We start from the raw sequence: 63,193 nt of genomic DNA, 5'->3' as shown, positions 1-63,193 counted from the left end.
TGTGCTTCTTCCAGCCCAGCGTTTCTCATGATGTACTCTGCATATAAGTTAAATAAGCAGGGTGACAATATACAGCCTTGACGTACTCCTTTTCCTATTTGGAACCAGTCTGTTGTTCCACGTCCAGTTCTAACTGTTGCTTCCTGACCTGCATATAGGTTTCTCAAGAGGCAGGTCAGGTGGTTTGTTATGCCCATCTCTATCAGAATTTTCCACAGTTTATTGTGATTCACACAGTCAAAGACTTTGGCATAGTCAATAAAGCAGAAATAGATGTTTTTTTCTGGAACTCTCTTGCTTTTTTTAATGATCCAGCAGATGTTGGCAATTTGATCTCCGGTTCCTCTGCCTTTTCTAAAATGAACTTGAACATCTGGAAGTTCACGGTTCACGTATTGCTTAAGCCTGGCTTGGAGAATTTTGAGCATTACTTTACTAGCGTGGGAGATGAGTGCAGTTGTGCGGTAGTTTCAGCATTCTTTGGCATTGCCTTTCTTTGGGATTGGAATGAAAACTGACCTTTTCCTGTCCTGTGGCCACTGCTGAGTTTTCCAAATTTGCTGTCATATTGAGTGCAGCACTTTCACAGCATCATCTTCCAGGATTTGAAATAGCTCCACTGGAATTCCATCATCTCCACTAGCTTTGTTCATAGTGATGCTTTCTAAGGCCCACTTGACTTCACATTTCAGGATTATATCTATATCTACTACTGTGGGCAGGAATCCCTTAGAAGAAATGGAGTAGCCATCATGGTCAACAAAAGAGTCCAAAATGCAGTACTTGGATGCAGTCTCAAAAACGACAGAATGATCTCTGTTCATTTCCAAAGCAAACGATTCAATATCATGGTAATTCAAGCCTATGTCCCAACCAGTAATGCTGAAGAAGCTGAAGTTGAATGGTTCTATGAAGACCTACAAGACCTTTTAGAACTAACACCCAAAAAGGATGTCCTTTTCATTATAGGGGACTGGAAGGCAAAAGTAGGAAGTCAAGAAACACCCGGAGTAACAGGCAAATTTGGCCTTGGAGTACGGAATGAAGCAGGACAAAGGCTACTAGAGTTTTGCCAAGAGAAGGCACTGGTCATAGCAAACACCCTCTTCCAAAAACACAAGAGAAGACTCTACACATGGACATCACCAGATGGTCAACACCAAAATCAGATTGATTATATGCTTTGCAGCCAAAGACGGAGAAGCTCTATACAGTCAGCACAAATAAGACCAGGAGCTGACTGTGGCTCAGATCATGAATTCCTTATTGCCAAATTCAGACTTAAATTGAAGAAAATAGGGAAAACCACTAGACCGTTCAGGTATGACTTAAATCAAATCCCTTATGACTATACAGTGAAGTGAAAAATAGATTCACTGGACTAGATCTGATAGAGTGCCTGATGAACTATGGATGGAGGTTCGTGACATTGTACAGGAGACAGGGATCAAGACCATCCCCATGGAAAAGAAATACAGAAAAGCAACATGTCTGTCTAAGGAGGCCTTCCAAATACCTGTGAAAAGAAGAGAAGCGCAAAGCAAAGGAGAAAAGGAAAGATATTCCCATTTGAATGCAGAGTTCCAAAGAATAGCAAGGAGAGATAAGAAAGCCTTCCTCAGTGATCAATGCAAAGAAATAGAGGAAAACAACAGAATGGGAAAGACTGGAGGTCTCTTCAAGAAAATTAGAGATACCAAGGGAACATTTCATGCAAAGGTGGGCACAGTAAAAGACAGAAATGGTATGGACCTAACAGAAGCAGACGATATTAAGAAAAGGTGGCAAGAATACACAGAAGAACTGTACAAAAAAGATCTTCATGACCCAGATAATCACGATGGTTTGATCACTCACCTAGCGCCAGACATCCTGGAATGTGAAGTCAAGTGGGCCTTAGAAAGTATCACTACAAACAAAATACAGTATAATCATAGCTAAATATGAGTGTGTACTGGTTTTGTATATTGCCATGAGTTGGGACTTTAAAATTTTTTGCTCCCTGTTTATCATACCTCTTTTCCAATTTTCTTGTTTTTTTGTGGGTTACTTGAACATCCTTTAGAATTATATTCTTAATTATTGAAAGTATTTTTGAGTGTCTCTTTACAGCTTTTTTTAAAAAGTGCTTTCATTAGATATTACACACCCTATTTAACATAGTCTACTGTTTTTTTACATTTTCCCATTTGAGTGAAGTGCAAAAACCATACTTCCCTCTCCACTCACTAATATAACTACCTTAAGGGTTTCCTCAACATACATTGGACTTCCACATCAGATAGTGGTGTAACTTTTTGTTTCAACCATCAAATGTGATTTTAAAAACTCATGAGAATAGTCCATTACGTTTACCCTTACTTCTAGCCATTTCACTGTTGTTTTTTCTTTTGAGGCTTTAACCCTCTTCTTGTTACCAGTTCCTTTATAATCATAGAACTTCTTCTAGCTGGTATTTATAGTTAGGCCTTCTGGTGACAAATTCTTCATTTTCCTTCCTCTGAAGGTCTTCATTATCTAGAGGTCTTTATTTCCCCTTCATTTCTAAAGAGAGTTTTTGCTAGATGCAGAATTAGGAGCTTACAGTTTGGGTTTTGTGTTATTTATTTATTTATTTTTTTCCCAGCACTTGAAATTACTGTGCCATCTCCTTCTGGTCTCTGTGGTTTCAGAGGAGAAATCCATGTTTCAGATGAGAAATCCATGTTATTTAATTGTTCCCCTACAAGGAATACACTTTTTTCTCTCTTCAAATTGAATAGTCACAACTGAGTTCCTAGTGAATTTGTATAGAGAATTAAGCCAGATTATTCTAAAGTTTATCCAGAGACACAAACTCATAAGACTAACCTAGAAAAATCAGGAATTCACTCATTATCAGAGAAATGCAAATCAAAACCACAATGAGGTACCATTACACACCAGTCAGAATGGCTGCTATCCAAAAGTCTACAAGCAATACATGCTGGAGAGGGTGTGGAGAAAAAGGAACCCTCTTACACTGTTGGTGGGAATGCAAACTAGTACAGCCGCTATGGAGAACAGTGTGGAGATTTCTTAAAAAACTGGAAATAGAACTGCCATATGATCCAGCAATCCCACTTCTGGGCATACACACTGAGGAAACCATATCTGAAAGAGACACGTGCACCCCAATGTTCATCGCAGCACTGTTTATAATAGCCAGGACATGGAAGCAACCAAGATGCCCATCAGCAGACGAATGGATAAGGAAGCTGTGGTACATATACACCATGGTATATTACTCAGCCATTAAAAAGAATTCATTTGAATCAGTTCTAATGAGATGGATGAAACTGGAGCCCATTATACAGAGTGAAGTAAGCCAGAAAGATAAAGACCAATACAGTATACTAATGCATATATATGTAATTTAGAAAGATGGTAACAATAACCCTATATGCAAAACAGAAAAAGAGACACAGATGTACAGAACAGAATTTTGGACTCTGTGGGAGAAGGCGAGGGTGGGATGTTTCGAGAGAACAGCATCAAAACATGTATATTATCTAGGGTGAAACAGATCACAAGCCCAGGCTGGATGCATGAGACAAGTGCTCGGGCCTGGTGCACTGGGAAGACCCAGAGGAATCGGGTAGAGAGGGAGGTGGGAGTGGGGATCAGGACGGGGAATACATGTAAATCCACGGCTGATTCATGCCAATGTATGACAGAAACCAATACAATATTGTAAAGTAATTAGTCTCCAACTAATAAAAATAAATAGAAAAAAAAAAGAAAAAGAAAAATCAGGAAAGAGAGTAAGAGGCGACATGCTCTCCCAAAAAGCTATAGTAATTAAAACAGTATGATATGTATAAGAACAGATGAATAGGTCAGTAGGACAAAACAGAGGAAAGAGACACAGATATAAGGGGATTTAGTATTAGAAGAATGTGGGGTATATTTTAAAATTTGGTATGCGGAAACACTTTCTAAACGAGAGGAATTCAAAGGGAATTCAGAAGAGACAAGACTGATAAATCTGAATGCATAAAGATTTCAAAGTACAGCATGCATGTGTGTACACACACACACACACAAAACCCCAAAGGGAAAATACAAGTAGTGATTTGTGTGAATATGCTGTATCTGAAACATACATATGAAAGTTATAAAATCCAACCACCTAAGAACTCCTATGTGTGTGCTCAGTCATGTCTGACTCTTTTTGGATCCATGGACTGTAGCCCACCTGGCTCCTCTGCTATGGAATAGCAGAATATTGGAGTGGGTTGCCACTTCCTGTTCCAAGAGATCTGCAAGAATCTTGGAACAAGAATATTGGAGTGGGTTGCCACTTCCTGTTCCAAGAGATCTGCTGGACCCAGGGATTGAACCTGCATCTTTGTGTCTCCTGCATTGGCAAGTGGATCCTTTACCACTAGCACTGACTGGGGAACCCCAAGAACCACTGCAAATCAATAATAAAAACAGAGGGATACTAATGGAAAAATAGGCAAAGTACATGAACAGGTATTGCAAAGAAGATAAATAAGAACTAGTCAATAAACAGTTGTTTATTCCCACAAAAAAGTAAATTAAAGCAAGATTTTTTAACTCATCATATGAGTATTAAGTTTTGATGATATCCTTTTGCCACTCACTGAGCCCTTACTCTGTGCCAAGCAATATGCTATTAATAGTTATGGGTATAACTCACAGTGCTTATAGTCTAGTGAGGAAGATAATTACTAACAAAATAATCACAAATACACACAAGTAATTACAAATATAATTGCAAATTATTGTAAATGATAAAGAGAATACATATAGGATCCAAGGAGAGTTTACAATCAAAGGAACCTTATTCAGAGGTCACATTGGGATCAGGGAACACTTCTCTGAGGAAGAGTTTCTTGGGCTGCAATATGAAGCATAAACTTATGAAAGGATAGATAACCTTTTCAGGGATAGAGAAAATTAACATGCTCAAATGTCCTGCAATGCATGTCACATAGGAAAAGAGGGTTAGCACATTCAGAGAGGAGGGGACTAAGAAGAGCTTGAAAAGACAGGGGTAAGATCATGCAGACAACTGGACTATGCTAAGGACTATTGTCTTTAGAGCAAGCAAAAGCCATCACATTAGGTTAAATGGAGGAATATATTTTTTTAAATTTGTATTTATTTGGCTGCGTTGGGTCTTAGTTGTAGCATGTGGGAACCTTCGTTGTGGCACAGGGACTCTCTGGGTGTGGTGCATGGTCTCAGTAGTTGTGATGCATGGGCTTAGTTGTCCCACAGCGTGTGGGATCTTAGTTCCTTGACAAGAGATCAAACCGGCATCCCTCACATTGCAAGGTGGATTTTTAACTACTGAACCAGCAAGAAAGTCCCCAGAGGAGTATATTTGGAATTGCTTTTATAAACATCAGGTTGACTTCTATATGAAGAAAACATTTGGAGGAAATGGATGTGAAGATATAGCAAGGTTGTGGGTGAGAAATAATAGTTTGAACAAGATTAGTAGTTGAGATTAAACATAGACATGTCAATCTCAACATGTCCCCAAACAAATCCATTTCTTCTCTCCTAAATTTGTCTTTTCATGTGTTTATCACCTTTGTAAAACATGATGATTTGTTAAAAGATCTGAGCAAGTTGTATAAGTGGAAATTGAAGTCATAAGAGTGGATAACAGTGGTAGCAGAGGTTTTAAAGAATGAGCTTCTGGAAACATTTCACCCAAGTAAGAAAACTACTTCCTCCATCTCCCCAGACTGCCATGTCCAATTTTTTATCAGGTCCTTTAAGTTCTTCCTTTAAATATTTTCTTGACCCTGTTTACCGTAGTCCCCAGCTCCTGGTCTCCAGGATACAGAATCATTGCCTTCATTGGTGTTCCTGGATCAAGACATTTTTCTGTGGATACTCAGCACCACACTGTACATGGGATGTAACAGCCTCTTCAGAACTCTTCATTGTCTTCTCATTCACAGCACGCATGTTCCTTCACATGTCCTTGTGAAGGATTAACTTTTTCAGTCTCTTCTTTTTTCATACCATCTCTCCTTTGCCCTCTTTTAAATAGGCCAGTGAATTTCTTTGTTCCTTTTCTCTCTTCCAGTTTTTATACTGGACTGTAACCAAATAGACCTTATGGGACCTCCCTGGATAGTCCCACTACCATGTTCTTCACCTGCCTCTTGTTTACAGAAAAAATTTAGTCTCAGGCCTTCCCAAAGTTCCAAAGAACAAATTTAATAAGAAAAGTAAGAAAATGCAGAAATGAAAACAAACAAGAAAAAATAATGGTTTTATCCACTAGACAAAGTAAAGGACTTTTAGGTCCTTCTCAGTGCAAAAGTAGGAAGTCAAGAGATACCTGGAGTTACAAGCAAATTTGGCCTTGGAGTACAAAATGAAGCAGGGCAAAGGTTAACAGAGTTTTGCCAAGAGAATGCATTCATCATAGCAAACACCCTCTTCCAACAACACAAGAGAAGACTCTACACATGGACATCACCAGATGGTCAACACCAAAATCAGATTGATTATATGCTTTGCAGCCAAAGATGGAGAAGCTCTATACAGTCAGCACAAACAAGACCAGGAGCTGACTGTGGCTCAGATCCTGAACTCCTTATTGCCAAATTCAGACTTAAATTGAAGAAAGTAGGGAAAACCACTAGACCATTCAGGGATGACCTAAGTAAAATCCCTTACTATTATGCAGTGGAAGTGACAAATAGATTCAAGAGATTAGACCTGATAGAGTACCTGAAGAACTATGGGTGGAGGTTCGTGACATTGTACAGGAGGCAGTGCTTAAGACCATCCTCATGGAAAACAAATACAAAAAGACAAAATGGGTGTCTGAGGAGGCCTTACAAATAGCTGAGAAAAGAAGAGATGTGAAAGGCAATGGAGAAAAGGAAAGATGTACCCATTTGAATGCAGAGTCCCAAAAACTAGCAAGGAGACATAAGAAAGCCTACCTAAGTGATCAGTGTAAAGAAATAGAGGAAAACAACAGAATGGGAAAGGCTAGCGATCTCTTCAGGAAAATTAGAGATACCAAGGGAACGTTTCATGCAAAGATGGGCACAATAAAAGACAGAAAGAGTATGGACCTAACAAAAGCAGAAGATATTAAGAAGCAGTGGTAAGAATACACAGAAGAACTATACAAAAAATATCTTGATGACCCAGATAACCATGATGGTGTGATCACTCACATAGAGCCAGTACATCCTGGAATGCAAAGTCAAGAGGGCCTTAGGCAGCATCGCTACAAACAAAGCTAGTGGAGGTGATGGAATTCCAGTGGAGCTATTTCAAATCCTAAAAGATGATGCTGTGAAAGTGTGGCACTCAATATGCCAGCAAGTTTGGAAAACTCAGCGGTGACCACAGGACTGGAAAAGGCCAGTTTTCATCCCAATCCCAAAGAAAGGCAATGCCAAAGAATGTTCAAACTACCACACAATTGCACTCATCTCACATACTAGTAAAGTAATGCTCAAAATTCTCCAAGCCAGGCTTCAGCAATATGTGAACCGTGAACTTCCAGATGTTCAAGCTGAATTTAGAAAAGGCAGAGGAACCAGAGATCAAATTGCCAACATCTGCTGGGTCATTGAAAAAGCAAGAGAGTTCCAGAAAAACATCTATTTCTGCTTTATTGACTATGCCAAAGCCTTTGACTGTGCAGATCACAGCAAACTGTGAAAAATTCTTCAAGAGATGGAAATACCAGACCACCTGACCTGCCTCCTGAGAAATCTGTGTGCAGGTAAAGAAGCAACAGTTAGAACTGGACATGGAACAACAGACTGATTCCAAATCGAGAAAGGAGTAAGTCAAGGCTGTATACTGTCACCCTGCTTATTTAACTTATATGCAGAGTACATCATGCCAAATGCTGGGCTGCATGAAGCACAAGCTGGAATCAAGATTGCTGGGAGAAATATCAATAACCTCAGATATGCAGATACACCACCCTTATGGCAAAAAGCAAAGAACTAAAGAACCTCTTGATGAAACTGAACTAGGAGAGTGAAAAAGTAAGCTTAAAACTCGACAGGAAACTAAGATCATGGCATCTGGTCTCATCACTTCACAGCAAATAGATGGGGAAATAATGGAAAGAGTGACAGACTTTATTTTGGGGGGCTCCAAAATCACTGCAGATGGTGACTGCAGCCTTGAAGTTAAAAGACGCTTGCTCCTTGGAAGAAAAGTTATGACCAACCTAGACAGAATATTAAAAAGCAGAGACATTACTTTGCCAACAAAGGTCCGTCTAGTCAAAGCTATGTTTTTTCCAGTAGTCATGTATGGATGTGAGAGTTGGACTATAAAGAAAACTGAGCACCGAAGAATTGATGCTCTTGAACTGTGATGTTGGAGAAGACTTCCTTGGGCTGCAAGGAGATCAAACCAGTCAATCCTAAAGGCAATCAATCCTGAATATTCACTGGAAGGACTGATGCTGAAGCTGAAACTGCAATACTTTGGCCACCTGATATGAAGAACTGACTCACTGGAAAAGACCCTGATTCTGGGAAAGACTGAAGGCAAGAGGAGAAGGGGACGACAGAGGATGAGATGGCTGGATGGCATCACTGATTCGATGGACATGAGTTTGAGTAAGCTCTGGGAGTTGGTGATGCACAGGGAAGCCTGGTGTGCTACTCTCCATGGGGTTTCAAAGAGTCAGACACAACTGAGTGACTGAACTGAACTGAACAAGGGTTATAGATACTGTTCTGAACCAAGTCCTATGAGCTATTTTGTAGATAGTGAAAACCTCACCAGGTAGAAGAATTTAACCCTATGTTGCCCACCAGCATGTTAACCCCAGAAGTTTGATGATGTTGACTCCAAATTACCTCACCATCAAACAATCAGAAGAATGTTCATGAGCTGATCACGTGCCCCATTAACCTCTCCCTCACGCTGTCTTTAAAAAATCTTTCCCTAAAAGTCTTCAAGAAGTTCAGGCCTTTTAAACACTAGTTGCACTGTACTTGTTGCTTGTCACCTGAAATTAATGTTGTACTTTCCTTCACCACACCCAGTGTCAATATATTGGCTTTACTGGTCAGGGGCCAGCAGAACCAGGTTTGCTTCACATTTACTTTCACTATGAACCTATGACTAACGAAAAAGATGACTTAACACTCTCTTCAGACTCCAGAGAAAATTGGTTAAGATGAAACTATTTTGAAATACCCAAATTGGTTTTTTGTTTATACATATGAAGTTAGAGAAAGCTGACTTGATAAGATACTTTTTTTCAGAATTCTGGCTCTAAAAGAACAAACACATTCCTGGGAGAAAGTTTGCAGTTAAGTCATATCATATACTAGAAATATAAAAACAGCCCACTTTGCTTGAGACTTCAGCCTTGGGTTAATTAATAGAACTTCAAACCAAAGGCCTGGGGAGGGGTGCAGGATGGAAAAGAAGCTTTTTAAAACTCAAATAAGCAAATTTATTTTTGGTTTTACATTTGCCAGGTGAATTACCATTACATACGAGGTCATGATTCCTTGTCTTTCTGCTTGCCTGTTGTGTTGTTAAAAAGAGGGATCTTCGTGTGGAAAAATTTAGGATAAAACTGTTGGACTTCACCCTTTGGTTTTTGTCCTACAGGAATGCGATTTTGTTCTTTGTGTGTATGTTTGCATTTGTCTTGTGTGTAAGTGTGCTGGCTGTGGGAAACTCAAATTCGTTTCCTGAATGCAGCCCCTTGAGGTGCATTCTCCAGAACTGAACTACTTTTAGTTACAAGCCAATGAAATATAAAAAGATGATTTTCCTTTGTAATACAGCTTTGTCATAATACTCCCAAGATTCAAAGTGATCCATTAATGGATCCCTAAATTATGTATTCATGGTGCAATTCGAGTTGTTTCACAATAGAGAGGGGATAAAAGATAAAAATTATAAACTAATTGGGAACTTCCCTGGTGGTCCAGTGCTTAAGAATCTGCCTTACAATACAAGGGACTCAATTTCAATCCCTGGTCAGGGAATTAAGATCCCACATGCCTCAGTTCAGTTCAGTCTCTCAGTCATGTCTAACTCTGCGACCCCATGAACTGCAGCACACCAGGCCTCCCTGTCCATCACCAACGCCCGGAGTTTACTCAAACTCACGTCCATCGAGTCGGTGATGCCGTCAGCCATCTCATTCTCTATTGTCCCTTTCTCTTCCTGCCCCCAATCCCTCCCAGCATCAGGGTCTTTTCCAATGAGTCGATACTTTGCATCAGGTGGCCCAAATATTGGAGTTTCAGCTTCAGCATCAGTACTTCCGATGAACACCCAGGACTGATCTCCTTTAGGATGCACTGGTTGCATCTCCTTGCAGTCCAAGGGACTCTCAAGAGTCTTCTCCAACACCACAGTTCAAAATCATCAATTTTTCGATGCTCAGCTTTCTTCACAGTCCAACTCTCACATCCATACATGATCTCTGGAAAAACAATAGCCTTGACTAGATGGACCTTTGTTGGCAAAGTAATGTCTCTGCTTTTTAATATGCTATCTAGGTTGGTCATAACTTTCCTTCCAAGGAGTAAGCATCTTTTAATTTAGGAACCAGATATCAAATTGCGAACATCTGCTGGATCATCGGAAAAGCAAGGGAGTTCCAGAAAAAAACATCTATTTCTGCTCTATTGACTATGCCAAAGTCTTTGACTGTGTGAATCACAATAAACTGTGGAAAATTCTGAAAGAGATGGGCATAACAGACCACCTAACCTGCCTCTTGAGAAACCTGTATGCAGGTCAGGAAGCAACAGTTAGAACTGGACATGGAACAACAGACTGGTTCCAAAAAGGAAAAGGAGTACGTCAAGGCTGTATATTGTCACCCTGCTTATTTAACTTATATGCAGAGTACCTCATGAGAAACGCTGGGCTGGAAGAAGCACAAGCTGGAATCAAGATTGCCAGGAGAAATATCAATAACCTCAGATATGCAGATGACACCAGCCTTATGGCAGAAAGTGAAGAGGAACTAAAAAGCCTCTTGATGAAAGTGAAAGAGGAGAGTGAAAAAGTTGGCTTAAAGCTCAACATTCAGAAAACTAAGATCATGGCATCTGGTCCCATCACTTCATGGCAAATAGATGGGGAAACAGTGGAAACAGTGTCAGACTTTATTTTTTTGGGCTCCAAAATCACTGCAGATGGGGACTGCAGCCATGAAATTAAAAGATGCTTACTCCTTGGAAGGAAAGTTATGACCAACCTAGATAGCATATTAAAAAGCAGAGACATTACTTTGCCAACAAACGTCCGTCTAGTCAAGGCTATTGTTTTTCCAGTGGTCATGTATGGATGTGAGAGTTGGGTTGTGAAGAAAGCTGAGCGCCGAAAAATTGATGCTTTTGAGCTGTGGTGTTGGAGAAGACTCTTGAGAGTCCCTTGGACTGCAAGGAGATGCAACCAGTGCATCCTAAAGGAGATCAGTCCTGGGTGTTCATCGGAAGTACTGATGCTGAAGCTGAAACTCCAATACTTTGGCCACCTGATGCCAAGTATTGACTCATGGGAAAAGACTCTGATACTGGGAGGGATTGGGGGCAGGAGGAGAAAGGTACGACAGAGAATGAGATGGTTGGATGGCATCACCGACTCGATGGACATGAGTTTGAGTAAACTCCGGGAGTTGGTGATGGACAGGGAGGCCTGGCGTGCTGCGATTCATGGGGTCGAAAAGAGTCGGACACGACTGAGCTACTGAACTGACTGACTGAATCTCTCCTAACCTTCCCATCTCAATACAAAGCTTCTCGCCCTACGTCCCATCCCCTCAGATCGGAGCTCTGTCAGAGCTTAATCCTCAACCCTCTGTATGTGCTCGGGACCGAGCTGTCAGCACGGGGAGGAACCGAGCTCTCGGGGTTCCCTCGGGAGCTTCAGGGTGGAAGCCCGGCTGCCGCCTCTGCTCACGCGGACAGCTCGCCAATCCAGGCTCGGCTCGGGGACGGTCGCCGATGGCCGCCCAGGCCGCGGTGGTTGAGCTGCCACACGGGACTCCAAGATTTGGGAGTCAGAGTCCCTCCGGGAGGAGGGTCCTGCCACAGTCGCTCTCTGGGCTGCAAGTCTTGGAAGGAAAGGCAAAGGCTCCAGTCGGTTCTGGGAATAGTAGTTCAAGCGAGGATGGCTTGGACTCAGGCTGAAGCCGCAGTGGACCCTGGGAAGTGTAGTTGTTTGAGGCCCCTTTCACCTTGTGGGCGCGGGGCGTACTGGGAGTTGTCGTGTGGGGGGCTCTCTGCCCGCGAGGCACGGAGGCCGCGGTGGGTGCTGGGAAGCAGAGCTGTCTGAGGCCCGCGGCCTGGTCGAGGTCGGTGGCTGAGGCTTCGGAAGGCGCAGTTTGCATGACTCTGGCGCGGGGTCCCCGTTGCAGAGGCAAGAACTGGCCTGTACTGACCGAGGTAGGAGAAGGGCCCTGCCCGAGCCGGCCCCCGCCGGGGCCGAGGTGACCGAGCGCGGTTGGCCTCATCCCGAGCTCGGGAAGTCGTGGCTGCCCAGCCGGCAGCGCGGAGGAGATGCCCCAGCTGCGGCCCGGTTAAAGGCTGCGGAGCTGCGGCCGCGCGTCCGGCCCAGGCTGGGTGCCCCTGCCGCGGCGGGGAGGGAGCTGTCGTGGACGCCCCTGATCCTGCGTGACGAGGGCGGTGGTTGCAGAGCGACTGGCCCCTAGCCCGGCCCGGTTCGCCCGCACGGCCCCGCCGGCAGTGCCTCAGCTTCTTTCTCTCCCTGCCAGCTCCGCCCTCCACGCTGCGTTCTCAGCCGGCCCTGCCCTGAGCCATGTCGCAGGTAAATTGTGTTTCCTTTCTTCTAAGTGCAGCTGTGTTTACACAGGCTTTCCTTCTCCTGTAACCCCCACCCCTGTACTTGCCCTGCCTCCCTCTCTGTACTTGAGAGGACCGGAGAGGGTTCGCTGGGGGCGCGGCGCTGGGGGCGCTGTCCCGATGTGGGCGGGGCCTGAACGTAGACCTGGCTGTCCTGTTCTCCTTTTGACAAACAAATTGGGTAGAACGAGGAGTGCTTTAGGCCTCGCTCCCGCTGCCGTTCTTTAACTTATTCGTCCTGTTTTTATTGATTATTTATTATTATTATTTTATTGATTGTTTTCGTTGAGACTAAATACTTGGCAGGCAGTTGTGCCTCAGAGGTGAGGGACAAGAAGGCCAGCGATTCCAAATTATTCCGTCTGGATGCAGTTTCATTTCTCTGCCCTACTTTTTTTCATGCTTGTCTCCAAATCCAGAGGCTCTCCAACTTTTGCTGGGAGTCCAGTTTCCTTCTGTACTGCAGATCCCACTGCAGTATATTATATTAGGACACAGCTTCCTTTATTAGCCAAAAATCTATAACAAGTTATAGGGACTTGAATTTTTTTTTTTTTAACTGTAAAATATAACTCTGTCATACCTCTGGGACTGTTACTAGTTTGGGACTTTTAAAAATCCCGTTCATGCCTAATGGCTATGTGGATCACTCAAGTGCTGCAAAGCAGGAGCTTATTATTCGCCCAACCTGGAGGGGAAAAGCTTTAGGTTCCACTCTGGAAGTTCCTTATACTTTAGTCTTTATTCTCTTGTTCCCTGACTTTGCTGAAATTGTCTCCAAGTTTCACAGCTATTTCTTCAGAAATGGGGATGCCTGGGATAAACCTGGGTGTGTGTCCCTTAAACAGGTGCTGCTGCTATATGCTACAGCCAGTAGTGACTATGAAGAAATTCTTGTCAAATCATTTTAAAATGTTGTTGTTGGCTTAGTCACTAATGCATGTCCAACTCTATGCAACCCCATGGACTGTAGCCTGCCAGGCTTCTCTGTCCATGGGATTTCCCCAGGCAAGATTAGTGGACTGGGTTGCCATTTCCTCTCCAGGGAATCCTCCCAACCTAGGGACCGAAGCCATGTGTCCTGTGTCTCCCACATTGGCAGGCGGATTCTTTGCTGCTGAGCAATGGGGGAAGCCCCCTCTAAAGTAGGCTGGTATTAAGGAAAATATACATTCCCTCTTAAATATAAAGGGATTGTCTTCATTATTCATAAAGTGTTGTGAGATCCTAAGAATGTTTACAGCCAAAGCCAGAAATACATGTTGTTCACATGTAGAGTCACAAAATTATAAATTATCTCAGGACAAAGCATATTTTTTTTCTTCAACTACACAATAAAACAAAACAGCTAAGCTCTTACTTATATTCTTAATAATAACTCAGAATACTGAAAACTGTCATTGCACTACTTATGTACACTGTCCACCCTCCACAGTGGACTCATTTCACTCCTTGATCAGGGCCTTTGGGAACATAGATGCTGGTTGTGCAGATGTATGTATGTCATTTCAGGGGTCAGTGACATTCAGAGATGTGTCCATAGACTTCTCCCGGGAGGAGTGGGAATGGCTCCAGCCTGCTCAGAGAGATTTGTACAGAAATGTAATGTTGGAGAACTATGGCCACCTGGTCTCACTGGGTAGGTATTTCCTCTCATCTCCTCTCAGGCAGAATTTGACCTTTAGGATGGCTGTTGTGAATCTTGATTATCTGACTGAATATTCCCAAGGAAGGAAAGTTTTTTTGTTTTTTTATTTTTGTTTTTTTGCTTTCAAAAAGAGGATTATAACTTCAACTAGTCCTTAGACATCTTTCATACTTATAGCTGGCATTTCTAATAATGGCCTCTTTTTTGGTAAGGGTTCAAGGAGTAATTTTGAATGTATTTCATTTTCCACAAGCAGGTCTTAACATTTCTAAGCCAGATGTGGTTTCCTTATTGGAGCAAGGGAAAGAGCCCTGGCTGGGGAATGGAGATGTAAGCAGAGAGCTGTTTCCAGGTGAGTGAGTGAGAAGCTGGTAGTGAACTTTTTTAAAATAACAACCCAACCAGTCAGTGAGAAAGCGGTAACTTTTTTTATATGTTGGATAGAAAGTTTTCCTTTAAAGGGACCAGAGATACGGGAGGGGACTGTGAAGTCTTGCCCATGCAAGGGGATCACTTCACACCTACTTACTTGTCTGCCTTCAGTTCTCTTCTCATCCTTTTCCTCACTTTATTTCTCTTCTTTCTTTTTAAAAATTGACATATGTGCTTCTATTGTCTTAAGTTAAAAGGTGTATATTTTTTTCTTTGTATTGCTGTTCTAACCCTCTTGAGTGATTCATTATGCTTTGGTTAATTAATGGGTTTATTCCTTCACTAATATATTAACAATATTTATTTTTTAATCTCATTAAGACTTTCTCTTAGGTATATGCCTCAGAGAGTAGAAGGCATGGCATAGTGAGATAGTGGGTCTGTAAATAACTTGGTTAGAGGTCCTCAAGTTGGCAGTTCAACAATGAGAAGAAAGGAATTTCCAGTTGGTGTTAGGGTAATTCAAATAGGAATAGTAGTAACAGAAATAGAAAAGACAGAAAAAGGGTCAGTTTTTGAGAAAATGTGGTGAATTAGTTTGAGATATGCATGGTATGAGTAAAGGATGGTATTTCCAAGTAGAGAGATACAACAAACTATTGGAATATGTCTTAGAAAAGAATTCAAGTTAGGAATGTAGAAGTGGTAATCTTGTATTAAGAAGGAAAAAATAGAAGCCATGAGATTGATTGAGAAGGGCTTTGAAAGCCTTCTTCATGTTAGGTTGAAATAAAATTGCTGGTGAAGCTCTTCAAAAATCAATATGGCCATGCTCCGCCATTTAAGATTCTTGACACAGAAAACCTTTGGAGCCTAAATTGTATGTATTTATGATAATTTCCATAAGTTCTATAGTTGATTCTGAAGCAGACCTCTATTGAAAATATACTGGCCTTTAGAGAGTGGTCCTCTTGGGATAACAGGGGAACACTTATGTTTAAAGAGAAGAAGCTAATGGAAGGACTAGTGACAGGACAGAAGATGCCTTGAAAACTGAGTTCTGACTTTGAGAGCAAGACTTTCAGGAGTAAGGACGTGGAAAGAGAGTCCTGTATGGCTGAAAGTCACAAGGTGGGACAAGTGCCCAGAGACTTCCTCATCAAAGAATGAGTTGAAGAAAAAGCCTCTATACCACCACTTTAATACAGCTCTTGGAATTTTTGTGTGTTCCTTCGAGTACCCCCTTTTTTTGGAGAGTTAAATTTTAATTGGGGCAAAATGAGCACTGCAGCCTGGGAGACAGCACCTCAGATAGTTCTTAGGAACTGTTCCCCCATAACTTTTTTGAAAGGTGAAATAGCTCACAGAAATAAGGCATAAAACATAAACATGTAGCTTAAATTATTATAAGACACCCATGTCCTGGTGCACTGGGAAGACCCAGAGGGATCGGGTAGAGAGGGAGGTGGGAGGGGGGATCGGGATGGGGAATACATGTAACTCCATGGCTGATTCATGTCAATGTATGACAAAACCCACTACAATATTGTAAAGTGGCTAGCCTCCAACTAATAAAAATAAATGGAAAAAAAAAAAAAAGACAACCATGTCACTACCACTCAGGTCAGTAAACACAGAAGTCCTGGGTCCCTAAGAGCTCTTTGGGTGCTCATCCCAGTCACCCTGCACCCCCTGCAAAGGTAATTAATTTTCTTTAATGATAGTAACTTCCTTGGTTTTCTTTATAGCTTTTTCAACTGTTTGTGTCTCCAGTCACTAGTTTACGTCTGTATGTTTGTGAACTTTTTATATAGATAATCATAATGTGTATGTTCTAATTTACTTCTCTCAAAATTATTATAATATTCAGGTATTTTGCATATTGATCTAGGAGTTTGTTTCATTGTACAAGTATATACAACCCAGTTTATCCATTCTGTTATTGACAGCTTCTTGGGTTGTTTGCAGTTTAGGGCTGTTGCAAGCAACATTGCTGTTGTCCTTGGGTCCTGGTACATCCTGGCACAGGGTTTCTGTGGTTTATATCTAGAACTGGAGTTGCTGAGCCAGAGGATGATGTGCCTCTTTCACATCATTCAGTTCAGTTCGGTCACACCCAACTCTTTGCAATTGCATGAACTGCAGCACACCAGGCCTCCCTGTCCATCACCTGTTGGGGTCCAGCCCTGGCGGAGTCCAGAGGTTCCCTTAGGGTGAGCGGTGTCGGCGAAGAAAAGAAAGCGAGTTGAGTCTTGGTTGAGTGCAGGATCAAGACTACTTTATTCTTTTACATCAGTGTTTATATACCCTAAAACCAATAATCCTTTAAAGATGTTTAAGGAGGGGGGAATGATAAGATTGTACCAGGTGCATAATCATGGGTTACATCATAAATAACTTTCCAGAACAGTCAATATCTACACATAACTTTTAAACAATTCAATGGCAGCAGCTAGTCAACTGTGAAAAGCCATCTACAAACCTTATCTTGGGAAGCTCAGCCCCTGGTGGACTTAGCTCTGGTATGTAATCCTAAGGGTCAGAGGTGTTATGAATTCCCTCCTGATCACACCCTAAGGAATCTTCTCAATCTCCTAATAGATTCTTATCTACTTTTGCTTCTCCGATAGATAGGCCTATTTATTGGGACCCATGTGCCCCCATGGACTGTGTTGCTGCCATGCAAAGGTTTCAAGGAGGGAATTTAGGTAAGAGTCAGACTAGTTTTTAGGGAACATAGAAGAACGCCAAGCATCAGAAGATGAAAGGACGAAGGCCTGGGAGTGGATGGTGGGGCAGTCCCGAGAAACCCCTGGAGGTCCGGACGCCTTTGTGTGTGGAGTGGTCCCAGAGGTCCGGACACCTTTGCGTGCCAGCTCCTTGAACCCAGACCTTGTCACGGGCGGGGTTTCTCTCACCAGCTCCCGACAATCACCAGCTCCCGGAGTTTACTCAAACTCATGCCCATCGAGTCGGTGATGCCATCCAGCCATCTCATCCTCTGTCGTCCCCTTCTCCTCCTGCCCCCAATCCCTCCCAGCATCAGGGTCTTTTCCAATGAGTCAACTCTTCCCATAAGGTGGCCAAAGTATTGGAGTTTCAGCATCAGTCCTTCCAATGAACACCCAGGACTGATCTCCTTTAGGATGAACTGGTTGGATCTCCTTGCAGTCCAAGGGACTCTTAGGAGTCTTCTCCAACACCACAGTTCAAAAGCATCAGTTCTTCGGCACTCAGCTTTCTTCACAATCCAAGTCTCACATCCATACATGACCACTGGAAAAACCATAGCCTTGACTAGATGGACCTTTGTTCACATCATTAGATGATGCCAAAATGTTTTCCAGTGTTTTTACTGACTTGCACTCCCACGGACACCATAAGTGAGTTCCTCTCGCTCCCCATGTTTACCAACAACCAACACCATGTAATATTAGATACCATAATCTTCACACCTGTCAGGAGATAGCACTCCTGTCAGGAGTGTGCAGTGGGAGCTTAATTTAGTTTAAATGTGCATTTCTACAATTACTGATGAAGTTGAGCACCTTTTCATATGTTTATTGAGTATTTAGATACCCTCATTTATGAAGTGCCTCTTAGTTTTTGCCCATTTATTGTATTATTTTCTTATTCTGTAGGAGTTACAAATTTTGGATACAAATCCTTTGCAGTTCTATTCACTTCAAATATCTTCTCTTACATGTGACTGACTTTTCCCCTTAAAACCTTTTTTAATGAACAGAAATTCTTAATTCTAGTGTGGTCAGACTCATCAGTCTTTCCCTATATGAGGTGGTTTTTTTTTTTTTTGGATGTGTTTAAGAAATATTTCCCTACCATGAGGTCATGATGATGTTTTCCTAGATTTTCTTTTTTAAAAGCCTAGTCATTTTGCCATTCACATTTAGATCCATGGTTTACTTTGGATTTATTTTTTTGTGTCACATGACAGTGGTAAATTTCGGTGTCTTCTTTGTTGACATCCATTTCTCAAGGTACCATTTATTGATATGTCTGTCCTTTCCTTCACTGGTTACTCATAAATTAAGGTTTTGTGTCCTGGGTAGGAAGAGTCATATTGGGAAAATGACTGTACTACCAAATGCAATCTACAGATTCAGTGTGATCCCTATCAAATTACCAATGGCATTTTTCACAGAACTAGAACAAAAAATTTCACAATTCATATGGAAACACAAAAGACCCTGAATAGCCAAAGCAATCTTCAGAAAGTTAAGTTTTTGTGTGTGTTTCTGGGTTCCCTATTTTTTTTTTTTTCTGTTTTTCTATCTTTTCATAAATCTATACAGTCCATTATGGATTTAATACTGGATAACATTTGATTGTATTTGCCTCACCTCATTCCTTTTTTTGCTGAATAATGTCATTTACAGACATCTTGACACTTCACTATATAGTACTTCATTATCATGTATATAGTGTAGGGATATTTTCTATACAATTGAAATATTTTCATATCAGAATAACAGTTTTCCCTAATTTTGTTTTAATGCACTATCCATATATAAATGCTTCATAAATGTATTGTCTTTTCCCTGTGGGATGGTGAAATATTCCTCTATGTCCTATAACTTTGAGTTGTAACTTTTTAAAAATATATTAAGACTTTGGGTCTTATTTAAATCCTGTTGAGATACTAACTTTATTTAAGCAGGCTATCAGTATGGATAAGTTGAGGCCACAAGTTCTAACCTGTTTTCTTTGTATGTGGTTCCAATGACAGTCTGATTTTCAAAGCCTTTGCAGGTCTATTTTATTTGCCCCCATAAGCACGGCTTAGTGGCCTTTCTGGAACTTAGACAGTGGGTTCAGCTTTAGATGTGCTATTTAGGGTCAGATCCATGCATGCACAGCTCAAGGATGAGCCCAGAATTTCATACACAACTTTATGAGATCATTTTCTTGGCTCCCTTTTTCACAATCTCCCCTTTCCTTTTTGGCTCCCAGCGCCCCCTCTTTCAGGTCTTCTGGATAGAAAGGTAGACCTTTAGGTTCCCCTCTGCACTTCTGTAACTTTGTCTGCCTCTGTAGCCATGCAACAAGGGGATGGAGAGAAAAAAGAAGGGTGAGGGGTAGTACCCCTGTGCTCTTAGGACCATAGGTTTTTCTGCTGAGGGAGGAAATGTTACCCTGCCTTGGAGTTTTAATTGCCTATAGGAACCAGAGATCAAATTGCCAATATCCGCTGGATCATCGAAAAAGCAAGAGAGTTCCAGAAAAACATCTATTTCTGCTTTATTGACTATGCCAAAGCCTTCAACTGTGTGGGTCACAATAAACTGTGGAAAATTCTGAAAGAGATGAGCATACCAGACCACCTGACCTGCCTCTTGAGAAACCTGTATGCAGGTCAGGAAGCAACAGTTAGAACTGGACATGGAACAACAGACTGGTTCCAAATAGGAAAAGGAGTATGTCAAGACTGTATATTGTCACCCTGCTTATTTAACTTATATGCAGAGTACCTCATGAGAAACGCTGGGCTGGAAGAAGCACAAGCTGCAATCAAGATTGCCAGAAGAAATATCAACAGCCTCAGATATGCAGATGACACCAGCCTTATGGCAGAAAGTGAAGAGGAACTAAAAAGCCTCTTGATGAAAGTGAAAGAGGAGAGTGAAAAAGTTGGCTTAAAGCTCAACATTCAGAAAACTAAGATCATGGCATCTGGTCCCATCACTTCATGGCAAATAGATGGGGAAACAGTGGAAACAGTGTCAGACTTTATTTTGGGGGCTCCAAAATCACTGCAGATGGTGACTGCAGCCATGAAATTAAAAGCGCTTACTCTTTGGAAGGAAAGTTATGACCAACCTAGATAGCATATTAAAAAGCAGAGACATTACTTTGCCAACAAAGGTCCATCTAGTCAAGGCTATTGTTTTTCCAGTGGTCATGTATGGATGTGAGAGTTGGGCTGTGAAGAAAGCTGAGCACTGAAAAATTGATGCTTTTGAACTATGGTGTTGGAGAAGACTCTTGAGAGTCCCTTGGACTGCAAGGAGATCCAACCAGTCCATCCTAAAGGAGATCAGTCCTGGGTGTTCATTGGAAGGACTGATGCTGAAGCTGAAACTCCAATACTTTGGCCACCTCATGTGAAGAGTTGACTCGTTGGAAAAGACCATGATGCTGGGAGGGATTGGGGGCAGGAGGAGAAAGGGACAACAGAGGATGAGATGGTTGGATGGCATCACCGACTCGATGGACATGAGTTTGAGTAAACTCCGGGAGTTTGTGATGGACAGGGAGGCCTGGCGTGCTGCGACTCACGGGGTCGCAAAGAATCGGACACGATTGAGCGACTGAACTGAACTGATATGGCCATCACTGCTGCAACATGCTTTGGATTTAGGCAGAAGAGAATGGGAAACGAACAATAAGGTTTCTCTGTATGGACCCCCTTTCCCATTTATAAGACAGAAATAGAGGCCTCTCTTGGAGGTCTTTACCTGTTGCCCAGTTCTTGCTCTCAGGTTGCATTTGACTTTAGGCCTGGAGAGATTGGAGATGGGGAAAAAAACAAGAAACTCACCACCAGTTGTGTTACTTTGTGTTCTGGCTTCCTTCTGCAGTCAGCTTGCTACCGTTTACCTTTTAGAGTCCTCAGCTAGCTCCTTTATGCACTCTGTTCATGGTTTTCACTTGTATTCAGTGGGAGAACCAGTCAGAGTGTACTTACTCCATATGTACATGCTTGGAGCCATTTATATTTTATAAGTGAAGAAAAAAAAAAAACAGAGTTACAGCATGCGTAAAGATCATGCTAATAAAGTAAGAGGATGAGGTTCAGTTTAGATTGAGCAAATGTATAAAGTATAGGAGGAAAATGGTGGGAATTAAGGATGGTTATATAAAGCACTGGTCAGATCATGCAGATATTTTACAGGCCATATTAATGAACTTAGAGTTCATTCCTAGGCTAATAGGGAGTCATCCAAAGATGTTAGGCAGGTGAACACTTTAGTGACATCCTTCTGGCTGAAGTTTGGGAAACAGATTTATTGGAAGCAAGCCTAGGAAACAGGATAGTCATTTAAGAGTTGTTTCCATAACCTAATCTAGATGTAATCATCACCTGAACCATTGGAGGTGTCCAGGGAATGGAAGAAGGTATACAGATGGCAACAAAGTAAGGAAGTGAACTCAGAAAGACCTGGTGATTGACTAGATAAATGACATGAAGATGACTGAGGAATTGTGATTGACATCACTTTTTTTTGCTGGTAAATTATTATTTCTTGGAAGAAAAAAAGGATGAGCAAGTTTGAAAGAAGAAAGATTATATCAATTTGTAACTTACTAAATTTTGGGTCTTTGGGATACTCAAGTATATAAATTCAGTAGGCAACTGAATATCATATTCTAGATCTTAAGAGAGAGATCACAGTGCTTCTCAAATTTTAGTCCTCTGGATTGTTTTAAAACATACCTCCAGGCCCCTCTCCAGAAATCCTGAGTCATTAGGTTTGGGATAGAACTCAAGAATTTACATTTTTAACAAGCCCCCGTGATGCTGATGCTGAGTTAAAGTACACATTTAGGCGTTAACGGTACAGCTTCTCAAGATTTTGAATTTTCTTTGTAAAATCTCTGTACCCCTGTTGTTGAATTTATTCTTAAGCAATTTTTTAAAGTTTCTTTTCTAAGAAGTTATATTGCTTTTCTATAGGAATGCTAGTGACTTTGTAGATTTATCTCTCTGTCTTTAGCATTTCAATAATATCTTAAACCTTTCCTGCAAATAATATGATTTTTCTATTAGTTAATAAACTTTATTTTTTAAAAAAGCAGTCTTAGGTTCACAGCAAAACTGAGTGGAAAGTACAGTGTTCCCCTGCCCATTCCCACCCTTGTCTGGTCTTCCTCACTGACAATATCCACAGTATTACATTTTTCACAACTGATGAACATACTTTGACATATCATTATCACCCTAAGTCCATAGTTAACCTTAGGTTCTTCCTTGGTTTTGTACATCCTTTGCATTTTGACAAATGTGTAATGACATGTATCCATATGTTAGTATGATACAGAATAGTTTTACTGCCCTAAAAATTCTCCTTCTCTGCCTATTCATCACTCTCTTCCCCTAACCCCTGGCAACCATGGATCTTTTTACTGTTTTCGTAGTTTTTCCTTTTCCAGATTATCATATAGTTGAACTCATAGTGTTTAGCTTTTTCAGATTGGCTTTCTTCACTTAATATTATTCATTTAAGGCTTATTCCTTTATACCTTTTCATGGTTTGATAGCTCATTTCTTTTTAGTGCTGAGTAATATCCCATAGTCTGGATGTATCACGGTTTTCCATTCTCTTACTGAAAAACATCTTGTTTCTAAGTTTTGACAGTTATGAATAAAGCTGCTGTAAACTTCCATGTGCAGGTTTTTGTGTGAATATGTTTTAATTATTTGTGTAAATACCAAGGAATGTGATTGCTGAATTGTATGATAAGAGGATGTTCAGTTTTATAGGAAACTAACAAACTGTTTTTCAAAGTGGCTGTACCATTTTTCATTCCCACCAGCAATGAATAAGAGTTCCTGTTGTTCCACATCCTTGTTAGCATATGTTGTTAGAGAATTTTGGCTATTTTGATAGGTGTATAGTGGTGTATCATTTTAATTTACAGTTCCCTAATATGACCACCCTAGATAGCATATTAAAAAGCAGAGACATTACTTTGCCAACAAAGGTCCGTTTTGTCAAGGCTGTGGTTTTTCCAGTGGTCATGTATGGATGTGAGACTTGGACTGTGAAGAAAGCTGAGTGCCGAAAAATTGATGCTTTTGAACTGTGGTGTTGGAGAAGACTCTTGAGAGTCCCTTCGACTGCAAGGAGATCCAACCAGTCCATCCTAAAGGAGATCAGTCCTGGGTGTTCATTGGAAGGACTGATGCTGAAACTCCAATACTTTGGCCACCTCATGCGAAGAGTTGACTCATTGGAAAAGACCCTGATGCTGGGAGGGATTGGGGGGCAGGAGGAGAAGGGGATGACAGATGAGATGGCTGGATGGCATCACCGTTTCGATGGACATGAGTTTGAGTAAACTCCAGGAGTTAGTGATGGACAGGGAGGCCTGGCATGCTGCGATTCATGGGGTCTCAAAGAGTCGGACATGACTGAGCGGCTGAACTGAGCTGAACTGAATGACATATGATTTTGAATATCTTTTTATATTCTTACTTGCCACCTATATATCTTCTTTGGTGAGGTGTCTGTTCATGACTTTTGCCTATTTTTAAATTGGGTTGTTCATTTTCTTATTATTGAGTTTTAAGAGTTCCTTGTATATTTTGGGTAGTAACTCTTGTCAGATGTGTCTTTTTGCAAATATTTTCTCTTTTCATCCTGTCTTCTTACTCTCTTGACATTGGCTATTGCAGAACAGAGGTTTTTAATTTTAGTGATGTCCACCTTATCAATTACTTCTTTCATGGATTGTGCCTTTGATGTTAAATCCAAAAAGTCATCACTATAACTAACATCATCTATGTTTTCTCCTTTGTTATCTTCTAGAAGTTTTATAGTTTTGTGTTTTACATTTAGTTCTGTAATCCATTTTGAGTTAATTTTTGTTAACAGTTTAATGTCTGTGTCTAGGTTCACTTTTATGCATGTGGATGTCTAGTTGTTCCAGTACCATTTTTTGAGAAGACTGTATTTGCTTCTTGTGTTGTCCTTGCTCCTTTGTCAAAGATCAGTTGACTACAATCATGCAGATCTGTTCTGCGTTCTCTGCTCTGTTCCATTTATCTCGTCTAGTCTTTCACCAGTGCTGCTCTATCTTGATTACTGTAGCATTACAGAAGTCTTGAAGTCAAGAGTCAGTCCTTTGACTGTTGTTCAGTATTGTGTTAGGTATTCTACGTCATTTTCTTTTTTGTATAAACTAAATTTAGAGTCAGTTATTTGAGATCTGTGAAATAACTTGCTGGGATTTTGATTTGAATTTTGTTGAATCTGTATACCAGGTTTGAAATAATTTTAAACTTCCAGAGTTGCAAATGCAATTGTCATTTTCAAGTCATTCTGACAGCAAATAAAGTTTAAATAGAGGTGAGGATGATTAACCACCTATCCTTTACAATTATTTATCTTCCTAATAGTTTTATTTTTCCCTCACCTTCAATTACTTATTTATAGTCTCCTAATTCATCTACATCTTTCTGTTTAATGTCTTATGAATTTCTGGATTTCTGGATATATACTGCTCAGATTTCAACGACATGACAACTATAAAAGTCATGCAATGCTAATTTTTTTTCAATGTAATTCTCATTTAAAAATGGAAGAATGGCTTTTATTTTACTCAATACAGAAAATAAAAAAATATTTGCTTTTTTTCAGCTTCAAAGCCAAATGGTGAGATCAAAGAGTTTTCTCCAAAAAATGTCATATTTGAAGATAATTCATCCCAGTATTTGATGATGGAAAGATTTCTAAGCCAAGGCTCTGAGTATTCCAGTTTTAAAGAAGGCTGGAAATGTGAACATGATACTGAGATTCTGCAGGGAAATCAGGGATGTATCAGGCAAGTGACAGTTTCCCATCAAGAAGCTCTGTCTCAGCATGTGAACGTCAATACTGTGGAGAGACCCTATGGATGCCATGAATGTGGAAAAACTTTCAGTCGGCGCTTTTCTCTCGTGCTACATCAAAGAACTCATACTGGAGAGAAACCATATGTATGTAAGGAATGTGGGAAAACCTTTAGCCAGATCTCAAACCTCGTAAAACATCAGATGATACATACGGGAAAGAAACCCCATGAGTGTAAAGACTGTAATAAAACATTCAGTTACCTTTCTTTCCTCATTGAACACCAGAGAACACATACTGGGGAGAAACCCTATGAGTGTACTGAATGTGGAAAGGCCTTTAGTCGTGCCTCAAACCTCACTCGACATCAGAGAATTCACATAGGAAAGAAACAATATGTATGCAGGAAATGTGGGAAGGCCTTTAGCAGTGGCTCTGAACTCATCCGTCACCAGATTACACACACTGGGGAGAAACCTTATGAATGCATTGAGTGTGGGAAGGCATTTCGCCGTTCTTCACATCTGACCCGACATCAGAGTGTCCATACCTCCAAAACCCCCTATGAATGTAATGAATGCAGTAAAGCTTTCCGTTGCCACTCCTTCCTTATCAAACATCAGAGAATTCATGCTGGAGAAAAGCTCTATGAATGTGATGAATGTGGTAAAGTTTTCACATGGCATGCATCCCTTGCACAACATATGAAAATTCATACTGGAGAAAAACCCTACGCATGTACTGAATGTGACAAAACCTTTAGTAGGAGCTTTTCCCTCATTCTACATCAGATAACTCATACTGGGGAGAAGCCCTATGTATGTAAGGTATGCAATAAATCCTTTAGCTGGAGCTCAAACCTTGCTAAACATGAGAGAACACACACTCTAGAGAACCCCTTTGAATATGAAAATTCATTTAATTACCACTCATTCCTTACTGAACACCAGGGAATTCACACGATAGACAAAACCTAAGAATGTATAGATTTTTTTAAAAAGTAGTTAATGCCTTACTTTGACTTCAGTGAACTCTTGAAAAGAAGCCTTATGTGAATATGTTGTAATTAAAATGTGGTCTATGCTGTAGTCAGTATTCTGGAGAAAACCCCCAGGAATATTTGGGAAAGCCATTAATAGCTGCTCATTCTCTTTTGTAACAATAGAAGATGAAATCAATCAGTATTGAGAAGATTCTTCATCTGGTGGTGGTGGTGGTGGTGGTTTAGTTACTAAGTCGTGTCCAACTCGATCCCATGGACTGTAGCCTGTCAGGGTCCTCTGTCCATGAGATTTCCCAGGAAAGACCACTGGAGTGCTTTGCCATTTCCTTCTCCAGGGGATCTTCCTGACCCAGGGATCAACCCTGCATCTCCTGCATTGCAGGCAGATTCTTTACCACTGAGTCACCAGGGAAGCCTGTACTTTTTCCTGGAGATCAGAAAATTCATAATGAAGAAAAGTCAAATAAACACAATGGGAAATTTTAAAATACTCTTCTAAGGGGGAAAAAGCAACCCTATAAATGAACTTAACATAGGGTGACTTTCTGCAGTATTTCAAACCTACAGAATTATCCTGGGGAAAAACCACCACTGTAACGAGTGTGGCAAAATCTTAGCGTTCTAAGAAGTTATACTGGACAGAATTGATGTGGGAGTTTTTTTCTTAATGGGGATGTTTGTTTTGGCTTTTTTTAAAGCAAATTCATAAAAGCTATGAATAAATCTTTTGATTTATAGTAAATTAAATGTACTGGCTGAGTTTGTTTCTTCACAGCAAGTGTGATTCTGAAAATGCAAATATCACAATATTGACATCAACAAGAGTAGCATGCTTTTGTAAACATTATAAAGACATAATTATAGAAGCATTTTTAGATATTTTATGGTTTTAACTTTGAGTCAGAGTTTGGACCTAAGGTTATGATAATTCATGTTTACCCTTGAATCTGACTAGATGTCTTAGTCAGTCTGAAATAACTGTAAATAAGGCACATCACAGGAAAATGCCAAGGTTGTTTTCCTCTTTTGCTCCAATTACAGTAAGAACATTTCTTTTGTAATCACATATTTGTCAAATCAGATTATGTTTTCATCTCCACATATACCTGCCCATTCTTTATTCTCCCATTTTAAAGATTACTTATCTTTGAGGCATCTGATTGCCTCCTTTTAAAGAACTTCTCTTGCATTTAGTACACAAAATATGTGATTTAGCACTCCGATAAGTGCTTCATTAATGCACATTTTTTCATGTCCTTTCACAAGATGAGAGCTAGCATATTTCTTTTCCACTCAATGTAACAACAAAACACATAGCTGCTGTCTAATATTTACTTTTCTAGAACCATTCAAAGCCTCAAACTATTAGAACAACTCCACTCTATAAACCCCCATTTTCCTATAGTGGTGGCCAATATGATTAATTTCCCTTGCACCCTGTGGCAGTCTTTGATGAACAAGAATATATTTGTCATCTCAAATATATTTGTTACATTCAGAGGTATGACCATAGACTTCTCCCAGGAGGAATGGGGCTGATTAAACCCTGCCCCAAATTTTTGTATGGGATGTAATGATGGAGAATTATGGGAATCTGGTTGAAGGTGGGTACTATTCCTCCAAATTCAGGATCTGAATTTAGAAATCTGCCTTCTCCATAGGAAATATCAGGAGGTAAGCTCCAAGTTGCCTGGCTGAATTTGTAGTCCATGTTCTTGAAGAAATATTTTAAATTGGTACAAGTTGGAAGTGGCATGCATTCAGCTTTGGTTATTTTACTAACAGCTTCTCTTCCCTAGGATCTAGGAAAACCATAATATTTCAAATTACCTGTTTTCTCCTTATAATCAGGACTTTCTATTTCTAAACCAAATGTGATCTCCTAATTGGAGCAAGGGAGAATGAAGAATGATGGGAAAATGGGAACAGGCCTATACTCAGGTGAGTGAGGGGCACTCAGTAACAGAGTGTCTTTGCAGGTAGTCAGTTCGCCAGATATGTTGCTTGAATAACTTTATAAAAAATAAGAACTTTCCCCTAAAATTTACTTTATGCAGCATCATTCTGAACTACATAACTCACCCAAAGTTCTTCTTGTTCATTTGTGGTAAAATACTTAAGAAAATAAGAACTATGCTATTCTTTTTCATTTAATTAAAGTACAGATAATGTATCAAATACATTAAAATACAGTTAGTTCCTACATTATACAATAAAAGATATGTCAAGACACTGAAAAGAGAAAGTGAAAGTTTGGATATTTTCATTTATACAGTATGCTTTCTTTGTCATAGCAATGCAGTGCTGGCAATGTTGCTTTCACTCAATTTTAACACAGAATGTGTTACATCTTTCCATGGTTAACATAACAATCTTTTTTTTTTTTTTTAATAAGCTATTGCAGAGGTAGCAGAAGACTAAAAGAAAAGCTTCTTGTTTTTCAAGATGAAATTCAGTAACAATGGCCAGCCAAACACATTAAGATGATGTAAAAGAAAATAGAAATAAAGTATATGATGTACTTTAAATTACTCATATATTATTTCAGTTCCAATTTGTTTGACAAAGAAACAATAGTGACATATAGTGTGACCATCTCAATACATGTGAAACAGTAAACATACAAAATGAACATTTTAATCTATGTAGTATAAGGAGGTTGTATCTCAGATACACAAGCATCTTAGGTTTGCATACTCAAATGATGTGAAACACAGGAAGGAAACCATTGTAGCTCTGAAAGTTACAATATTTTTATTACTCTGTTGTCATGATTATCCAATTATCCATACTAAAACAGAGACAGAGGAGAGAGAAGGGAAGAAAGATGAGTGTAAGACACAGACATTTAGGACAAACTCAAAAGTTCTAATATATGTGTAGTTATGGTCTTTTAAGAAGAGAATGACACAGAAGAAATATTTGAGGAATTCAGTCAAGAATTTTATGAAATGATGCAAGATAATCTACAGATTCAAGAAGCTGAGCAAATTCCAAGCAGGCAACTATGCACATTGTAATAAAAAGTAAAACCTAGTTATCAAAAGCTGGTATGGAGTAGGAGAGATTACCTCAAAGGAGCAACAATAAGACTGAAAGCTTCCTCCTCAAATGAAATGATGGAAGTCAGACGATGATGAAATAATGCCTTTAAAGTGCTGACAAGGAAAAAAAAAAAAAAAACAGAGATCAAATTGCCAACATCCGTTGGATCATAGAAAAAGCAAGAGAGTTCCAGAAAAATATCTGCTTTATTGACTACGCCAAAGCCTTTGACTGTGTGGATCACAACAAACTCTGGAAAATTCTTCAAGAGGTGAGAATACCAGACCACCTGACCTGCCTCCTGAGAAATCTGTATGCAGGTTAAGAAGCAACAGTTAGAACTGTACATGGAACAACAGAAAGGAGTAAGTCAAGGCTGTATATTGTCACTCTGCTTATTTAACTTATAGGCAAAGTACCTCATGTGAAATGCCAGGCTGGATGAAGCACAAACTGGAATCAAAATTGCTGGGAGAAATACCAGTAACCTCAGATACACAGATGATACCACCCTTATGGCAGAAAGCAAAGAAGAACTAAAGAGCCTCTTAATGAAAGGGAAAGAGGAGAGTGAAAAAGTAGGCTTAAAACTCAACATTCAGAAAACTAAGATCATGGCATCTGGTCCCATTACTTCATAGCAAATAGATGAGGAAACAGTGAAAACAGAGAATTTATTTTTGGGGGCTCCAAAATCACTGCAGATGGTGACGCCAGCCATGAAATTAAAAGACACTTACACCTTGGAAGGAAAGTTATAACCAACCTAGACAGCATATTAAAAAGCAGAGACTTTACTTTGCCAACAAAGGTCTGTCTAGTCAAAGCTATGGTTTTTCCAGTAGTCGTGTATGGATGTGAGAGTTGGACTATAAAGAAAGCTGAACGCTGAAGAATTGATGCTTTTGAACTGTGATGTTGGAGAAGACTCTTCAGAGGCTGTTGGACTGCAAGGAGATCCAACCAGTCAATCCTAAGGGAAGTCAGTCCTGAATATTCATTGAAAGGACTGATGCTGAAGCTGAAACTCCAATACTTTGGCCACCTGACATGAAGAACTGACTCACTGGAAAAGACCCTGTTGCTGGAAAAGATAGAAGGCGGGAGGAGAAGGGGATGACAGAGGATGAGATGGTTGGATGGCATCACCGACTCTATGGACATGAGTTTGAGTAAGCTCCAGGAGTTGGTAATGGAGAGGGAAGCCTGGTGTTCTGCAGTCCACGGGGTCACAAAGAGTTGGACACGACTGAGTTACTGAATTGATACCAATACTGATACCAATCTAGATTTCTATACCAACCAAAAAATCCTTCAAAGTTGAAATAAGGATGTTTCAGATAAACAAAAAAGGGAATCTGTGTAGCACAGCTATGACTAAAAGAAATAATACAATGAGCTCTTCAGGCAGTTTGAACTGATCCTAGATGGAAACTTGCAGTACAGAAGTATTAGGAAACTAAGGCCTATGGGCCAAATCAAGGCCTGTGAGTTAAGAATGGTTTATATATTTTAAATGGCTGCTTTACAAGATGAATATGCAATAAATATAAATGAATTTGATAACACAGTAGTTTGTAGTTTAAAATATACATGAAACTAGAGAAGCATGATAATTAACACATGGTAAGAGGGGATGGATGGAGTGTAAGATTCTAGCAGCATTGGGAAAGTGGTAAATGTACTTGTTCAGCTCTCTCTTGATCTAGGGGCCAGTTAATATGTATATTCTATTTGGGAAAATTCATTAAGCTATACACATTAAGCTATTATGTTTCAGTAAAAAAGTTTTTATAAGTCTCCTAAAAGATTATTAAGCTTCAACTTTAAAACAAGAAGTTACTACCAGAATTCCATATTGTCTTAGAAAGCAGTGACCAATGCTTCAGGGGACTTAGGATACCCACACAGAGTTAAGGCTGGGTCAAGTTTTGTTACTGAGAAATGACCTCACAGAATTTTCTACTGAACATTATACAGTACATCTCAGGACAGGAAACTTGTTAAATCCTTCAAAGAAATTTCAAAGCAAAAAGGCAGCAGACCTTAGAGATTGGGTGTTAATGACCTGGGAGAAAGAGAGCAAGTCTTCAGTAACACTTTCAAAAAGTGTACCTTTAAAGGATAGGAGAGAGGAAAGGTAGTAAACAAAAAGGTAAACAAATGTTATACTTTTAAAACTATTTTAAGAAATGAATTTTTTTAAAGTATTACATTCTGTATCAGCAATACTCTCAATATCACAGAGGACAACATTATGTATAAAAATGGAAATTGATCAGAAAATAGAAATTTCAGATTCAATGTGAAATTTTGCTGACTGGTGAAAAATTAATTTTATCTGTTTGCTATGCCTTTCTTAAATTATAGGGCAGTTTATGTCATTACATTTATTAGTCTGTGAATTTCCTACTGATGTTAAATATGTTAATTACTGTCTTAATAGAACTCTTTATGCTAAGAAAATGACAATTTTCTGTAATTCAAATTTCACACATGAACTGCTAAAGTAGACTCCTAGTTTCCCAGGATTTTTACAATAGTCAGTTTAATTTTTTAAAAAAGCAATAATTTCAACCTCTGAGGAAAGATTTCTAAAGAGCTTCTGATAGCTCTTCAAATAAAATATACACTCATGCTGGAGCTGGTATGTGGCCTACATTCCAACCCAGTCTCATATACTCTTCTCTACCCCCTTGCCTGTCCATGTTCCAGCCACTGACCTATGATTTATTTAAATAAACAAACGAGGACTTTTGTTCTTGCTATTCTACTTACAAAGCTATTCTGTCCCTCCACCTCTCCAATTCCCCATGGATGACTCCTTTCCTTTCCTTCAGGTTTCAGCTTGAATGTCACCTTCTCATGGAAGCCTTTCCTGACTGCCTTATCTAACATATGTTTCCCTATTATAACACCTCATTTGTTTCCCTTATATTATGAATTTTGCCTAGAGGTCAATTTAGATGAAGTCTAAAAAGCCCAGGCCCTATAGCAACATTTTCAAAACGTGCCTTTAAAACACTGTAGACAGAAAAGTTGGCTTAAAATATGTTTTAAAAAAGTTATCTGATACTTTTAAATAGCTAGAATCTATACAAACAATGGCCTGAGAAAATCTATTTATAAGTTTGATGATATTAAAATCATGCTTTTGAAAATTATCTAAGTAGTTCATGATGGAATTGTTTACTATTTTAAAAAATACACAACTACACTACTAAAATACACAACTATTTAAAAAAACACAACTTAGCTCCATTTACTAGGTAACCTAGAAACTGTAACAACAAAGAAGTAAAACAAAAAAATTATGACTCAGAAATAACCACTGATAATATTTTGGAATATATTCTTTTCAATGCACATATATACACACATATTCACAATATATATTTTAACAAAAACATGGTTATACTCAACTTAAATGCAGAGGACATCATGTGAAATGCCAGGCTGGATGACTCACAAGCTGGAATCAAGATTACTGTTAGAAATAGCAACAACCTCATATACACAGATGATACCACTCTCACGACAGAGAGTGAAAACTTTTCACCCTATTAATGAGGGTGAAAGGAGAATGAAAAAGCTGGCTTGAAACTCAGCATTAAAAAAACTAAGATCATAGCATCCAGTCCCATCACTTCATGGCAAACAGAATGGGAAAAAGTGGAAACAGTGACATTTTATTTTCTTCAGCTCCGAAATCACTGAGAATGGTGACCACAGCCATGAAATTAAAAGATGCTTGAATGCTCCTTGAAAGGAAAGCTATGGCAAACCTAGAAAGTGTATTAAAGAGCAGAGACATCACTTTGCCGTATAGTCAAAGCTACAGTTTTTCTAGTAGCCATGTATGGATGTGAGAGTTGGATCATAACTCTCAGAGTTATACTCTCAGACCATAACTGCTCAGAGTTGGCTGAACACCGAAGAATTGCTGTTTTGTAGTGCTGGAGAAGACTCTTGAGAGTCCCTTGGACTGCAAGAACAAACCAGTCAATCCTAAAGGAAATCAACCCTGAATATTCATTGGAAGGACTGTTGCTGAAGCTGAAGCCCCAGTAGTTTGGCCCCCTGATGCTGGGAAAGACTGAAAGCAAAAGAAGAAGGGGGCAGCAGAGGATGAGATGGATAGATAGCATCAGTCACACAATGGTAATAAATTTGAGGAAACTCTGGGAGAGAGTGGAGGACAGAGGAACCTGGCGTCCTGCAGTCCATGGGGTTGCAAAGAATTGGAAATGACTTAGCAACTGAACAATAGCAACAACTTAAAAATAAAAATACAGTATATTCCCAGTTGTCAATAAATACAGAACATTTTAATGACCACATTATATTCCATTTTATGGAAATACATAATTTTAAAAAAACAATTAGCTGTTATCGGGAATTTAGGAATTTTAGTTTTTCACTACAGTATGAAACTCAGGTGACTGCTGTTACTTATACATGTTTAAATGAAGGATTCTTCCATAAAAGCTAAGAAAAAATTGCTAGATTAAAGGCTAGGAATATTCTCACTCTGCACATATACTGCTTACCTGTCCCCCAGAAAGGTTTTATGAATTTTTGCTTCCATCAGTAGCCTAAAGAACACAGCACCATCACCAGTGTTTGGGTCATTTCACTCCTTTTCTATGAACAGTGACCAAAGTATATGAACTTGAGGATGGAGGAGGCAGGGGGAGGGAACATGAATAATTAAGCTACAGTTCTCTTAACAGTCTTAGTTTCTGCATGCCCGTCAATTGTTGGAATATCTTGCTATGCTGACTGTGACTCTCGTGCTTAAAGAGAAAAGAGAAAAGAAATTTTGATTCCACACAATTTTTACCTTATACAATCACTTAAAACCCAATTCTTATTTTAAGTTCATCCTCCACTGAAACACTAAGTAAACAAAAGACACATAATTTGGGGGGGTGGGGGAGATACAAATATTTAAAAGAGTACCTATTACGGGCCAAGTACTAGGAATAAAACAATTAACAAGTTAGAGTTCCCATCTTACCAAAGCTTAAAGTTTAGTAAGATACATAATTAAATAGGAAATTCTGTGAAAGTGTGAAAAGTATGTTAGAGCAGATATAGGATACAATACCTAAAGGATGAACAGGCCAGGTTAAGGTCCAGAGAGAGAGTGAAGAGATGGAGTAGCAAGGGATGTGGCCTGAAAAGACAGGTAAAAGTTTGAGCATAAAAGGTCTTGTAAAACATTAAAAAGAAGGGAAAAGACAGTGGAGTATTTAAAAGTGAAAAGTAATACAATCAGATTAGTACCTTACACTAATCACCCTGGGAGCAGTGTGAAGTACAGATGAAAGGAAAGCAAAATATATTAACAATCTTATTCATGCAGTATTGGTTGTTATTACAAAATATCTGGAAGAGAAAATGGATTAAATGTACATTATAGTATATCCACATAGTCAAATACTAAGCTATTTGAATGAAATAAATGAAAGAATGAAACAGCCTGCCCTGATATAGAAAGATATGCTTTTTAAAAAGATATGAAAGCTATGACTCAATTTTTATAAAAAGAAAAAACCAAGGTGAAATATGCTGGGTGAGACTGGGCCTGAGTCCACAGCTGCTGGTGTACCAAGTTATTGGTGAGCCAAAACTAGTACATAAATCCCAACCCCCATTTAAGCAGACCACAACTCCTTTGCAAACATCATTTAAGAAGATCTCCTCATGCAAGGACCACATGCATTTGGGATTCTTTTCTAACTGCTGCCTGCTACTGTTATACCATGGAGGGCTGCAAATACCTAATGAACAAAAGGAATATTTGGTGCCATAGCATGGCTGCAGGTGCTCCACCTAGAAAGGTTAGCTAGGAAGTTAAGCATGAGCAAGCAACAAGGGGTGTCCTAGCCAAAAAGGATGCAAGCTGATTTCTAATCCCCACCCCAGGCATGGCAAGAAGAACTCACAGACATGCTATAGAAATAAAACACAGCAACATGTGCTCCAGGCACACAGTGGATACAAACTAACCACAGGGGCTTCTCCAACTCCGGCACATGCAGCTGTGTCCTCAAGTAACCTTAGGCAGCTAGGAGCCCATTAAAGATTCATAAATATCCTAAACATACATACATCTGATTATAGCAGACTGAGTTGTGGAAAAGACATGCACAATAGAGTCTTGTTATGTAACCTGCAACTATCAACTGGCCTTGAGTGTATGCCTATTTGCATTCCCTTTCCTGACTGGTGGTGGATATAAGCCCTATTTTGCACAGGGCAGAATCAAGAGGAGGAGATGGGGAGAATAAAAAGGGAAGCCAAGAGGGCTTGTGGCCAATCCTTCGGGGCTGGCCTGCTCTCACATCTAGGAAGTGTACTGTCCTCTGTCTGTTAAATAAAAGATTTGTCTTCTTGAGCTATAACCAGTCTGTTGTCTCAAAGCCTTGCTATGATGAAATAGGAGCCTAGAAATCCTGCTTGAGCTATAATTAGTCCGTCATTCCAAATCTTTGTTGAGACAAGAACTGAAGGAGGGAAATAAACCGACCTGATATTTCCAAGCTACGTGTGAATCCTATTAGAATATCCATCATCTTAGAACCTGCTAGGATTTAATCTAGGCCCCTATAAATTTTGTTTTCATTGGTCACAGTCCAGTAACAGCCTACCCTCAGCTCTGATATTTTGTCTGTATAGGCATCATGACAATCTTCTGTATTCCTCATGCCACAGTCATAAACTCCAAATTCCTGCCCTTCTGGAAACTTTCCATGGTGCCCTCTGAGATTTCCCTGAGTGATAAATAAACTCCTTTATTCCTCAATAACTTACCTACAAATTCCCTTCAATTCTTTGCATTAACAAACTTGGCTACCCCCTGGCAAAAACTCTGTGTGCATGCTAAGTTGCTTCAGTGGTGTCTGACTCTTTGAGACCCATGGACTGTAGCCCACAAGGCTCTTCTGTCCATGGGATATTCTCCAGGCAAGAATATGGAGTGGGTTGCCATACCCTCTTCCAGGGGATCTTCCTGACCCAGGGATCAAACCCACATCTCTTACATCTCCTGCATTGGCATTGGCAGGTGGGTTCTTTACCACTGAGCCACCAGGGAAGCCTGGAAAAAAACCTACTCAACAACAATCACACCAAAGGGCTATTTATTCCCATGTACTCTGTATCTATAGGCTGCTTCTAATCAATTGCTACCTCTTGTAAAAAACAAAACAAAAACCCCAAAAGCGAAAAAACTCTTTGAGGCTCATACCAGCTAGTTACAACTTTCTCTCTTCTTTGTTGTTATCTTCTATTCAACAGGACTCTCATCATTCACTTAGACTTTCCTGTTTGTTTTACTGTCTTCTCCAGGAGAGGCCTACTGGTTACTGGAGCAGGGGCAGGGGGGGGATCGCTTTCACATACATAGTCTTCTTCTCTAAAGCCTCTGACCAGTCTTCCATTCATTTTACTCTTAGCAGATTATCTTGGCATGAAATCTATAGTCTCATTTCTATATTCTTTCTGTTGGCCAAGAACAGGGGGAATGACTCATCTTGGCCATGGAGCCTGCCTGGGATAAGGAGTTTTGTAACTGGACACATGTTCTATAAGCAAAACTGGGCTACTGTTAGTAAAGGAGAAGGAGGAAACATAGCAATTAGCAGTCATCTGCCACACTGGGCCAGAAAGTAGTTAAGAAACCAAACAAGCTGTATTGTACAGCTCAGATACTCTTAAGACAGCTCTTAGATATAAGTAAATCAAGAGGTAATTAAAATCTTTCCTTTTGAGAGAATGGTAGAAGTATCCCTTCTGGTAGAAAACATCAATCCTTCTATCTGTGCTCACAGATTCCTCTTTCCGCTTCTCAGAACTTAATGGTACTGACAGTCCCTCATCTTATGCTGGCACATTTAATCCCTCCATACTGGATACATGACATTAAGAATTAAACATGTCCTAGTTTTTCATTATTTAAAAAATATTTTCCATTTGAAGAAGGAAAGGAGCTGGTTGCCCTGACTGGACTGACTCCATTTTTAAAAGAAAAGGAACTCCATCTTACACTCTCAGTGAACTTTGGAATGCATACCTGGGAAGCCATAGAGATAAAATGCCAACAGCCGAGCAGGCCTCCTGGGTGGATAAAAACCAGGCCAGCCTGACCCCATACCTAGACTTTCCAGAACCAGAAGGAATGGTCCAGGCTAAGCCCCCATGCTCCCAATGCAGGGGGCCTGGGTTCAATCCCTGGTGAGGGAACTAGATCCCACATTCCACAACTAAGAGTTTGCATGCTGATCCCACATGCCACAATTAAAAGATCCTGAGTGCTGCAACTAAGAGCCAGCACAGCCAAAATTAATAAAGCTTTAAAAAAATAAATAAACTGCACTCCACTATCCACGCTGTCCTTCTGATTGAGTTTGCTTCCTGGAACGTTTGGCTATAACACCTTGACCAAATCTCTTTTCATCAACTTCCCTATCTTTCTCCTGCTATCCAAATTTGTCCATGTTTATTCTTTACTTCCTCATCCTTTATCATTAAATTCATCCCAATCTACCACCCATCCTCAACATACCATTCAGTATTTACAATCAACAATAATCTTCATGTTGCTATGTTGTTGTTGTTGTTTAAGAATTCATCTATTTAACCTCATAGTAGCATTTAAACAACCGATTTTACCTTCCTTCTTCAAACACTAATTTGTCCTGGTTTAGTAAAACTCTAGTTTTACTTACTTTAGATATAGGTCTCCATGGTTAGTGGTAGACATTCTCTTTTCACACCATCTATTTTCCCTGTGCAATTTTAGTCACCTCCACAAAACCCATTACCCAGTCTATCTCCTGATGTTGCTAAAATTATATCTCCATCCTAGACATCTCCTCAGGTCCAGAACAACATATAAGCCTGCAAATCTAATGTCTCATATAATGTGAGCAAGGCTAAAATTGTGACTACTGCTTTTTTTCTTCCACCATAAGTTCCTCTTTCTGTATTTTCTTAATAAATTGGAGCTACTCTGGTCAGTATCTGTAAGGCCAAGTAGCAAATCTCAAGGGTTCATTCAGCATTTAAAATTGGTAACGTCCCCTTTACTTGAAGACTCACTGGTTTTCTCATGCTGAAATGTTGGGATTTCCTTCCTGCCTCTCTGACACCTGCTTTCAATGACCTCAGCTCCATCCACTCTACACTAAGCCCAAAAGTTCTATCAACATATCACTTCCATTCCTCCCTTTTCTATGTTCTTATCCAAATTTGTACAGTCTGCATAAAATATTTAACTCTACAAACCTTGTGACCTTTGCCTTTTTTAAAAACAAGGTTACTGTATTGACTCTATTCCAATAAGCTTATTTTTCTCATAAAAATATGCCCAAATACAAGCAGTGTAGTGCAGGCACAACTGTTTGAAGATATCTTTGTGAAACCAGGATCTCTCTGACATCATCCTTATTTATTCCAGGCTTGTCATCCTCCTGCGTCACAAGATGGCTCATTCAGCTCTATGAGTGCAAAATCCAAAGGGAGAAGACTAGGGAAGATAGAATGACAAAGTGCAAAAGGCAAAGAGAAAACACTAGATAGATCTGTCCCCAGTAATACTGTCTATATTTGATTCATCAGGAATGAGGGGAATGGATCCACATGGCAGCAAAGCAGCTGAAAAGAGTTCTGTAATTAGACACATTGATATTATAACCTAAAACAGGATTGCCAGTAGGGAGGGATGAACTGAATATTCATTTGGCTACTAGCAATATCTGTCACACCAGACCAGAAAGCAACTCTCAGAAAAATGCTAGTAAAGTAGTATCATGTAGTTCAGATACTTTGAACTTAAATACAGTTAACTTAAAAATCAATAAGGTAACTGCAAACATTAAAAATACATAATTTTAAAGTTATGGATCAAAAAAGATTTAATGTCATAGTAAATATTAGACAACACTTAGATTTAAAACAAAACAAATTATCATAGACCAAAACGTGTTATATAGCTAAAGGTGTGTTTATAGTACTATTGATAGCCTCAAATGCTTATTGTAAAGAACAAACACTGAAACAATGACCTTGAAATCCACCTTAAGACAATGAAAAAGGCAACCTCACATTCTTTACTGTTACAGGGTTTCTCTTCCAGTATGAATTCTCTTATGTATAATAAGTGAAGAACTCTGACTGAAGGTTTTTCCACACTGAATACATTCATAGGGTTTCTCTCCAGTGTGAGTTCTCACATGTCTTCTAAGAGAAGAGGAAACACTGAAGGTTTTCCTGCATTCCTTACATTCGTAGGGTTTCTCCCCTGTATGAGTTCTCACATGCATTCTAAGAGATGAGAGACCACTAAAAACCTTCCCACAGTCAGTGCAATCATAAAGATTCTCTCCAGTGTGTATTTTCTTGTGAACTTTAAGGTGAGAGCTTGTGTTGAAGGCTTTTCCACAGTCATCACATTCATAGCGTTTCTCCCCACTGTGTATTCTCTTGTGCACTATAAGGTAAGAACTTGTACCAAAGGATTTTCCACAATGATTACACTCATAAGGCTTCTCTCCAGTGTGAGTTCTCACATGAACCTTAAGAGATGTTTTTTGACTGAAAGCTTTTCCACACTGATTACATTCATAAGGTTTCTCACCAGTGTGAGTTCTTACATGTCTCCTTAGGGTTGAGGAATCATTGAAGACTTTCCCACATTCTTTACATTCATATTGTTTCTCACTCATGTGACTTCTCTTGTGCAAAATAAGATTAGAAATCCTTTTGAAAGTTTTTCCACACTGATTACATTCATGTTTCTCTTCAGTAGGAGTTTGCTCCTGTTGTTCAAGGGATGAATGATAACAAAAGATATTGTTTTTATTACATTCATAGGAATTCTCCACCATGTGAAAATTGTTGCATATAGGTAGCATATTATTATGTTTGAAGTGTGTATCACATTTGCAATATGTGTACACTTTCTGTGCTATCTGAGTTCTTTCAAGATGCCACCGAGTTCTGTCATATTTGTGACTTTCACAGACTCTCTCACTTACAGAGATATTTTCATAATTGTTTAGGATTGGATTATGCTTCAAACACTCAATATTTAAGTAACATTTATGGCAATGTTTACTGGTGGAAACTCTCCTTGAAAAAACAAGTGCTGATCTAAGTTTAGAGTTTTCCTCTAATTCATAATAGTCAAAGAATCTCTCCTGAGATGCTGTTTTCTTTTGAGTAAATGTCACTTGCCTCAAAATTCCCTCTGGGATCTTGTGCTGTTTTCTGATTCTACTGCATTCCCAGTCTTCTTTTAATGTACAAGACCAATCATCCATTGTGAATCTTATTATTTTCATGCCACCAGATGATTTTTCACCCAAAATATTCTGATTAGAAGTTGACTCTTTGGTTTTCAATTGAATCTCCCAGTCTGGACAGGTGCCTTGGGGAATTCTGCTTTTCATAGTTCTTATGTCTTCTTGACCCAACAGTGAGATCACAGGCTTGCATAATTGATATTCCACTAAGGTGAGATTTATATAGTTTTCCAGCATCACATCTCTGTACATACTTCTCTGAGCAGAGTCCAGCATCATCCACTCCTCCTGGGTGAACTCCACAGCCACATCTTTAAAAGACATTGGTCCCTGTAACCAAGTTGCTGGGAATCCTGGTGCTATCTTTTCCCCCTTAGTATTTTTCATACAGAAACAGGCAGGGTCCTGTGCAGGCAGAGCCCATATTGAGGACAGGTCAGTGGCTGCCATCTTCAGCGTTTGAATGTGACATCCACCTGCACAACAGGGCTGAGAGATCTGGATACTTCTTTTTTTGTTTCTCTGGTCCAATCAGGTCAGGAATGCATTTCACTGGGTGTCCTCCCTGTAGCCAAAGAGGCAGGTTCAGGTAAAAGAAGAAAGGTAAAAACAGGGTTCTATGGGAGGCAAGGTTAAAAAAAAAAAGAAATTGTAGACCCTCCCCTGTACATTCCAGCAAGGTCTCATCAGTTTAAAACATTTATTGGGATTTGTATTGATATGCAATATAGTCATCTTTGGCCCCTTTCCAGAACTGCTGCCTTGGTTATTTATACTGGGTTCTCCTGTAGACTACTACTCAGTTCTGGGTAGAAAAAAAAGCTTTATTTTTAAAAATTGAAGTCAAAGATAATCAGTTTAAAAAGGCACAGTTTCTTGAATGTCATGCATACCTTACTACTTTTTCAGTTCACTTTTTAAAATAAAAAATAATTTTCCTGCTAATCACAACTGTTTTAGGTAAATTTATTTGTTGTATATGTAACTAGGTATTTACCTAAACAACCTCACATATAATTAACAGGACTAATGATTTGGCTGCTACCCTACTTAGGAATTTTACTGGAGCTATTAAAGGTAAATGTGACTTTGAAACAAATGTTCATTTGATTACCTTCAATTTAATCTCTGTCCCCAAAGTCCATATCTCCTTATGATGATTCATTCTATCTAAAACTTGAATGGGATTAACAAAGAGGCATGAGCTATGTGCTAAGCTTTGAGACTGAGGCCTTTAAATTTCAGATGGTATAATACTTCCTGAATAATTTTTATAATATAAATATTGAAACAACTGACACATAGTGTGAATACAAATGAGGAATGCTTGGAGACTTTAAGGATCACAACAAATCATGCAATAATATGTTATGCTAATATTTTTACAAATCTTACTTTTTTAAGGTTAGTTGATAACTTTCAAATATAAGACTTTTGTCTCAGTATTATACTCTAATAGAGTTCAGGTTTAATGGACAAAATTAGCGAACTCGCATTTTTATTTAGACAAAGATCTTCAACAAATAGATTTTATGCACCTAATCCAGAAGAGTACAGAAGACTGTTGTTTTAGTATAAATCATATAGAAATATACATCTGATTTGTTCCTTGCAGGTATCCTGAGTATCCAGAACACTCCCCATCACACATGCCCAGAACTGACTCAATTAAGAACTACAAACTGAAATTAATCACTACCATTTAAAATTGAATCAGAAGTCCAATATCTATCCCAAAAGATTTTGAGCCCAAAACTTTCACGGGAAAAATCATTTTACCAAATAGAAAAAAAAAAATCTGTGCTTCTTGAATTACTCATGAGACTAGTAAAATCTTACAGAGATAGTACAAAAAAAGATTAAAGTGCAATCTTAATTATGAACATTGAAAAAGTTCTAAGTAAAATATTAGTAAATTGAATATGGCAGTGTATTAAAGTAATAATACAATGTCACATTCAAGCAGGGTTTAGCCAGGAATGCAGGAATGGTTGAAAAGCAGAAAAACTATTATTGTTATTATAATGTCAGGGTATAACGAACACTCTTGTATCCATCACTCTTGTTTTGAAGCAAATCTGGGAATGATGTATTACTCATAAATATTTAAGAATTTATCTCTGAAATTAAAAACTCATAACCAAGATATTATTATCACACCTACAAAACTAGCAATAATTCCTTAATGTCAAATACACCAGGCAGTCTTCAAAATTTTGTTATCTCATAAATGCTTAACCCCCCTCCCACCTCGTTTCTTTGACTCATGGTTGAAATAACGTTCATATGATCTTAAGTTCTTTAATTTAAAGTTTGCCACAGAGAAACGATATCTCATTACTGTGATACAGCCCAGTAATGGATTAAGGTGTGTGGACAAAGAATGTCACAACAAAGGATATTGTGGCCTTCAAGATATCAGCCACTATAGCCACCCTAGACTATGTATTCAGAGGGGATTCAGCATGGAGAAATGCAGTATATTGACCCTAGATAGATAAGGTGCATAGCAAAGGAATGATTACAATAAACCTGGACTCTTGCATCTTCCCATACACAAAAAGTGTTAAATTCGTTAACCTGAAATATCTAGTTTTCTTTAATTAACAGTATTTTTTGACGTTCCGACTACCAGGTCTTTCTTATAAAAACTCCTATGTATCCTGGCTCCTCCCTTCTCTTTGGATCAATCTCTCAAAGCTATTGAGAAAATCCGCAGAATAAAATATAGTTCTCAACTTTCAGGTTGTGTATTTTTTTTTTCAGTTAACAGTTCTGGCAACCAATTAAGGGACCCAAAGTTGACTTCTCTCCTTCACATGAACTCTACAATGAGCCAGAGTCTTAGTACAGGCCTCCTGTGCCCATCTGCCTCCTCAAAGAGTTCAAATGAATATGGGTGAATCTCTCCTGGTTCTCCTCGTTCTCCCAACTACTTGTTGATGATCCTGCATTTTATTTGGGGGTGCATAACAGGTACTTGGCTTACCAGGTGAAAGATACTAGGGGCACTTGGTTGACAGACACTATGAAAAAGTTACCACTGCCACCACCCCACCTGACATCCACAGTTGGAAGATCCTGGGGGATCCAGGGTGAAAGACAGTGGGATTTCTTCAATTGAAAGACACTAAAAAAAAAACTAAGACACTGAGTAATCTGGACTGAGTGGTTAGGTAGGAGGTTGACCTGATGTTTTTCCTCAAAAGGCTACCTTAGCAAGAATTTGTCAGAATAAAAGTGAAAACATCACGATAGCTTTCAGCTCTGAAGAAGGGACATCTCATGGTCAGCAATGGCTTTCTCCGGCAACTGAGAAACTTGCAGGAGTGGTAAAGGCAAATCTTCATAGTGTGCAGCTGTCTCTATAGGGAAATCCATTCAATTTAACTTTAAAAACTTGCTCTCCTGGGGACAGAAATAAGAACTAGCCACTCTGTGATCAAAGCACCATGATGGTCTTCTACTACCAGAGGGATAACTGAGACATATTAGAGGAGCAGAGAAGACTCTGGGGTAAAAACCTAGAGGAATTAAGCTCATAAGCAGCACACAGGTCCAACACACAATTTCACTGGTAAATTTTATCCTCAACGAATTCAACTTTAAAATGGAAAATAGATTCTCTCAGATAAGCTAGGGGAATCAGAAAGCCAACCTCCAACTAACACCCTAGTCAGATTTATGTATATATAGAGTTCATACTTGCAAGAACCTACTTAATTGGGGATTAAAGGAAATCTCACCCTGAAAATGACTATGATAGGGCCCTTTTACTGCATACACAGTTAAGTTAGAGAAAGTTAGTTTGATAAAACATCTTTTCAGAATTCTGACCTTAAAGATAAAAGCCCTTCTAGGGTGAACCTGCATTTCTCTTTCCTGTGTCTTTGAGACTAAACGTTCTACCTGTTCTTCTTGTGTGGTATATGTGTGTGTGACTTGAGAACTTGGTCTCTGCCATCCAAAAGGCACACAAATCATGTTCATTTGGTGACAATCAAATAGACTGGGGTTCTGATCAGTCTTTCATCTGGCTGTACCAATTGTTAGGGGCTTTTTGCCATCTTAACCTTCATTGTGTCAGTCTGTACAATGAAGACCTTCACTTTCTTAAACTATTTTTGGGAGTAAACCTTCTGGGTCTTGCTTATGTGGCATCCTTTACATCGTCTTGTAGGGAAGCCTCTTGCATCTTATTAGTTTGGGTCACTACTATCATATATTTCATTAATGGCCATATGATGGAGCCATTAAATGGAAGAAACTTCTAAACTGGTAAATTTTTAGAGAGCTCTCATTATAAACGGTTGTTTTATTGGTACTTATGGGGGGAAATAAAACTACATTAAAAGGAGGAAAAATTATAAACTTGTTTATATACACACGCATACACACACACACACACACACACACACACACACACACATATATATATAAAATGATTAACCTAAGAACTCCTCTAATTTAAAACAAGCAAAAAACCAGTTTGTGAAGTCTTATTTGTGGCCTCTGCTTCCTCTCAATGGATCTTACAGATGCTAATAAAAACAAATTAATGTTAATTAGGTAAATTAACAGGAAATTTTTAAAAACTGAAGGGAAAGTCTACAAACTTTTTCCTAACAAGGTGGAAATTTTAAAGTGACTCATCCCCAAAAAGATAAATCTCTCGATGGTTATTAAGAAATGGGATAAATAAAACAGACATTAAGAGAATTAAAAAGTTTTGATGCGATACTACCTCAGGTTGGATGGGCCAAAGGGATCCCCATTGGTCCCCAACATTAAAGGGCCCCAAACAAGTCCACCTTATTTACCCTGAAGCAGGAGATAGATGGCCCTCAGGGCAAACAATTCATTCTCTGTGGATCCATACTCCAAGACGAAACCAGCAGGCCAACTGAGGAGGCTGGGCCTTGGCCAGACAAAAGATAAGTGACCATTTATTTTTCATTCTTAGAGTCAGGAAGATTCCCCAACTACACAAACACAGAAAAGTTCCCTAGGCGACATAAACAAGGGGGCACCATCCCATAGCAAATGATGCTAACTACCCATAGGCCTCTGCTGTAAAGCACCTATCTTGGCTAAGAGATGTGTGGGAGGATCCTGAGACATACCAAATATGTACTCCAAATCAGGCAAATCAAAAAGGACTGACCAAAGGAAAACCAGAAGAAATGCCCCATGTAAGTGATTTAAACTGCCCCAAGGGTGCAACTCTCTGAGTCCACCCATATGTCTACACACAAGTAATGGATTCTTTTTTCCTCCTAATAAACACTTGTTTCACTACTTTCCATCTTTGTGGGATTTATTTTCTGCAAAGCTGAAGTGCCAGGGCCTTGCTACTAACCACTGGTCTAGTCCCTAGGATTCGGTGCTCTCAGCGCCACAACTCAACCTCAATCTCTGTCCAGAAACTGAAGCTGTTGCAGCCCAAAGCCACTGAGACCAAACCAAATACATACACACACACACACACACACACACACACACACACACACAGAGGGCTGGAAAAAATTACACTGAGATAGCTGACCAACAATTACTTGGGGCAACAGGCCAATTAACCAAGTTAAAAGATTGACAAAAAAAGGCCTGAGTCCCTTGGTTCAACCCTTTACTAGGGACCCCAGAGCATTTTCTATAAAATAGATAAAAGGTCAGGGGATAAAAGAAGGCAAAGCTTCCATGACTCCTTATAAGACCAAGACTTGTTGATAGGCTTCCTTTACTGTTGGGGACCAATGGGTACTGTGTCCCCTTCTTGGTATTGTTATTATAAGGCAGCATGTAGATATGCCCCTCAAGAAATATTAATTAAACATACTAAAGGAAACCAATAGAGTCATACAATATAAAGTAAAAACTGGGGCCAATATTCAGGAGCTAATAAAATTAGTAACAGATTTTGTTCTGGGTCTAATCTGTGCACTCAGAGGGCCTCTGTTGAATGCCTTACTCAAGACTTTGAAGACAGTGAACCCCAAAGTTCTATGAATAGTACACAGAACTCTTAATTTTCAGTTTATTTGGAAATCATCTCACCCCAAATCTGAGTCATAGCCTACTTAAAGGTTTATTAAGGACAAACAGAAATCTTTAAAACTTTTTCCACAAATAATAAAGCCTAATCATCTAAGCAAGCAAATTTAATTTATTCCCACTGTTAATTATAAACTAAGTTTATATTATAATATCTGATTCAGAACTAAGTTTTTAAAGTGATGCTATGCGATCTCTAGTTTTGTCTATTTATATGTGTGTGTACACATTATACATATAGATGTCTCTATCTCCAGAAAATATTATCAAAATTAAACTTATAAAGAGTTCTATTTAATTGGCTTATAAGTAAGCACTTACAATTAAATATTTCAAAATATAAAAGAAACTGGTCAGAATGAATTCCAGGCTCACGTGATCTAGAGGAAATACTCAATATTAATTAACATCTAGTATTAAAGCTAGCTTAAGCTTGCTGGTTTATAAAATAAGACTTGTCTTATTTTTATTACACCTAGGTTTATTGAAGGTCAATATGTTCATGTTATTTCTGTTGCAGATTTGTCAGCAAAAAATTAACTTGGTAGGATGGTATTTTCATAACTTATAAAATAAAAGCAAATGAGGTAAGAGTTTTCAAGTGAACTCTTTAGGAATAATTATGTATCTAAAATAGTTTCTCCTGATTTTTAGTAACTTGAGTTTTGCTAAGTTCAGTTAAATGATGGGAATTCATTAAACAGCCAGGTCATTTCAGGTTAAGATAAAACACGTGAACATTAATTGCTAAACAGGTCTATATTTACCTCCTTTTGTCTCCTTATGAGACAGAAACTAAAGATGTTTGGGATTTTTAGACACATGTCTTATAAGACACTGAAGAAAGAAATCAGAAAATACATGTTACTAGGGGTTATGGGAAATTCCAAGTTTGCCAACCAGGAAATGCTGCTATGACAAACAGTTGACAACTACAGGCTGCATGTCCGTTTTCCCTAGAGATGAAGGCTTTAAGGGTTAAAACTGAAATATAATTAATAAATATTAAGGAAAGCATTTCAATGTGCAAGGGAATTAGAATGTAAGTTTTCAGTAAAAGAAAGCATGAAGAATAGAAGTGAATTTGTTGGGAAAATAAGGGTGATTTTGTCCTATAGCTGGTTATTTCTTGATTAAAAAAAAAAGGGGGGGACAACCTAATATGGAAACAGAAAGTTTTGGAAAGTTTGTAGAAAAGGAGCCCTGAAAAAGTAGTTTTATACATGTCAAATTCTAACTAAAGTTCTTTAGACCTTTAGCCAACTCTGAGATGCTTCAAAGTCCTGGTATAATGTCACCAGTCATAATTCTAGTTATTAAAATGTCTTATGTCACAGAAATATGCAAGTTTCTTGTCAATAGCCTTGTAATCAGACCTTTGACCATGTCATTCTAAGAAGAATACTTTTGTAAACAGAGATAAAACATTTATCTTTTTCTCTCTACCTGATCCTTCCATAATTTGGCTTCTCCAGCTGACTGACTCCAGATGACTTGGCCTATTATGTCAAGATTACAACTAGTTATACTAACCATTGTTTTAATTTGCTCTCTCTCATTTTCAAATTATTTATGCCTGTGTCTCTCTCTGCTACACTATTAATGTTACCAGTTGTATTATATTGTTTCACAAGACTGTTGTCTCTTGCATTACACAATGTGTTACCAGGCCTCCAACAAAATTAATATCTCAAAACAGTTAATCATATGTATAACTCTACACATAATTAATGTAATAGTACAACTCTAAATACAATTAGAAGCAACAAGGGACAACATCTACTGGATCATAATAAACTAGTAATACAAGCAATCCAGAGAATTTTAGACGATCAACAGGGTCCAATCCAAAAAAACATACAGTGAAAAAGTGAAAGTGTTAGTCGCTCGGTCCTGTCCCACTCTTTGCAACCCCATGGACTGTAGCCTGCCAGGTTCCTCTGTCCATGGAATTCTCCAGGCAAGAATTTTGGAGTGTGTTGCCATTCCCTTCTCCAGGGGAATCTTCCAAACACAGAGATTGAACCTGGGTCTCCTGCACTGCAGGCATTCTTTACCATCTGAGCCACCAAGGACCAAACAAAAAACCTCAGCTCATCAAATGGCCTATCAACAGAATCTTTTCCTGATTTAGGAATGAGAGCCTTCCCAGCACAGTGGACAAAACTGGTCATGCAGACTCCCCCAATGATCCAGTGATTAAGACTGCATTTCCACTGCAGGGGTTCTATCTCTGGTGTAGAAACTAAGGTTACACAGGCCACAGCATGGTAAAAAAAAAAAAAAAAAAAAAATTGGTCATGAAATGTTATGACCAAGAGGAGGCGCTGTGTTAAAAGAATGTCATCTGCCATATCAGCAAAGAAAGCTGCAGCCTTCAGGTGATCTGCCCACTGCAGATCACCACCCTTGAAGGGATTCAGGATGGAGAAACATAGGATACTGTCCCTGAAGAGTTAAAATCCTTATCAGAGGAATGCTTTCAATAAGCCCAGACTCTTACATCTTCCCATACATAAAAATGTGCTAAGATCATCAACTTGATGTTTGGTTTTCTTTAATTAACGTAATTTCGTTTTATGTTCTAACTACCTGGCTTTTGTCGCAAATTTGTATACCCTGGCTTCCTCCTTACCTTTTGGGAAGGTTCCTCAGAGCTGAGAGGCTGCTCCCTGGCTTAATTTCTCAACAGTACACCCACTAAAAAATATATATAATTCTCAACTTTTAGGTTATGCTTTTCTTTTTTTTCAACTGACAGGTGTTAAGACTGACTGAAAAAAAGCATCAGGATAAAGTGAGAAGTACAAGCTAGACACCCCTGATCCTCTCACTCATGGAAGAAAGTCAGACTCTTCCCCAGCGCCTGGTGCTACTCACCCCCAAACACCGACCCCGAACCTGAGTCTGTCCCAGGAAACCCGGGCCGCAAGAACGCTGCCCCCTACCCACGGCCGACGGCCTGGCGAATCCGGCAGACCCCTGTCCCCTATCCCTACCGCATCTCCTCCGATGTCCGTGAGCCTACGCGCTCACCTGTCCTCAGGGTTCACGCCTCTCGGGTTGGAACCGCCAGGCCGCGGTGGAAAGCGAGCAGCGAGGACGAGGTGCAGGAACCCGGGCCGATGCTCTCAGCCGGGAGCCGCAGGGTAGGGGCGCGCGCTCCCCGGGCCGCGGAGACAGGGCCAGGACTACATTTCCCATGAGCCCCCGCGCCACCCTGCGGAGCGTCTCTGGGTTTTGCGTTCGAATACGCTTCTCGGCTGGTCGTGAGTGGACGTGGAGCGCGTGCGCGAGGGGCTGGGGCACGGCGTGGGCTGCGGGGGCAGGAGCAGGAGGCCGGGCGGGGCCCGCGCTGCAGCCGCCTGCCCTGTGGACCCGCGAGGCGCGGGAGCCCGGCTGTGGGCTAGCTCGCCGAGCCGCTGCCTTTGTGACGGTTCTTTTGCGCCTGCAGGTGCCGATCGTAGGTATGCACGGGAGGGCTGGACATGGTTTGCTCCCTAGCGGACCGGGCACCGCCGTTTGCTCGCCTCTTCCCTGAGGTGGACGGTCGTTTCACCAACAATGCTTCTTCCCTATGGTCTTCCTGGGCTGAGCTATCCCCGGAGCCTCTTGGATTCGCGCGGTCACGATGGTGGGATTGGACCTTGATGCCCGCTGCGCCGGACGGTTCTGGGGAGTGCGAGCCGCATAGTCTCAGACATGAGAAATAACGATTCTTCTGTTCCTGTTTCCTTTTTCTTCCCAACTGAGGCCAGAGGTTTAAATTTTTGCAGCTAGCCTTTCCAGCGTCTGCTAAACGTGATCTGATCATGCTCTTTTTTTGTTAGAGGAGGAGATTTCTTAACTGTGAATGTGTTAACGTTCATAAAAGAAATTCAACGTGGTTATATTGGTTTTGAAATATATATATATATTACTGTATTCTAGTCGTGGATACTGTAAAAGTTATATGCTGCAAGCATTAATAAAATAGGTCTACTTTTAATAAGTTTCGTAGCAAAAAGAGCTGGACCATTTTCTATTTCTTACTCTGAAATATTCATTTTAAAACTTTTTACTTATTGAAATTATTTTATCATTTATCTTTCTCAGAATTGCGTGTCATATTAGTATTTTCGGTGTTTAAAATCGAACAAGTTTATGTTGGTCTTTTAAAAAAAAAAACTGCATCTCTAGCTCCTTCAGTTGTTGAGTTTTCTCTTTTTGTTGTTTTAATCAAATAGTTTAACTGGAAGTGTGTATGTGTTTAAACTAGTTTTATTTTTCAGACTCATCTCATAATTATTATATTTTTTGTTTTCTCTTGACGCTAGAGCACTTAAAGCTATCAAATTTGTACATAATCTAACATCTGGTATGAATGTCAAAGAAGAGGTTGACATTTCTCAAGGGGCTGACAAAAAGGTTGACAACAAAATTACATAGATCCCACCCAAAGTATATGGGGAAGGTGACAAATATAAGTTCTATCTATACTTCACATACAGAATATACTGTTAAAGAAAAAAAAGAAGTAAAAGGGAAGACAAGTTGTCATCCAGAATGTGTGTGTATGCTCAGTCGCTCTTTGCAACTCCATGGACTGTACCCTGCCAGGCTCCTCTGCCCATGGAATTTTCCAGGCCAGAATACTGGAGTGGGTTGCTATTTCCTACTCCAGGGGATATTCTGACCCAGGGATCAAACCCATATCTCCTATGTCTCCTGCATTGGCAGGCAAATTCTTTACCCCTTCACCACCTAAGGAAGCCCATCCAGAATGCTAGCTAAAAGAGTGTTAGTCACATTAGGGGTGTCAACTAAAGTTAACTGTCTACTAAGATGGTATATAATTTAAAAGATTGTACAACAAGTGTTGGCAAGCATGTGGGGAAGTTGCAACCCTTGTATGTTGCTTGTATGAAAGTAAAATGATGTAGTCACTATGGAAAACAGTTCAGTGGGTCCTCCAAAAGCTAAACATAAAGTTATCATATGAGCCAGAAATTCCACTCTTAGGTATAATCATCAGCAGATGAATGAATAAAATGTGGTGGATCTATACAGAGGAGTATTATTTAGCCATTAAAAAGAGAGAAATGCTGATTCAGGCTACAACTTGCATGAACCAAAATGTCAACTTGAAAAAATGCATAACATGAAAGTTGTGAGTTAAGTTTTATTTGGGACAAAACAAGGACTGGAGCCCGGGAGACAGCATCTGAGCTCGCTCTGAGAAACTGTTCCAAAGAAGCACGGGGGAAAGTCAGTATATTTGTGATTTTGGTGAAGGGGGAATGCATGCAATCAAGTACATATCTTCCCAAAGGTTTCTGCTAGTCTGGTGAAGCTTTTGCTAGTCACAAGGAACAATCATCAACATGAAGGATTTCGGTGCTTTCTAGATATGAAGAGAAACAAGAATTGGGCTCCTTAAATCTGTTCCTGAAAAATAGCTAACTGAAGATGTCTCCTGTCAGTTTTTGCCCCCACCAAGCATAGAGTACCTCATTTCTGCTTTCCACCCTGAACTCCTTTCAGGGAGTGTTGAAGTTTAGCAGCTGCAGCAGCATATGACTTAATCTTTGTAGAGGTAGATGACAAGTGCCAATTTGTAGTTGACAAAAACATTATGCTGAGTGAAATAAACCAGACATAGACATATGATTTCAATCAACTATGGTATGATTTCCTTTTAACCTATAAGGGAAAAAAATCTGGAAAAGAATATGTGTGTGTGCGTATAACTAAGTCACTTTGCTGTACATCTGGAGCTCCCACAACGTAGAAAATCAGCTATACTTGAATGATAAAAGAGATTTTTTTTTTTAAGAGAGAGGATTCAATATAGTATTAGAACCATTCAATTCCAAATAAAATTTAACACAGAAGTCTAGAGATTGTGAAGCGGAGGCAGTCTTTGGAGCTCTTTTCTTCCTACTCCTGGGGGTTTTGGTCACTGTACATGTATTTCTGGAACAATCTGATGTCCGCTGTGTGGTGTGTAGGTACATGCAGCTAGTCTGAGGGAATCTAGGCTCTTGATTAACAAGCCCCTGATCACAGCACCTCTCCTCAAGTTTCTTCCTTTCCCACAGCTTCACTTGCTCGATATCTCCTGCTTCTCAGGAAGTTCTGTCAGGAACAAGGAGGGCATGGAGGCTGAGTTGCTAACTGCCCGGTCCCACGTAAGTTGGGCTGCCTTCATTCTTTTTTGTTTTCCAACTGGGAATCCATTTTTGGTTAAGGGTTCTTAAGGGATCCATGTGTCAGACACTTTCCCCTGCAGACTGGCACTATTTTGTTTGCTTTATTTATAGTTGTTTTATTTCCTTTCATATCAAAGAAACACAGCTTGAACAGAAATGTGTGGATTATCAAGTATTCTGATGAGATGCTGTTTGTCCATAGTGAGGAACTGAGCACATAGCAAGCTTTCTCCCTCAAAGATGATGACAGAACTGGGGATACCGGTGCCTTTTTGAGGGATTCTCTGGTCCCTGGTGGTCTTGGGTGTGGGGCTGGCTTGTTAGTGTTTGCCTGGGGACTGACTGACTGGAGGAGCTTGGGGATAAGTTGTGTAATTATCCAGGAGTAACTAAAACGAAGACAGGAAGAGCCCGGGGGAGGGTGGGTCCTCTGGGGACAGAGTGACTGGATGGGGAACCCTCCTTCAGCCTCTCTCAGCTTTTCCCCTAGATGACCCCCTCATGCTTTATGTGTATTGAGAACCCCACGAGAGAACATAGCCTTTGCTTTGGGCTGTCCTACATATTTTGAGGGATTTAAGAAAAGTAGTCTACAGTATTTACTCAGATATTTACTTTTTCTTTTTAATTTGGCCACGCCACATGGCGTGTGGGATCTTAGTTCCCTAACCAGGGATGGAACCCACACCCCATGCATTGTAAGCCCAGGGTCTTAATCCCTGGACCGTCAGGGAAGTCCCCAAATATTTGCTCTTTGTCTTATCTGTCATTCCTGAGATGTAAAATTTCTCTCTTGTATTATTTTCCTTGCCTGAAGAATTACCTTTAGCATACCTTTAGAGCTGGTCTGCTGGTAACAAATCCTGTTTGTTTAACTTTATTTGAGAAGGTATTTGTCATCATTCCTGAAAGATATTTTCACCTAGTATTGAAATTCTTGCATGACAGTTCATTTCTTTCAACATTAAAAAAGCCCACTATTCCACTATATTTTTATCTTCACAGATCTTTGATGAAAAACACTCAATCATTCAAATGGGTTTTTTTCCTTCTATGTGTCATCTACAGTTCTTTTTGATGTGGCTAATAAAAACCTTGCTTCTATATTATTTTGTCACTATAAAATATAAGCTCTTCTCCATTTTTTAATGCCTACCAATGTTTAAGAAAAATGTTTTAGAAATTATTTGAGGTAATGAAACATGGCTACATTGGTGTCTTAAGCGTTAAGTTGTATTTGAATTCAAGACTGTTTTTCCCTTCTTTTCCTGCCTTGTATTAGGTTCTAATTATTTCACTTAAGTGTAGATTAACTGATTCTCCTTGCTTTAGCTGTTTACAACATACTTGATTTAAATGAGAGTGTTTCTGACAGTTTCTTAACCTAAAGTGTAACATGAAGCTGGTTTCTAGACAGTGCATACTTAATACCATTCCATTTAGGGCTTGACCAGAAGTCAACATAAATAGCACTCACTCCTAGAATAAATTCTGTTCTATACTCCTTCCCTACCCAAGGGCTATCTGCCTAATCTTCCTGTTAATATTTGGGAAAGTGGGGGAGCAGAGATATACATCAGGCTCAAATTTGCTTCATGTTGTAGACACTGGTGACCTTCAAGGACATACTTGTGAACTTCACCAGGGAAGAGTGGAAACTGTTGGACACTGCTCAGCAGATCATGTACAAAGATGTGATGCTGGAAAACTACAGAAACCTGGTGTCTTTAGGTGAGACCGACCTCTCTTTGTGCGGTGGGTAGGGAATTGTTTTGATTTGTTGAATTTTAAGAAGTTGTATATTTTGTATATAATTATATGTTGTATATTTTAAGAAGTGTATATTTTGCTGCCTCTGTAGCCCTACCTTGTCTATTCTTCAGAGCCCCCACAGGACTGTTGCAGGGTCAGGAGTTGGGCTTGAACTGGGATGTTTCTTTGTGTCTAGCCCAGAACTCCTAACCCTTGCCCAGTAACTTTATCTTTCACTGTAAACAGGGCATCAGCTTCCCAAACCAGATGTGATCCTGCGGTTGGAGAAGGGGGAGGAGCCATGGCTGGTGGAGAGAGAGATTCACCAAGAGACCCATCCAGGTAAGGACCAGACCCACTGCTCAGAGCAGGAATCACTGGTGACAGTGGTCACTAGTTTTCCACATTTCAAAGACAAGGACTGAGTTTATTTACTTTCTGTTTCCCCGTTGCTCAGCTGCCTTCTTCAATCTTGTCACACTTCAATTTGCATTCATGAAAATTTTCTTTCTGTGGATGTACTTGGTTCCAGCCCTGTTCATAGTGCTTTCTTGATTCTTACAACTAGCTCTAGCATCTGCACCCTCTTGTTTATCATAGAATTACTTCTCATCTTTGACTGTCCTTTCCCTGTCCTGTTTCCCTTCCCATAGCCTTCATTCTGCTGCTTTGTGTAAGCTCTGCTCTGGGACCTCACCACCCACTCCTGCTCTGGGTTTGTTTTCTGCCGGGTAAAAAAACTGCTACAGACAACTCACCAGTCCTTGTTGACGTAACCCTTCTTCCTTCCCAGAATTGCTGCTCTCAAAACCACCTGTTTTCTCACTGTCGTCTAGCTTTATTTAATGTTCTTTTTCAATTTACTCCTATTCATTTTAATCTTAACATCTCCAATTTGCAGACCGTTATGAGGATTCCTAGCATCATTCCTTTTCCCAACTTCCCTGTGTAGAACAGATCAGCCTTCTGGGCTAAGAAATAGACGGCAGTCCTCCATCTTCCTCCTGCTCTGTTCCCACTGAGTGATCATTTCCCAGACCTCTGTTTCTAAGCTCAGTGCTCTGACATCTTTCTCCTCGGCCCAGCCGTTCTGGTCTGGATCATGCTGCCGATGGCCGACTTCACATGGGGCAGAGCAGCCAGGACACCTGCCCGTGACCCCTGCCTGTGCCTTGTGGGTACCATGGCCCCCCAGGCCCAGTGCAGTCCAGGCACACTGTAACCCTCCACAGCTGTTTCCCTCTGACACATCCACACATACCAGGCATTCCCTGCATTTCAGGCTTCCCGTGTGATGTAACCAGAGTCTCAGTCATCCTAGAAGTTTCACCTCCTGTTCTTTGTGAAACATTTTGACTTGTTAAGTACAGGTTCCTTAAGGTTTTCTGAGCTCTCATTTTGTTTATACTTTTTAAAAAATTATTTTTGGCTCTACTAGGTCTTTGTTGCTGTGTTGGCACTAGTTGCAGCTAGTGGGGGCTATTCTCTAGTTGTGGTTCACAGGCATCTCACCACAGTGACTTCTCTTGTTGTAGAGCATGGTCTCCAGGGCACATAGGCTTCAGTAGTTGTGATGCATGGGCTTAGTTGCCCGTGGCATCTGGGATCCTCCCAGACCAGAATTGGATCCATGTCTCCTGCATTGGCAGGTGGATTCTTATCCACTGTGCCACTAGGGAAATCCTGTTTCTACTCTTAAATGTCATAAATTGTTTCTGACCTTTTTTATACTGGGCCTCGTAGGTGACTGTATCAAATACCTGTCTCAGGGAAGGTCTCTTAGACGTTGGAAAGTACTTGATCCCTCAGCTGCTTTGGAGCCACATGGCAGGAAAAACTGTTCTCTGTTTCCTTTGATTTCCCTATTTTTTCCTGTCTGTATTTTTTCCATTCCTGTGTTGAGTTTAGCAAGATTTCCTGGATGTCTATCTGTTGACAAGTATCCAAAAATAACTGTATAACCAACAGTTTACATTTTGGTGGAAAATTTATTGTCAAAGAAACACTAAAGTTCCATATATGTGCTTAATCACCTGGAATTTGAGGGAATCTACAAGCCATGGGAACTTCATTATTAAAATGAAAAGTATTATGAGTGATGGCTTTAAAAACTCAGATGAGTTCATTAATGGGTGCTACAGATTTTTAAGATAACTCACCTGGGTTATCTCCCATGTTACAGAATACATGGAATATTTTTAGGATTTTAATACATTTGTATTTTCTGTCACTTTACTCAGACTTGTCCTTCCATACCCAGCCCCAACCCTCATCATACGTGTTCATTTTAGAATTTTCCAGCTGGCATTTGTAGTCTGAAAAACTTATCCATGGGATTTTGATGCATGGAGTGAAAGAGAGGAAAAAGATGGCATGTGTCTATCAAAACTCATCAAGGTAGAGGTATTTGTAAGTGTAATGGACTCTATTGCTGTTTGTTGTTTAGTTGCTAGTCATGTCCAACTCTTTGCAACCTAACGGACTGTAGCCTGCCAGACTCCTCTGTCCATGGGATTTTCCAGGCAAGAAGACTGGAGTGGGTTGCCATTTTCTTCTCCAGGTTGATCTTCCTGACCTGGGATCAAACCCAGATTTCCTGCATTGGCAGGCGGATTCTTAACCACTGAGCCACAGGGAAGCCCAATGAACTCTGTTGTTTAGCCTTAATAACTGCAGTTTGCTATAATGTGGATGAACTTTGAGGACAGTCTGCTGGGTGAAATAAATAAGTCACAAAAGGACAAATAGTGTATCATTCCACATATATAAGGTACTTGAAGTAGCCAAAATCATAAAGACACAGAATATACTGGTAATTGCTGAGCACTGGGTTGAGAGGAGATTGGAGCATTATTGTTTAACAGTATAGCATTTCCATGTTACAAGATGAAAATGGCTGGTGGCGATGGCTGCACAATATGAAGATACTTAATACTTGAATCATGCACTTAAAAATGGTTAAGATGGTGCATTTTTTAAAAATTTTAGTTGAAGGATAATTGCTTTACAGAGTTTTGTGGTTTTCTGCAATACATCAATAAGAATCAGCCATAGGTACATTTTATGTTATATGTATTTTTTTAATCACAATTTTTTAAAAAAAAGAAATCAGGGTGGGGAAGAAATAAATAACTAACAAAGTTGTGATTGAAAATTATGACTGGGAATGGGGATTGGGTTGTACAAAAAAGGCAGTTAGGAGCCTGGCACAGGGATTGTTTACCAGGTGTCTTAGTGTCCTGTGGCAACCAAAACAAAGTTTCACAGACCAGGTGGCTTAAATCAACACATTTATTTTTCTCATCTCTGAAGTCAAGATGTGGGCAGGGCTGTGTGCCCTGAGGCTTCAGAGGAGGATCCTTCCTTGTCGCCTAACGTTGGTGCCCCAGGGGCCCTTTGGCTTGTAGACACATCACCTCTGGCTTCACATGGTGACCTCCCCTGTGTGTCTGTCTCTGTGTCTCTTCTCCTCTTCTTTTAAGGACTCCAGTCAGATGGGATTAGGGTCATCCTACTCCAGTAATACTTCATCTTAACTACTTACATTTGCAATGATCCTGTTTCCAAATAAGGTCATAACCTGTAATGTTGGGGGTTAAGACTTCAACAGATCTTCTTTGGGGAACACAATTCACCCCATATGTCAGGTAAGAATAGGTATTGCCCCACTTATATAGGAAGAAGTGGTGTTGGGTAAGTTGTGGATTTTTCCTAGATTTCAGAAACAAGCATTTTAGCCAAAAGGCATTGAGAAACAAATACAGGCTCTGAACCAGGGAAAGTAGCTTGTAGTAGTATGCATGTGTATAAGCAGAAGGGTGAAAAGTCCAGGAGAATGTGAATTAGGTAGGTTCTGAGTTAATATCCTTTGTTAGTCCTGTCAATTTTAATAAAGTCTTGATGTCTCAGAACAAAGGAATCAAAACAGAAGGTGGGAATGATGACAACAGTGAGCATTACAAACTGTGCTGCTTTGGTGATGAACTCCTACCTTATATGATACTCAGAATAATCTTATAGGTCCTTAGATGACAGATAAGCAATATGATTTTTGAAAAGTTTAGTACCTTGTCTAAATTCACCACTAGTAGTGGGAAAACTTAGGTTAGAAGCTGGGTAACTTCTATGCAGTTGCTCTTCCAGCCTATCACACAGCCTTTCTGAGAGGTTCGCCATGTCAGACCTGTAATTATTCTGCACTGCTTTGGTGATATAGATAAGAACCATTTCCTAAAAAAAAAAAAAAAAAAAAGAACCATTTCCTGACATAGAGCTGCATTCATAGTTTAGGAATGTGAAGAATTCACGTCAGGGGAGGGCTTGGCAGCAAGTAGACACATTAGGTTCCTATATCATTATTAGTTGGATTAGGTAATGACAGTGCAGCCCCTTCTGTGGATTTCCTAAACTGACACTCCAGCACTGAATATCTTGATCCCACATGTCACAGCTAATCCTGTGACTTCTCTTACTCTCTTTGCTCCTTTTATGTGCATATTATAGCCCATCTCATTTCCTGTCAATGAGTCTTCTATCCCTTTTTCTCTATCAAAGTTATAAAACCGTATTTGAAAGCAACACTACAGGACTTAACATACTTTTTTCTACATACATCCTACCATTCTGACCTTAATACTTCTTTTAGTTATATAGGCTTTTCCATTTCTTTCAGATTTGGAAACTCCAGTTGAAATTAAATCAACTTTCAGTAAGAGCATTTCTAAAGATAAATACTCCTGTGATGTTAAAATGGAAAGAATGGCAAAGAGTGATCTCTGGTATTTGTCACTGGAAGAAGTCTGGACATGTGGTGGTCAGTTGGACAGGCCCCAGGACAGCCAGGAGAGACATCTGAGGCAAGTGGCATTCACCCAAAAGAAAGTACTTCCTCAGGAGAGGGTATATGAAAATAGGAAGTACAGGGGAAACTGTCTTCTGCCTGCTCAACTAGTACTGCAAGAGTATTTCTATAAACATGACTCAAATCCTAAAAATTTGAAACACAGTTTGGTTTTCAGTGGTCATCAGGAAAGCTGTGCAAGCAACAGTAATGAATCCAGTCAAACTTTCTGTCAAAACATCCACCTTATTCAATTTGCAAGAACTCAAGCAGGAGATAAATCATACAGATGCCCTGATAACAGTTCTCTTACTCATGGTACATCCCTTGGTATATCAAAGGGTACTCATAGAGAAAAACCCTATGAATGTAAGGAATGTGGAAAATTCTTCAGTTGGCGTTCTAATCTTACCAGGCACCGACTTATTCATACTGGAGAAAAACCTTACGAATGTAAGGAATGTGGAAAATCTTTCAGCCGAAGTTCTCACCTCATTGGACATCAAAAGACTCATACCGGTGAAGAACCCTATGAGTGTAAAGAATGTGGAAAATCCTTCAGCTGGTTCTCTCACCTTGTTACCCATCAGAGAACTCATACAGGAGACAAACTGTACACGTGTAATCAATGTGGAAAGTCTTTCGTTCACAGCTCTAGGCTTATTAGGCACCAGAGAACTCACACTGGAGAGAAACCTTATGAATGTCCTGAATGTGGGAAATCTTTCAGACAGAGCACACATCTCATTCTGCATCAGAGAACTCATGTTAGAGTGAGGCCCTATGAATGCAGTGAATGTGGGAAGTCTTACAGCCAGAGATCTCACCTTGTTGTCCACCACAGAACTCACACTGGGCTGAAACCGTTTGAGTGTAAAGACTGTGGAAAATGCTTCAGTCGAAGCTCTCACCTTTTCTCACATCAGAGAACCCATACTGGGGAGAAACCATATGAATGCCATGACTGTGGAAAATCCTTTAGCCAGAGTTCTGCCCTCATTGTACACCAAAGAATTCATACTGGAGAGAAACCGTATGAGTGTTGTCAGTGTGGGAAAGCCTTCATTAGAAAGAATGACCTTATTAAGCATCAGAGGGTTCATGTTGGAGATGAGACCTATAAATGTAATCAGTGTGGAATCATCTTCAGCCAGAACTCTCCACTTATAGTATATCAAATAGCTCACACCGGAGAGCAGTTCCTAACATGTAATCAGTGTGGGACAACACTTGTTAATACCCCTAATGTTATTAGATACCAGACAAATCTTATTAGGGAAAATGCATATTAATGTCATAAAGACAGACTACTTCCCAAAGAGCAATAACTTTATTTAGCACTTGAGAGATTCTTTAGGAGAGAAGTTGCTTTCAGTCTTGTTCCTACACTTTTGTGCAGTAGAGAATTGGCCCTGGAGGGGGAAAAACACAAAATTTTCACCTTAGTATGTCAAATTGTCTTCTTTCCCCAAATTCCTACAAAAGTAATTGGTCTGGGAGTATTCATGGACAAGCCTTAAATGCTAAAATCTGAGAAGGAACCATTAGGTAGGCGAGTTGTTGATAAGCAATCCAGCTTTGTTTCCTTCAAAACAAATGAGAGCACTACCTCTAAAAGACAAATGAGAACTGTTGCTGAGGAGAATAAAAAATGGATATAGTTATGGTAACAAACAATAGAAAATGATATTCCAGTGAATTAATATCCCATTTTTCACTTGATCATCCCTCTCTCCTGGGACACTTTGTAGTTCATTTAGTTTTATGCATCTGATATAAACCATACTTTGGCTAGCAGCAGGGAAGATCTTATAATGAAAAGTGGTGAAGGAAGAACTCGTTTACTACCAGTAGTACCCAGGTTAGATATATTTGCTTGTGGGCAAGAACTGAAAACGTATATATGGATAAATGAACAAAATTGAGTTGTTAGATAATGGAATTATGAATAAGTTTTATAGTCTAGCTGATGTCACTGTAACAATTTGAAGACACTTTTAAATATTAAAAAAGTATATTGGTTTCTCTATTCCACTATTAGTGAAGCTTGAGAACCTCCTGCTAGCAAACTTTCCCATCACTTCTAAGTGTGTGTGGAGCCTTAGAATTATGCTTCTTGGGACAAGCTGCCAAAGGCTCCAGGGAGCTTAAAACACAATGCTTCTCTGGATGTTGGGACCTAAAAGAGTGGCAAACTTGGGCACACTAGAGAGGGTCTCCATTTGAGCAGGAGTGGGTGCCTGGGCAATACCTAGCACAAGTATGCTCCTAAAATAAACAGTGTTGCTCAAGGCAACCCTCCTTCCAAAGTAGTCTCATATCTTTGTGAAGAAAACAGTGGTCAAGAGTGTATATTTGAGCTGGACTTCCAAGTTGAAATCTGTCCATCACTTGCTGTGTGACCTTGGGCATGCTGCCTGGCCTCTCTGTGTGTGAATTACAGATGTCCTCCTCTGCAGATTAGAGATGACATCACTTACCTCATGGGATTGTGGTGAGTAGTAAATGAGTAACATACAAACAGTGCAGAATATGCCTGACATGTATGAAGTGTTTCATTACATTAGCTGTGATTATTAATATTACTTTATTGTCCCGCTCAAGTGTTTCTCTTTTACTTTAAACCGACTCAATTGCTGGCAAGAACTGGCTGAGTTCTCATTTCCCTTCCAGTCACATATGTCTTCCCTTTTACCCACATTAGAACTTATCACCCAAGGAATCACTCACCCACAGTGGGTGTTTGGATATATTTATGAGGATTAGTAAACAACTTTTAATCTTGTGTGCAAAAGCAATCTCTTTTATACAGAGGCTTTCCCTTCAGGGAGAGGATCCTAGTCTTCATATTTTCTGTTTAGTCCATGACCTAAAAAAGATTTAGAAAGAGAACCTGTTTTAATTCTCTGTTTCATTCTGGCTCTTGTGTGTGTGTAGGGGGCAGGGGTGGGGGCAGGGGTGGGAGAAGGGACTGACCATCATTTGCCATTTTCTGGCAAATAATACATATTGGTACATATGTTAGATGCTCAATGATTGCTGAATGATATACTATTGAGAACAACAGGATGATGTCCTTGCTTTCTCTCCCAGGACAAATCTAGAAATGCTCCTTAGACTTGAGAGACCTGAGACTTGCAGGAGTGAGGGGTCACAGCTCATTCCTCCTGGTGCAGTTGAGGAGAAGCAAGTTGGCCCAGCCCTCACATTTTGAGAACCTCCTGGTGCCTCAGTTATGGCTGAGTAACTCCTCAGTGATTACACACCATTCATGTGTTTAATGTAGTTCTACCAAAAATGGTTTTCATTACAAGCAGTGGTTCTCTGTGGGTGTAAAAGAAGAGCCCCTCAGCTGTGCCTCTTAGAATTTCCAATAACCCATGGCTCAATTTTCCTGAACTGTGTAGTGGAGATACTGCTGGTATCTACCTCTGAAGGTAGTTGTGTGGATTAAGTGAAATAATGTGTAAAGTACTTGAAACAGTGCCTGGCACATAGGAAGTACTGTATGTGTTTAGCTATTAATAATAATAATAATGTTACTGTTATTAACACCCTAAGGAATG

The 63,193-nt window shown here is 39.8% G+C and overlaps 3 protein-coding genes across 9 annotated transcripts; 2 read left to right on the top strand and 1 right to left on the bottom strand.

Moving 5' to 3' along the window:
* The first annotated feature begins 12,204 nt into the window (after positions 1–12,204).
* ZNF140 (zinc finger protein 140) lies at positions 12,205–27,223 on the top strand. 3 transcript variants are annotated; one of them, XM_061142222.1, is made up of 5 exons: positions 12,205–12,422; positions 12,752–12,804; positions 14,352–14,478; positions 14,741–14,839; positions 25,242–27,221. In XM_061142222.1, the coding sequence occupies exons 2-5, from the start codon at positions 12,796–12,798 to the stop codon at positions 26,408–26,410; spliced, it is 1,404 nt and encodes a 467-aa protein (XP_060998205.1). In that variant the 5' UTR covers positions 12,205–12,422; positions 12,752–12,795; the 3' UTR covers positions 26,411–27,221. The 3 variants fall into 3 exon arrangements, with proteins under 3 accessions (XP_060998205.1, XP_060998207.1, XP_060998206.1); XM_061142224.1 differs by having other exon boundaries at positions 12,205–12,804; XM_061142223.1 differs by lacking the exons at positions 12,205–12,422; positions 12,752–12,804 and having other exon boundaries at positions 14,325–14,478; positions 14,744–14,839; positions 25,242–27,223.
* A 1,092-nt stretch (positions 27,224–28,315) lies between these two features.
* ZNF10 (zinc finger protein 10) lies at positions 28,316–62,553 on the top strand. Of its 3 annotated transcripts, none has more exons than XM_061142216.1 (5): positions 28,316–28,377; positions 52,925–53,014; positions 54,640–54,766; positions 55,034–55,129; positions 59,460–62,553. In XM_061142216.1, exons 1-5 carry the CDS (start codon positions 28,345–28,347, stop codon positions 60,917–60,919), a joined length of 1,806 nt encoding a protein of 601 aa, XP_060998199.1. In that variant the 5' UTR covers positions 28,316–28,344; the 3' UTR covers positions 60,920–62,553. The 3 variants fall into 3 exon arrangements, with proteins under 3 accessions (XP_060998199.1, XP_060998200.1, XP_060998201.1); XM_061142217.1 differs by lacking the exon at positions 28,316–28,377 and adding an exon at positions 50,175–50,311; XM_061142218.1 differs by lacking the exons at positions 28,316–28,377; positions 52,925–53,014 and adding an exon at positions 50,175–50,311.
* Positions 32,814–50,010, bottom strand: ZNF891 (zinc finger protein 891). Of its 3 annotated transcripts, XR_009692864.1 has the most exons (3): positions 49,881–50,010; positions 34,592–41,358; positions 32,814–34,277 (listed from the first exon to the last, which is right to left on the bottom strand). XR_009692864.1 is itself a non-coding variant. In XM_061142219.1 (2 exons), the coding sequence occupies exon 2, from the start codon at positions 41,241–41,243 to the stop codon at positions 39,606–39,608; it is 1,638 nt and encodes a 545-aa protein (XP_060998202.1). In that variant the 5' UTR covers positions 41,244–41,358; positions 49,881–50,010; the 3' UTR covers positions 32,814–39,605. The 3 variants fall into 3 exon arrangements, 2 of the variants coding, with proteins under 2 accessions (XP_060998202.1, XP_060998204.1); XM_061142219.1 differs by having other exon boundaries at positions 32,814–41,358; XM_061142221.1 differs by lacking the exon at positions 49,881–50,010 and adding an exon at positions 49,725–49,803 and having other exon boundaries at positions 32,814–41,358.
* Positions 62,554–63,193: the final 640 nt, after the last annotated feature.

The sequence above is a fragment of the Dama dama genome, chromosome 5 (assembly GCF_033118175.1).
Source record: "Dama dama isolate Ldn47 chromosome 5, ASM3311817v1, whole genome shotgun sequence".
NCBI classification, from domain to species: domain Eukaryota; kingdom Metazoa; phylum Chordata; class Mammalia; order Artiodactyla; family Cervidae; genus Dama; species Dama dama.
The sequence above is the reverse complement of the archived record's forward strand: the minus strand, read 5'-3'. Positions and strand labels throughout refer to the sequence as shown.

Bases quoted from the DNA above. Each gene is read 5' to 3' on its own strand.
- ZNF140 (XM_061142223.1), top strand. From the start codon at position 14,340: ATGTCATTTCAGGGGTCAGTGACATTCAGAGATGTGTCCATAGACTTC. The intron at 14,479-14,743 runs GTAGGTATTTCC...TTCCACAAGCAG, and splicing joins TGGCCACCTGGTCTCACTGG to GTCTTAACATTTCTAAGCCA. The intron at 14,840-25,241 runs GTGAGTGAGTGA...GCTTTTTTTCAG, and splicing joins AAGCAGAGAGCTGTTTCCAG to CTTCAAAGCCAAATGGTGAG.
- ZNF10 (XM_061142216.1), top strand. From the start codon at position 28,345: ATGATGGGAAAATGGGAACAGGCCTATACTCAG. The intron at 54,767-55,033 runs GTGAGACCGACC...CACTGTAAACAG, and splicing joins CAGAAACCTGGTGTCTTTAG to GGCATCAGCTTCCCAAACCA. The intron at 55,130-59,459 runs GTAAGGACCAGA...CATTTCTTTCAG, and splicing joins TCACCAAGAGACCCATCCAG to ATTTGGAAACTCCAGTTGAA.
- ZNF891 (XM_061142219.1), bottom strand. From the start codon at position 41,243: ATGGCAGCCACTGACCTGTCCTCAATATGGGCTCTGCCTGCACAGGAC.